Source organism: Emys orbicularis, chromosome 1, assembly GCF_028017835.1.
Source record: "Emys orbicularis isolate rEmyOrb1 chromosome 1, rEmyOrb1.hap1, whole genome shotgun sequence".
Taxonomy (NCBI): domain Eukaryota; kingdom Metazoa; phylum Chordata; order Testudines; family Emydidae; genus Emys; species Emys orbicularis.
The window spans coordinates 170,002,033-170,074,121 of record NC_088683.1 but is presented as its reverse complement, the minus strand read 5'-3'; positions in this window follow the sequence as shown (position 1 = coordinate 170,074,121).

The window sequence follows — 72,089 nt, the reverse complement described above, 5'->3', positions numbered from 1 at the left end:
AATATTAGTCTTTCTAATAAACTTTCATCAAGAGAAGATCAATCACCTATGAAAAAAGATAGCTGGATCCCAGTGGTTGTATACAAACATTAGAGAGGTGACGTATTAAATGAGATGTCTGATCATGTGACAGAATGGGCATGGTGTTAATACACATGTCCCATTGAAACAGTGGCTTGTGGCAAAGAAAGTCAAAGAATTAATATTGGAAGATAAAATAATATATATTTTAAATGTATAAGGTACTACATGTTTAATGGCCTTTGACAAAATATAACTAAAAACCTGTCTTATGAATGAGAAAAGGCATCCAATAAATATCAGTGCTTGTGCAGATATGGTCTGAAATTACCTATTATGAATTCATAACATACATGTAGCCACTCTACCATTAAAAAGGCAAAGAAAATTAGACAAAAAGGGTATTGTAAAGAAACATTAGGAGGTAAATGTTCATCATGAATTGTGCAGCTTCCATTAAGGTAAATGGGTGTTTCAAGGCAAATTCCCTGCATTGAAAATGTATCCTTAATAGTCTCACTTAAATCTCCCCAAAAGGAAGGAAACTTAAATTTCAAGCAGAAATGTACCAAATATCCTCCAGTCCCTAAAAACAACTGGGCATAATCTTAATTTTCTTAATCTGCTCAATTTTACAGTTATGACTAAAGCTTGAGTTTTCATGGTTGTCTTAGACTCTGTGCATTTCCTGCGACCTAAGAAATACGCACAACTTTTGAAATTTTGGGATTTGTGTGTCAATGGATAGCTGAGCAAACAGACTGGTGCATATTGTGAAGAACGTGGGAGCTGTCGTTATTAATTTTTATGGATATTGTGGGATCCGCCATTTGTTTGATTAAAAGTGGGTGATGTCATAAGGAAGCCTAAGGGTTAACTCAGTCCTACAAGGTTCTGTAGAACTACAGGCTGAGGGACAAAGGGTGTAATTAGCCCCAGTCTCTGATACTTGACACACAATACAGATGTCATTTCCTTTGCAAATTCAACCCCCTCTATGTTCTGATCAGCAGGCTGGCTGATGGCTCCAAAGGGAAGGGGGAAAAATCCAGGTTGGAACTTTTAAACACAGGAGCTGCCAAGTGAATAAAAGGCAGCCAGCCTGAGAGATCTCTGACTGGGGGGGATTAGACTGTCAGATAGGCAGCAGACGCAGAAGTGCAACTAGTTTTGCCCAGCCCAAAGCTTTAAAGGCTAGGGGAACACCTGCGTTAAGCAGAACTTACTTAAACTGGCAAGGAGAGGCTAAGTTTAGGTAAGACAATATGCATTTAGGCTTTTGTTGTTTTCAACCCTCTTCTCTCTGCTTGTTATATTCCTGTGGATAAGTAAATTGAACTCTGTTTAGAACAAGCTGCTTTCAGTCACTGTTTTTACCAGTTGGTCACAGCTCCCTGGGAAGATTCCATATCAGGGGCCAAATCCAGCTGGACCTGCTGGAGGTAAATATGGTTGGTAAATAGGGAAGCTGTAAGCTAGTGGTACAGTCAGTGGTGGGGTGAACACTGAGATTCCACCCAGAGAAATGTATAGGTGTAGGCCTGTCACCTGGAAAAACTACCCACAGAAAGTCTGAGAGAGAGAGAACGCAGATGCAAAACTATACAAATAGTAATGAGTTTAACACAATTCCCTAAGAGATGTAAAGTTAGGTCCTGTGAAAACAATGGAAAAACTCCCATTGACTTGTGATAGATTAATCTGATAGAGATGTTTGAAAGGACAAAGGACATTTTATAGGATCCACTGGGGGGTTAGCGCTTTTGAAAACCTAGTCATTTTTAAGGTACTTAGGAGACCAACCTTAGGCACTCATTTTTTAGAAACTTAGCCTTACTATTTCAGTGAACATCAGGATTTATTGTTCTTTAATATTCTGTCTCTGTCTGACTAATACAATTCTATTCTCATTATGGTATATAAATATATTTATTGTACCCAATTTAGAGGACAGTAAACTGATTTGCTCAAGGTCACACAGAAAAATCAGTAACACAGCCAGAAACAACAAATCCAGAGCCCTGACTCTGAGACCCATAAGAACTCCTGAAGCTCAGCACTTTTGAAAATCAGGCTACTTAATTAGATGCCTAAATATGCTCTGAGCAGCCTAAATTTAAGTGCTCATTTTTTAAAATCTTAGCCTATCAACATATTATTGTTACATATGTTCTGAACGTCTACATTAGAAATATATGGAAAAGTCTCCATTCGAGCCATGGATTAAAAAATGTGACAGTTTTTCCATTTCAACTAACATTTTAATGGGAAGATGAAGTTAGAGAGAAAGATTTTTATTCACCTCTGATGAGTCATTAAGGGATTAGAGATTTGCATATGCTCTTTGACTGACTTTTCAAAAGGTGAATAATAGTGTACACATAAAGAGCCATTATCCTCCTTTCAGAAGCAGAGCTAGTGCAGTATCACAGGTGATCAGAAAGGATGTACTAACAGAAAGCCCCTTTGGATGTCTACAGGAGAGAGACCACCTGCAAACCTTAGGAACTGTGTAGTTTTTGCCTTATACTTTCGGTCTGATCCATAGCCCATTAAATCAATTGAAACTCTCCCACTGATTTTAATGGGCTTTGGATCAGGCCCTTTAAGAGCATAGCAAGAAAACGCCATGCAAATTATAGGGGGCATACACAGCATGCCATTTCCAACAGTTTCTAACCAAATCAAGATACATTTTCACTGGAACATGCAAAGCCTCTTCTCCTCACTGAGAGCTTGTGCCAAATGTCAGCATTATAACCTCAGCTGCTTTGGTTGAACTGGTGAAAAAATATGGCAAGAATATTTTTTTAGAATGGGGAAAGTTTGTTCCCTCACCACACCCCGCTCCAGTGAAAAATGGTTGAAGCATTTTTGCTTATACTTTCCAAAAGAATCATCTGTGGGCAGAGACCAAACTTGGAAAATTTCAGCCCAAAACACACTCGTTTTAGAAAGTTAGAGTGAATCTAAACAGTGACAGAATGAAAATGTCTATGTGACCTTAATTTTCAGTATAACAATTGCTGTTCCGCCCAATATAATATCTCATTTTTCAATAGTTAATTTAAAGCCTTTAAAACTTGGCATAGGGGCACCTTAAATAATTAAACCACTGCAGTGGTTGTGACTTTGACTTATATTTTAAAAATCCAATTTGTTATATAGTGCACAAGTATGCCAATGATCAATCAGATATATACTATACAATCTATTCTCCCCTCAATGCACAGAGGATGTTCATACCTGCAGCAAAAACAAACTAGAACTCTGCATCTCATTAGCAGATATGGTTAGGAGCCAAAACACTGAGTAATTCAAATGCGGCCAATGTATCTGATGATGTGGCCACATGCACATTGGTTACCAGAACCCAATACCAGCAAGAGAAAAAAGAGAGGTTGAAATTCCGTTTTAAATGTGCTAACACACCTTGTGGTGAGTCGGTGTGGCTCCCCTCCTGCCCAGAAGAGGGAGCACCCTTGCAGGAACCCGAGTGGGCGGAGCCACCGCCGCCTGTTCCCGCCCCCCAGAAGTCAAGGGGCGGGACAGGAAGTATAAAGGCCGGCCGCCGGAGCTCAGTCAGACCCCGGCCACCGCAGGGAGCAGACGTGCGGCCGGGAGCTCCCGGCCGGGATACCTCTGAGGCCCGAGGCCGTTGCCCTTGCTGGCCGGAGCTGCCCCGAGCCCACTACGAGGAGGAGCCGCCGGAGCACGTCCGCTCCCGTCGTTGGGAGGAGCCCTTGGAACTCCCCCACACCCAACCCGAAGGCGAGGCCGCACCAGAACCCCTCCACCCCTGCTGTTACCCGGAGGAGCCGCCCGAGTGCCATTGGCCGGATTTCCCCACGGAGCTGCCGGACCTGCCACCAAGCCCCGGCCGAGAGGAGTCCATGCTGGTGGACTGGACCGGGCCCGGTGCCACGGACGAGGTAGGCCCTGAGGGGGATCCTGGAAGTAGCCCGGGGGTAGCCGACCCCGGTCAGGCTGCAGATGCATGTGAGCCAATGTCAGTGTGTTTCGGTCAGGATACCCCACTGACCGGAGTGGCTGTAACTGCTGCTAGGGCCCCGGGCTGGAACGCAGTGGAGTGGGTGGGCCTGCGTTCCCCCCTGCCACCCCTGCTCACGGGTGGCAGGCTTCCCCCTCACCCAATGCTCTGGTGTCGGAGCCAGGGCTTACCCCCAAGTGAGTGTTGCTCAGCCCCTGCACAAGGGGGCCTGAGCTCCCTAACTGTGTATCTGCTCAGCCCCTGCATCCCAGGGCCTGAGTGTGACTGTATGTGCCCTGCCCTGATCCAGGGCCTGGGCCTTCCCTACCTGATTGTTTGCTCAGCCCCTGCACCAAAGGGCCTGAGCTCCCTGAACTGCTTGGCTGCTCAGCCCCTGCACCAAAGGGCCTGAGCTCCCTGAACTGCTTGTCTGCCCAGCCCCTGCACCAGAGGGCCTGGGCTCCTTAACTGCTTGTCTGCCCAGCCCCTGCACCAGAGGGCCTGGGCTCCTTAGCTGCTTGTTTGCTCAGCCCCTGCTCCAGAGGGCCTGAGCCCCGAACTACCTGTTGGTTGCTCAGCCCCTGCACCAGAGGACCTGAGGCCTGAACTAACTGGTTGTTTGGTGCACCAGTAGTGAGTCGGTGTGGCTCCCCTCCTGCCCAGGAGGGTCGAGCCCCGGCACGAACCTTCTACACACCTGCATCCAGCATGTGTGATGGGTGGAGTTCTTTTACTGATTGACGATTACAAGTGTAGCATCAGTTTAATATCTGATATGTCCTTTGTTAGCAGACTTTACACTGTCCTTGCAGAAGGATGGAATCCTTGAACCTTTCCCTCCATATGTTCCACCCCCTAACTCCATGCTGGCAAAGAGAGCACACAGGTGAATGGGAGGCACAGAAAGCTGTTACAACTAAGTTCTTAGGTCCCAATCCTGCAAACACTTAGGCATGTGCTTAACTTCATGCACCACTGAAGTGACCATGCACCTCCTTACAGATAGCATATGCCTGAGTGTTTGCAGGATCAGGGCCACAATTTGGTAAATGGCACAGTTATCCCAAAAGATTAGAAGCCAATATTTCAAGGTGCCCTGAAGCATTTTTTCATAATAGCAGCATGTAACTGATAGCACTGGGTGGTGGGGTGAGTGAAAGATTGGACATTTGCTAACTGAATAACATAAAAACCCAAGGTCCTGATGATTTGCACTCATTAAGGGCCAGATTGTGTAGGGAAGGAGAGGGCGCATACAAGGACTTTCTCCAGCCTTGTGCTCCCTTCATAGGGACCAGGGACAGTTGTAGACCCTGTGCTCAAAGGACTGCAGACTCATAGGTGCTGACTCCGTGGGTGCTTGGGGGCTGGAGCACCCATGGGGAAAAATGGTGCTGAGCACCCACTGACAGCCCCCTATCAGCTCCCCACACCCCCCTCCAGTGCCTCCTGCCTGTTGGCGGGCCCCACAGACCAGCACCTCCCCGTCCCTCTCCACGCCTACCGCCTGCCGCGATCAGCTGTTTCGTGGTGTTCAGGAGGCTCTGGGGGAGAGAGGGGAGGAGCGAGGGCGTGGCGCGCTTGGGAGAGGAGGTGGAAAGAGGCAGGCGAGGGTGGAGCAGGGGCAGAAGAAGAGGGGTTGGGCCTTGGGAGAAGGGGTGGAGTGGAGGCGGGGTCTGGGGCAGAACCAGGGGTCGAGCACCCCCCAGAACTTTGGAAAGTCAGCCCTTGTGTGCAGACTGGTTCTTCCATCCACTTCTGGGGTGCAATTCTCCCCAAACATGAAGAGATGGGGTCTTGGCCCTGTCACCCTCTTATGTTGCTCTGTGGAGCTGGCAGGATACAGGGAGAGAAGCAGACTAAACCATCTCAAAGGAAGTCCAATAACTCCCAGATCCTGGGCAGCTCCACACCACTCCCAATAAAGATCTGTGCCTTAAAGGTTCACTCTAACTCCAGAAGTCCCATACCTCTCATGAAAGAATCTTAATCTCAATGCTCAGAAACAAATTGCAGTTGGGTGATTATGCCTATGTTAATCCTCATTGCACTTCTAATTTCCTGTCCTAACCCATTGTGTGACAATGCTATGTCCTGCTAAACAGTTGCCATATTTCATTCCATAGGTGAATGAATTTCAGTAGTGGATGAAATAATCCCTGTGTGGATAGTTTGTATAAAAGTTTCTAAAGTGCTTCAGGACACTTTGGGATGAAAAGAAATATAAATATGTTACATATGTTAATAATTATCATTCAATACCTAGGTATTTCTTTAACTGCAATACATAGACGGAAGGTGAATAATGTGTATTTCCCTCAAATTGACACTTATATTAGTGTAATGAATTGATCTAGTGTAACATGCTCATCTTTATTTTTTTTTACAAAATACAAGCATACTGCCTGGATCAAGATCTAGTAGAATTTTAGTCTCACCCTCTAGGTATATTACCTTTTATTTCTGTATTTACATTTAGCAGTGTTAGAGACTCGTAGAACTGGTCACAAAACAGAATTTCTGTCCCATGGGAACTTTCAACATTTTGAAATTTGTTTTCATGCTGGATCATATATAATCAAAATGATTAGATGTTTTGTAGTTTATTTTTCAGAATTTCCATCTGTGAAATTTTTTGAAATTTCACTTGCGTTCTCTCTCTCTACATATATATATATATATATATATATATATATATATATATATATATATATATATATATATATAAATTTCAAAAAAATGTGCAGAATGGAAATTCTGAAAAGAATTAAATTATTTCTTAAAATCATTTCATTTGGATCCAGCATACCTGGTTCTCTTATAATTTCCTGTCCCCTCTGCCATCTGACTAGGCTTGTCAGAATTTGATTTTTTTAAATATAATTTCAGTGGATTATATTGTATTTAAAGCAGTTTTTATTTTTTAATCAATTTAAATGTTCACAGTCACGGGAAATTATGGGGTTGGGGGCGTCAGACAATAATTATTTAATGACAGTAGACACTGAGATTCAAAAAGTTAAAGCTTTATAACTTAAAACACAAATTGTCAACATCACATGTCAAAATATATGAAGTAAATAGCCTTAAATCAAACTCCAATAAGTTCTCAAGCAGCATTTTTCTTACTTTGCCTATCTGTAAATTTCTATTGTCAATGACAATATTTTTTGTCAGTTTGCATGGGTACAGTGAAATTGACATTTCCTGACGTTTACTGATATAAGTCTGATCCTTCCAAGCCTTCATATGACCCTTCTGATTAGCCTCAAACCCCTCCTTCTCTGCAGGTGATCAAGGTCCCATGTCAGGTGGTTTGTTGCTTGGTTACCACCCACCTGGAGTCTAGATGTGAAAAATGGTTTTACTTCAGCCATGTTTACTCTACAAACTTTGGTTGATGCAAGTTGTATCGGCATACAGCAACGAGATTTGTATATTGCGTGTGCATATGTATATTTGGCTGCTTTCATCTGTGCTGTATGTACTTAGCAGGAGTGCTTGTGTCAGTGCAATGAGTGTAGCACCCTGGGTAGTGATCCCAATATACTGTGTTCCTCTGTCCTGTGTGCAGTGCCTGTTTGCTATCTATTGTGGGATAAAAATGACTAGCTGTGACCTAATGCACCCCTGTATTCACACTCTACAGACTATTGTCATAATCTTTGTACAAAATATGCCTTGTGAGGTATTATTTGAAATCTAATAACTTATTGGTCAATAATATCATGATGAAATGAGTGTAGTAACATTATATGTAAAGTTATGAATATGAGATGAACTGATGACTGACGTGTTCTCCAGACAAATCTGGGGAGTGGATAAATCTGTTTCTCAAAAACAAAGGACAAGCTGATGTCTCTAGACAGGTGTCATCAAAGCCAATAGGCCATCACCAATGAAGAGGCCATTTTTCAGCAAGGAAGGGGAGCAGAAACAAATAGATCTGCATCTTAGCAAACAGCATGAAATCTCTTTTACCACCAAACTCCTTGTCTCCTTCCTCTCAAGAGGAATGAATTTTACTTAAGGGTAGCTCTCAGGAAAATGCATTTTCTAAGGGTGACTGAACTATAAAAGTGAGGGGCAAAACACCCCAAGATGTTTCTCCCTATCCATCTTTCACCTAAGAAGAGAAAAGAAACCAGACCATTTGACTTTGGGAGAGATCCTGACCTGAAATTTGGTCAGCTGTGTTGCTGGGAGCATAGGGTAAGAATTTCACCTTGAACCAAGTCTAGTTTGTTAAGCTTTAGTCCTAGGAAGCATTTTATCTTTATTTCTCTTGTAACCTTTTTTAACCTTAATGCCTTATACTTGTACTCACTTAAAACCCCTCTCCTTCTACTTACATAAACTTGGTTTATTCTTTAATCCAGTGTTTCCCAAACTTGGGACGCCGCTTCTGTAGGGAAAGCCCCTGGCGGGCCGGGCCGGTTTGTTTACCTGCCGCGTCCGCAGGTCCGGCCGATCGCAGCTCCCACTGGCTGCAGTTCGCTGCTCCAGGCCAATGGGGGCTGCTGGAAGGGGCAGCCAGTATGTCCCTTGGCCTGCGCCGCTTCCAGCAGCTCCCATTGGCCTGGAGCAGTGAACTGCGGCCAGTGGGAGCCGCGATCGGCCGGACCTGCGGACGGGGCAGGTAAACAAACTGGCCCGGCCCGCCAGGGGCTTTCCCTACACAAGCGGCGTCCCAAGTTTTGGGAAACAGCTTTAATCAAAACGAATTGTGAACTGTGTAGGTAACTCCATTTTGGGTAGCAAACTGTTGTCTATTGATCCCCTGAGAGGGGCAAAGGACCTAATAAATCTGGAATGTCCAGGAGAGGGCTGGACAGTGCAAAACGCAGGTTTTGGGGAAAAATCTGGGACTGGGAGTGTTTTGGGGTCATCCCAAAAATGGTAACCAAGGCTGATGGAAGCCAGTGTGACTGACATGTGGTTGGCAGGCTGCAGCGATACAGACACTCAGGGTCTGACCTGCATACTTCTGGCTGTTTGTAAGTGGCCCAGGTGGGAGCTACAGCAGCAAAGCATTGTGAGGCACCCAAGGTCGCAGGGCCAGGGTAATGCAGCCCCTCGCCAGTGTGGAATGTCATACTAGCCTAGGGATCTCTGAGAGCTAGGGGTCACGTTCCCAGCATACAACTTTATCATTCCATAATACCTTCCATATCCCACATGTTTTGCAATTTTATTTTAATCCCACAAACAGCACTTTTCCATGTCAGCCATCTCTGACAGAAGCATGGAGCCTGCAGAGCTCGGAACTATTCTCATGAACTTTGCAAATGAAGGATGCATGATTATCTGGTATTTTCAGACCCACGGGAAATACTGCAACACAGATACATGAGGATTTCTTTGAGGGCAGTTTGCTGAGGGACATGGTGGAAAGCAATTAAATGCCAATAGTGATTCTGGGGGACCGAGCCTACACCTTGCTCTCCTAGGTCATAAAGCCATCCTCTGGTCACCTCGAAGCACCAAGGAAAAATTCACCTCAGCAGGTGCAGAATGACTTTTGAATGTGCTTTTGGTAGATGGAAAGGATGCTCGTGGTGTTTACTCATTAGGTTGGATCTCAGTGAGAAAAATACCCCCATGGTTATAACTGCTTGTTGTGTCCTGCATATAATATCTGCAAGAAAGAAGGAAAAGCTGATGTGAGGGTCAAGGGTGGAGATGGAGCAGCTGTCTGCTGACTTTGAATAGCCAGACATAAGAACTTCTACAAGAGCCCAGTGTGGAACTATGCAATTGAGGGAGGCTTTGAAAGAGTCAGATGGTCAGACAGAGTAATGTTCTGTGCTGGAATGTCTTCTGGGCCTGGAGCTTTGGGTGCTCCTAGGAATTGTGTAATGCTTGCTGTACATTTATAAATATAGATGTTTTCTTTAAGTTCTGAATTCTGTGCTGCTTGGTGTACATTTACAAGCACTGTGTGGTTCGACTACCACTATGCATTCTGCAATATGTGATGTAAACAAATAAAGAAAATTTTATTTTTCAAAAATAGAAATTTGAGTTGCAAAGACAGCGTAGGGGGAAAAAGTGCAAAAAACCACAGGCAATATAATACAAACTTTTAACATAAATTAACAGAGTGGAACTTTAAAAGTGGAAAGGCAGCACACATTTCTGTCCATTTCAGAGCACAAATATAGTCCGTTGTGGCTACAGCTATAGCAACCAGGGCTCTCACAGATCAATGTATGTGAAACAGTGGTTTTCCTTCTTTCCCCTTGGTGTGGATTGGTAGGGGTAAAGAGGTGGCCTGTGATACCATATTATATGTTGGGCAGGGAGCGGAGTCCATGGAGTTTTCCAAGAATGGCAAAAAGTGGGGAGTTTGGGATTTTTGAATCTCTAGGTTAACCTGGGTCTGCAGCATTTGGGTTTGCTGCCTGAGAACACTCATTGTGTCCCGATGCATCTCCCTCTCCTTGTCCTACTGGGACTTACTTCTGTCTGTCCTTTCCTTCTCCATACTGTGAGTCATATTGGCCCTTCGTGCCCTTTGTTCAGAGTCCAATGCAGCATTGGCTTGCAGGTTCTCACTGAACAAGTGCTCCCTAGTCCTCTTCTTTCTCCTCATCAGTGTTAGGCATTCTGTGGGTATGGAGGCAACACCCCTTAAAGCTGCCATACCAGAAACGATGACAAAAACAGACAGATGTCACTGGATTTAATCACAGAGTTTCAAAATTCCCTTCCCTTATTTCCATAAACACTTTTAATAAGAAACGCTTATTGACACATCAGCTTTGGAGAGCTATGGCACAGCCCTGCTTTCCAGCCCCAGTCATGGCGAGTATGGCCCACTGGAGGAGACAGGGAGGAGGGGGAAAGGATTTTCTGTTGCATGAAGCAATAACATTTTTCCCTATAACATTGGTACAAGCATAGGGCAATGGTGGTGAATATTGGCACTATTTTCTACAGGCAGTGGTGGTTGTAGCTGATATCTTATCCCTGAAGGTCACAGAGTCACAGAGAACACAACTGCTAGTAGTGTCCTGTAGCCACTCTGGCCTGTATGCCACTAGTTCATTTACTGCAATGGTGCCAGCCAAACTCATTACAGAGTGGTGTGGGAAAGTGTCCTACACCAGAGGAAGAAAGAAGGCAGCCATCCTTAAACACCTTTTGGAGATGACTGTAGAATACCCTCCATGAAAGTTTCATCCAGCTCTCTCAGGAGAATAAAAGGGACATCCCTATTCACCTAAATAAAGTGTTCCACATGCCCCCCACCTAACCCAACAGGGGAATGAAAAGCAGATGCCAACTCTACCGCTGCTTGTTGTACCTCTGCCTCTTCTCGTGTGAGTAAAACAATTAAAAGTCTATACCTGTGTCTTGTTAACCTGGGGATGGGCTGAGGGCCTTCTTTAAATATAAGGATGGTAAGGAAAATTGCATGCACACACTTCCCGGAGATCCCTTCCCCTTCATCAGGCTCATCTGTGCTTGGCTGATGGGACTGAGTAAACTGTGGTGGAGTCTTGACAGATCTTGGCTCATGGCATGGCTGGAGCCCCCCAGAAGTGTCTCCCCCTCCTTCTCCTCTTCCGCTTTACTGTTCAAGGCAGGGGGCTCTGTCTTGGGCTCCTCCGAGGTATCCATGATGGTCTGTGGGGTGCTGGTGGGGTCTCTGCCAAGTATGGCATGCGGCTCATTGTAATGTAGCAGGTCTGTGGTGAAGCACCAGATCTATTGTCAGCCTCCCTAGACTTGTGGCATGCCTGGCAGAGTTCCTGTGCTTTCATACTGCACTGCCATTGATCCCTGTCATGTCCCTTTGCCTACATCCCCCATGCACTCTGTTTATAGATGCTCACGTTTCTCTGGCTGGTCAGAGCTTTGCTTGCACAGCCTCTTCTCCCCATAGGCCCAGGAGATCCAGTACCTCCTGCCTACTCCAGGCAGGAGTGCGCCTGGTGCATGGAGATGGCATGGTTGGTTGGGCAGTTGCACATGACAAAGGTGAGCAGCTAGGTGTGTTCACCAAGATGGGCAATCAGGTAAAGGCATTTCAAAAACACACAGGGCATTTTAAAGGGGAATGGCTTCCAGTATCTGTGACCCCTGGGCAATGGAGTTCACAATTGTGACCAGAGCAGTCACTGTCACAGGGCATGGGGTATTGTGGGACAGCTACTGGAGGACTGTTGGGGTTGACACAGGTCACACTGTGTCTACACTCACTCTGGGCGGACCTCAGTAGGTTGACCATGGCTCCATGCTGGTCGGAGATGAGGTTTCACTTGTCTCTGTAACAGGGCACTTATGTTGGCCAGAGACAAATTTGAGTGTAGACACATGCACAAATAGGTCAATGCAAGGCAACCTACAGTGACCTAACTTTGTAAGGTAGACCAGGCCTTAGGTTGCAGCCATCTCATTGTTCTGCTAAAACATGATTCATTCAGTTATTAATTATCCTTAACTGTCCCATCAGAGGCAGACAGCCAAGTACCAGTCCCCATTTTCATAATACAAGAAGTATAATGCAAAACTGCAGCAAAAGACAAACATACAGCAAGTTCATAATATCAAACAGAATTCATAAGTAGGACTGCAATGGAGTGACTCTGATTTACACCAGTTCAGGATCTGGCCTATTACATTTAACTAAGTGTTTCACCACTTCTTTTTAAAAGCTATCTGCAATCTAACAGGTTTACTGCTCTACAGAGTTTAGAGTTACACGGAATACACAAATTCCATCAATTTCCTGTAATCATAGATATTCTTTACCTGGGTCTTGTTTCTTAAAGTTTTAGGAGCCGATGCCACTATGCATGTATGGTCCTCATAAAGTAGGTCCATGCTGCAAGGAGAAGGTTAGCAATGCATGTGAATAGGCAGGCATAATAGTCATAATGGGCTTAAGTCTCATCAAAACTTTTACAAACTACACCGTGATGTTTTATCAGTAATGCTTTATTTTGGATGAACAATGATGACCACACTATCACATTGCATTTATGTATTTGCTGTGATTTTATTTGATAGTGGATAGGTGGAATTTTCAAAAGCACTCAGCACTGACATTACTCTGCGCCCATTGAAGTCAATGGTAGAACTCCCATTGACTTAAAATGAGAACTGAGACCCTGAGGATTTTTGAAAACCCCCACCACTATATCACTCGGGTAGGAGGAGAAAAGGGATGTGGTTTTTGGGCCCTGTTGAGATGGGTTCAGTCTGATTTACCTATGGCTATCAGGAACTGAGAAGTGTTAAAAGGTTTATGCTAGCGTCCCTGGGGCAAAGGACTTCTTGTCATGTTGTGAACTCATTGCAGGGGGAAAATGAGGGGAATAACCACAGCAAAATAACTGGGCTCACTATATCGACTCTGCCGGTCGAATGGAGTAGATTAAATACCAAGAATATGCCTAAAGTATCAGACAGTGCAATAGAGCTGTGCCAAACTGTCTGACAATAATTTGACTAGTCAGCAAGCTACAGTATGTTCTGCTCCGTTTGTCAAATTTGTGAAGTGAGGGCACTTTTCCACATTCCCTCTGCCTCTATCCATTGTCATAAATTTGGATTGCATGTCAATTATCCGAATTTATTACTATCCGCCTTTCAATTCTAAATGTATGTGATTTGTAATTTAAGACTTTTATATTGTACATTTATTATCACTTCTCTGTTTTAACCAGCATTGAGATAACCACTACTTCCCACTCTTCAAATGTCTTCTCTTTTCAAGGTCAGCAGTTTCACAACATAGCTGGAAATGAAGTGGGACGTATGGTTCTGTTTAATCAAATTTCATGCTCTGTTGCCTTCTTCTTATGGCCTCTCTGCTAATTGATCAAGTTTTCAATTAAAGTCCTCCATCTTTGTTTTAATTCTTTGTTAAGGTTTTTATTCCATTACATGGTTTCATGAGATCTAAGTTGCTACAAGTGCAAACTGTCTCTGCCTATTCTATCCACTGTCTAGTTATGATGATGTGGTTTTGTAGCACACCGCTTCCCGCCCCCGCCCCCCTTGTTAAAGTCCTTGGTAGACTAGTTTCATCTATTGGATTTAGGCTTAAATTCTAAAAATCTGATCTATCAGTCACGGAGGAATTCATTTGCCTCATGAGATATCATAGATAAAAATCTCTCTGTGTTTCAGCACTTTTCAGTCATCTTGTCCAACAAAAAGTTAAGCTAATTACAGTTTCTAAAGAAATGTTAAAAATGACTATTATTAAGAAATGGGGGCATGTCAAGTGTGCACCCAATTCACCCCTTCTTTGAGAGGTTTTCCTAACAAGCTCTAACAATGGTTACAAGACACGTTTTATCATGTTTATATAGATCTAGGTAAGTTTTCATACAGCAAATATGTGTCAATGAACAATGCTGATTATTCACTTCTCTACTGTATAACTTCATGTTTCATTCCCAGAGTGTCAGTATATCAAGTTTGCTTTGAAATCCACGAACATGTTAGTTTATTAAAATCAAATAGTTATTAAAATCAATATTTTTGAAAGGACCTAAGAGGCTGTGTTGACAGAATCAATGTAAATATATTGTATACATGGTGGCTTTGTTGGTGTAATTCTTAATTTTAAAAGGTGGAAATGTCACTTTGATGCTGATACTTTCAACTCAATGGAAAATACAGACCAGATAATTCCTTGAAAAAACTGCGATGAATGTCAGGCAGCCTTAAAGGTTTACTGTTTAGACCCTTTGCAATATGAAAATTCTCACTTTATGCTAATCTTCAAATAAAGCTTGAAAGCCTATAAAACACTTTCCATTTCCCTGCTTAAGATGCAAAAGCAGGTTTACTTTCTAACCTCAGTTATCTGAATGTTAAAACGGAACTGATGCATTGATCAGAATGATTGCAGTACAGTACAATTCCACAGTGGTTCTGCTTATGCATTTTGGTATGCTATTAAAGTATAAAGTTCCTGCAGTTTTTAACAATTCTATATTTAAATATCTAAGAATATGCTACAAATTGCTGATTTCAAATGATCTCTTTTATATTTTCATAACATTTTATATTTGTCCAGCATAGTCAAATGCTCATTTAGAAGAATCCTAACATAACAGAGGCCATAGATCTGGGAGTCAGGGCATACTGGGTGAAAACATGGCCTCATTGAGATGAGTGGCAGCTTTGTTTGCATAGTGTACCCAGCTCTGCCACTGAGTTACTATGTGACTTTGTCCAAGTCACTTAAGCTCATATGTTCAAGAGTGTCCATTTATTTTTGGGTGCCCAATCTGAGGTATCTAGGGCCTCATTTTCTGAAGTGCTGAGCACCCACAATTCCATTTGAAATTTATGGTGTAATAAGACTGGCTTCCTCAGCAGCCTGCAGAATTATCAGTTACACCAAAATTAGATTTTAGCCCTTGGTTCTGGCCTGAATGTAGTATCAAAATGACTACAAACTTTACAAAAAGAAAAGAAAATTTCCAGATGGGATTTCCTACACAACCTAGGGCTCCCTTTTCTTTCTTTTTCTTTTTCTACTGCAAGAAACTCCCCCTTCCTGCAGCTTCAGGACTTGTCTACGCTACAAAGTTTTGTCGGCAAAAGTTATGCTGCTTTAATTAAAAGTGCTGTTGCATGTCCACACTAACTCCTTGTGTCAGCAGAGTGCATCCACCCTCTTGCAGCTCTTGCATCGACACAGAGAGCAGCGCACTGTGGGTAGCTATCCCAAGGTGCAACTGGACGCAGGGTGCTTCGGGAAGGGTTTGCAATGCCTCATGGGGCAGGTACAGCATCACATGATGCAGGTTTCTCAATCCCAACGTTCCAAGGGCATCCTAGTAGATTGTCAGTCCCTTTTCAACTGAAGTGTGGGGGAGGGGAGTGAGAGGAGAGTGGTGTGTCTGGGGCGGGGGAGATAGCAGACTGACCAACCTATCCTGAGGCAAGGGGAGGGGGACACCCCCCCCACATCAGTCCCCCCGGCTCTGCTCCGCACAGCAGTCTCTCCCAAAGCAGCCTGCTCTGCCTGCCTGCCTATGGTTCTGTGATTCCCTCTGAGTTCTCCCAAAGCTTCCTCAGCTGCCCGGAGCAGCTCTGTGAACAATCTGTGCTGAGGAATGTCAAAGCAGCCCAGCAGTCCCATTCCCGTGCCCCCCCCACCCCCCACCGACACCCGCTCCCTGTAGCAGCAGCCTGCCTGCCGCTGTGTTCCTAGTGCAGGGCAGCACAGGAGCATTCCACGTTAATGATTTGCTCTTTGTTCCCCATGCTCAGCTGTCAGATACTTCCTGGAGCCTTGAAAGGGGAGGGGCGCATGCCTGTAGGGCAGCAGAGATCAAAATAGTGAGCAGAGCTGAGGTGGTTTTATTTTGTCCGCAAAACAGCATAGTTTTGCCACCAAAAGTAGCTTTGTAGTGTGTACACCTCCCCTTTATTGTCGCCAAAAGGCAGCTTTTGCCAACAAAACTTTGTAGTGTAGACCAGTGGTTCTCAAACTAGGGCCGCCGCTTGTTCAGGGAAAGCCCCCGGCGGGCCGGGCCAGTGTGTTTACCTGCCGCGTCCGCAGGTTCGGACAATCGCGGCTCCCAGGCCAGTGGGGGCTGTGTACGTCCCTCGGCCTGCGCCGCTTCCTGCAGCCCCCATTGGCCTGGAGTGGCGAACCGCAGCCAGTGGGAGCCGCGATTGGCCGAACCTGCGGACGCGACAGGTAAACAAACCGGCCCGGCCCGGCCTGCCAGGGGCTTTCCCTGAACAAGCGGCGGCCCTAGTTTGACAACCACTGGTGTAGACAAGGCGTCACTCTGCAGTCCCCCATCCACCTTGCTGGCTTTTATAATCACATACTCCCTTTCCAGATGAGTCTGATAATTGATCAGGGTGGCTTGACCTGGGTCTCTGGCCCTTAAAGGGACCCTGTTACAAATGGGAATGACAAATACTCAAACGATCTTTTGATGCAAAGTGGTAGGTATCATTTTGAACCAGTGTCTCGCTATGAATATATCTATTTCATTCCTTAGTTCAGCAAACACGCTATGGGGTAAATGTTTAAATGGGTGCATAGAAAGGGCACAAGCTGTTGTTTATCTAAGTGTGACCAGTAGTGATGATAATTAATAAATAGCATACAGTGTAGGTTTGAAACATTATGCTAGTGCAGTGGAAGAACTCTTGGATATGCGTGCACAGTTTTTAAAATAAACCCAAAACATCGTATTCCTCATTTTCTAAAGATATGCTTAGGTATTGTGATAGACCCAGACCAGTTGGGAACAGCAGAGTAGCAGAAGGGAGATATACTGGCCACTGGATAAGTAGTTTTCTGTTCCCTGAGTGACCAGAGCAGGGGCTGCTCCAGGCTAATAGACCACCTGACTCCAATCAACCTGCTAAGAGTCAGGTGAGGCAGTTAAGCACCTGACTCTAATTAAGGCCCCTCTGATGCTATAAAAGGGCTCACTCCAGCCAAGCCAGGGGGAGCCAGAGGAGAGGAAGTGTGTGAGAGGAACTGGGAGCAAGAGGTGTGCAAGAAGCTGAGAGTGAGTAGGCGTACTGCTGGAGGACTGAGAAGTACAAGCGTTATCAGACATCAGGAGGAAGGTCCGGTGGTGAGGACAAAGAAGGTGTTGGGAGGAGGCCATGGGGAAGTAGCCCAGGGAGTTGTAGGTGTTGTGCAACTGTACCAGGAGGCACTCTAAACAGGTGCAGTCCACAGGGCCCTGGGCTGGAACCCGGAGTAGAGGGTGGGCCCGGGTTCCCCCCATACCTCCCAACTCCTGATCAAACACAGGAGGAATTGATCTGGACTATAGCTTCTACCAGAGGGGAAGGTCTCTGGACTGTTTCCTGACCCACAGGGTGAATCTGTGAAGCGAGCAAATCCGCCAATAAGCGCAGGACCCACCAAGGTAGAGGAGGAACTTTGTCACAGTATATATCATTACATGAGAGGGCAAGTCAAGAACAGCAAAAAAGCATATGCTGTAGTTAGTATGGTTGAGATTTAAATAAAAAGTTGCATATGTAAATGATTTTTTAAAAAAGGTACAGCAAATTCTGATATTCTTCTCATGAGCATTCCCTCCACCTGCCAAAACAAAACAAAACACCCTTTCGGTCCAGTGGTTGATTATCTCCAGAAAATCCTTTTTGTTTTTAAAATTTATGATGTGTTCTGTCTTGTCACAGTGAGCCATAACATTTAATAAATTTAAAACCAATGTTGCCTGAAAATGCATGCTATCGATTTAAATGGCACTTCTTCACATTGGATTGATTTAAAGGGACCGCAGCTCAGCAAATGGAGCAGCATTTGAGAATTTGCTTGTTAACAAGTAAATGGCAGATCATTAAAAGCTGGACTGGTGTCTTGCAATCCAGCCAGGGTAAGGAGCAATGCGTCGCTGCACTGCCCCAGGGGCAAGGCAGCAGCCAGACTGATCTGAGAGTCACGGTTTGGACCCTGCTTCCCATCCACTCCCTGCCCACCTGCTTGGGAACGGCAATAGCAGCTGAGCAGCAGTGCAAGGTGTAGCAATGCAGGTCACTCAAGCAGGGCACACAAGTGAGCAGAAAAGTTGCTGCTTCTATTTTGGTCCATTTGTCTTACAAACTTTGTGCCGTTTTCTTCCCTTGAACTTTTTGCCTAACTCCCATTGACATCAGTGACAGTTCTGTTCCATAATCTTACCTTTTTGTCTTCATTCCTAAGTCTGCCACACCTTTATATTCTCTATCATCTAAATTCTTCTAGACTCAGCATTCTGCTGTGTGTTGGCCTTAATGTTAGGAAATGTCTAATTGTGTGCCCCCCCTTCCAAGATTAGTATTGTAAGCCCATCCCAGCGTCAACAGATTTTTATCACCCAATCCACTCATTGATCAACGGTGGAGATAAAGTCATTCATCCAGCAGCGCATGCATCAGTTTCGTTAGATTCACTTTTCCAGAAAGTTTTTAATAAGCAGCTCAATTCACTATGGGCCAGATTGTACCTCCAGGGCAATGAGCCTTTTACGGAGCTGCACTGTCCTCACAGGGAGCTACTTCATGGTGAGGAGTATGCAAGCTTGACATCCTCCAGGGCAATGCCTCCTGCTCCCCTTTCCACATCCAGTCAGTTCAGATCTGGGGCCTCCCCTTCCCCTTTTGGGTGATTCGTGATGCCATAAGTGCACAGAGGGAGAAGTTCCTATACTCTAAAAGGGGAGAATCTCATTCCTTCCCTGCCCCCCTGCACCCCATGTACTCACACTGGGCCAATGACACTCTGGCCCTTTCGTGAAAGGACTATTGATATACAGCCATTACCTTTTTTTTTTTCTTTCCCTTATCCTCTTTGTCTTAAGTTTTGGGATGAACATAAAGTAAGTTATTTCCCATTGGGGAATCTCTATCCTTATGTCGGGTGTAAACCTTCCCTGCGGGTGAGCTGGGGACAAGCCAGTATTGATGCTTCTGCCTTGGAAGTGGAGCCCTGTCGTCACCTATGGAAGTTTTATAGGGGTTTATCAGTGAACTTAGTACCTGTGAAGGGAACTAGCCAATTAAAATCCCACCACGTCATGGGAGGCTGCTGCCTCAGATGCTGGAAGGGCCATAGGACCAGAATTTAATTAAATACAGGGACAAAAAAAATGAACAAATAGGGACAGGGTGAAAGTCACAGGGTGAAAGTGAGAGAAGCAGAAGGGGACACTGAGCAGAGAAACCTGGACAGTGCCCACTGCTCCCAGAAGTGTGAGTGTCAAGGGACGACACCTAAGGAAACTCTGCTCAGATGTGTGCGCAGTGAAGGGAGCAGGTAAAGGACTCACAGTTGCAGAGCACTGCCTCTACCCTCCCATGCTCAGCTTTCTCTTTCTGGACTGATGGGTGGCCATCTTGGCCAGTGCCAGGAAGAATTTCACAAGGAGGTCTCACTACTTTTGTGTGGGTTGTGTGCCTGGATGTGGAGTACATAGAGGAACAGATGCAGGGAGAAGTGCAGTCAGAACCTCAACAAGAGGTTTTGGAGGAGGCAAAAGAGGGGCTGCCACCTGGCACACTGATGAAGGGAACCAGCCTGTCTGAAATTCTGGAAGGGTGGGCAGGGCATACCAGAACAAAAGACCCATTCACTCAAATGGGGTAGGGGCTACAGAGCCAGGAAGCAACCAAACACAGAGGACAACAAATGTTAAAAAGGGAATGGGAGTGTGGGTCAAAGATGGAAAATAAGGCGACGCCAAGCAGAGAACTGTGGACATCACCCACTGCTCACCAGAGGAATGCAAGGAGTCAGTGGATGCAGCCCAGGGTAACTCTGCCCACAGTCATGAAACGATTATGGAAACCAGCCTATTTGAATCCTGGGGGAGGTGGATCTAAGGTCACCCAAAAGTAAAGGCCCATCTTCTCAACTGAGAGTTGGAGTCACTGAGACCAGCATGCAACTGAGTCCTTGGGACAAATAATGAAAGAAAAAAAAACCCAACTGGGGTGGAGGAGAGGGAAGGGAACAGGTTAAAAACAAGGGAACTGGATGAGGACACCAAGTGGATACTACCCACTACTCCATGAGGGAGTCCAAGGAATCAGTGGATGCCTCCTAGAGGAACTATGAACCAGACTGACAGACCTGAAAACAGAAGTTCTCTATCCACCGAACAGGTACAATGACAGTACAAGCCTCTCAATACAGCTCTACCAGTGTGCTTCAGTTCTTACCCATCTATAAGGACAGTTCACTTTGTACACATTGTGCCAGATCCTCAGTGTAGGTTCTGGGATTCTGGCCTCTTCCATTGTAAGAGTGACAGTGCCATTTGTGATGCGGTTTTGTTGTAATGTGGACAACTATACTTTATTAACTTGACTTGAACCACTACAGGCTCTGAAACTGATTCTCCATTTGGGACTGATCCTGTAGTCCTTACTCCAACAAAACTCATTTCAAAATTGCACCCAATATCCTTCATTTGAGACTGATCCTGTAGTCCCTATTCCAGCAAAACTTCCATTGTGTTCAACAGAATTTAGGAGTATCGGCCTTGATTTAAGTCTCTGCCACTGCCACTACTAACCTACACCAAATTCTAACCAATGAACTAAAACCAAACGGCTCAGAATCTCATTATCAATCCACTGAACCATGTAGTTTACAGCCTAATTTTCTGAAAGCTGCTGTCTGAAGCAGCCCAATGGTTTGCTTTTTCTTCAGCCAGTCAGCTGATATGTGATAAACTTATGGCTCCTGTAGTAAAAGATCTGGAACTGTTTTTCTTAAATATAGGTTTTATTGAGTTTAATTACTTTATTTTAAAAACCATACGGCAGTTAATGCTCCAAAAAGATCAATATTCATGTCCTTAGTGGTGCAAACTAAATACATGTTAAAAATAAAATAGATACTGCTATTTTCACATAAAACTTAATGAATCTATTGTGAATTTTAGGGTAGTTTCAGTTGGTATATCAGTTAAAGAAAAACACATTCCCTGTTCCTGTAATAATGGGGAATTCTGATTATTTCAGGGGAATAAGGACACAACACACCTGATTCTGGTTTTATTTTCTCTTCACAAGTGTAAATCAAGAATTGCCTACATTGATGTCAATGGGATAACAGATTAGTTTAAAAGCAGTATGAGCTCAGAAGCAGATTTACCGTTTTCCCAATTTTTTGTATATTAACCTTCCCTATTAAGATATGTCAGATGAAGGCTCACGCCAAGATGTTGTGCTGTTTCTTTATATAGAGAGCTTACCTCCCATCAATGTTTGATTTTAGAACCAGGTGCAACCACAAAAGACTTGGATGCCTGTGATACACATTTTTAAACATACAGAGAAATCTTCAGGGGCACTGGAGGAATGCTCAGCAGGTTTGTGGAGCAGTAGGCAAAATTTACTTTCTCTCGCCTTTTCATCCCCTTCCCCCTCTCCCTCCATTCTGGTCCCTAGAGCAAGTTAGAGTAGTCTGAGGGCTGCTTTATTTTGTGCTGGTTGCAGTAATGGTCCCCAAAGGGATGTAGGGTTGGTCTCAGATCTATTTATCAGGGAATCAGGGGCAGGTGGCATAAAGCTAGCTACATTGGCTTATGGCAGCTGGGCATTCTCCCATGCCACAGGAATTGCCACCCAGCTGTGTAAGCCCCCTTTCATTTAAAAGAGTATACAGTGGGGCTGAGGATCAGGCCCATAAATGGGTTGAGATTAAAACATCTTTATTCCCTTTAACAGAATTATGTAAGACCAAAGTTCATCCATTTGTATATGATGACAAATTAAGATATGATATTATTTCTACCCTGGGGTTGTTGACCAAAATATTTCACAAGTTTGGTTCAAATTCACTGAATTATTTCAGTTTAAAAAAAAAAACAGGAAAAAAAGTTCTGAAATTATCAAAACAGTTTAAAAAAGGAATGTTTTGACTTTTCAATTCAAAATGCATTTTCAATTTGAATTTTACTGAAGTTTTATTAAAAATGGAAAGTTAACCCCCCACCCAAACAAAACAAAAAACCAACAAAACAAAATCATAAAATGTTTAATTTTGGGTCATACAAAATGTTTTTTTGCAATTTGCAAAAAAGCATTTTTTTGCTTCCCAATTATTATTTTTTTTAAGATTATTATTATTTTTTTTTTGTTTCAGGTTGATCCAAACTGAATTTATTTTTTATTTTTTAATTCAGACTCTGAATCAAAAATCAATTACTTGCATAGCTCTGTGTACTTGTCTGCAGATGAAAGTGTCCAGCAGACATCTGTATCTTGCTTGCCTGCAACAATAAAGTGGTGTAAAGTTACCATCTAATTAAGTTCTACACTTCCCAGAATGGAGAAATTCTTCTCAGGTGCTTTCTTTTCCAACTCAGATTCGGTTTTGAAAGAGCCAGTTCTCAGACCCTGGTGGACCAGCATAAAGGTATAGGACATGCCAATTTAGCAAGTAAATCTCTGAGTGTTGCACCTGGAGTTATCAATTCAATGTAGATTATTTAACAGTACACTAGGGTCTCAAGGGGAGTCATGTTGCGGTTCAGTAGGTTTGGCAAGGCTGGCAGTTCTGAGCAGAGCGCCAAACTCCCTGTTTCTGCTTAGTCCCGGGAAAGAGAGGCTAGAGCAGATGCATATGTTTGAGCAGATTTACTACTACCTTATTCACTAGATAATTAATGATTACTAACTTAACTCTTGAAAAGGAATTTTTATTTCCTGAATCTGGTTTTGATTACAGGACAAAAAGCCTATGAACTCTGTTGTATGATGTATTGATTTTATGTTTCCTAGCCTGCAAACTGGAGCTGAACAGGTTGTTCCTTAAATCTTGCATTTTTCAAAGATTCCCTTTCAGCAAACATTTGCCAATCAGGGAGTCTTTGACTGCAGAACTGTCCCTTTGCTGCATTTCTCTCTTGGTCACTGTGCCACTTCCCACAGGACCACAGGGGTCTCTGTGAGGAATTGTAGATTTGAGTGGAACCGTGATCAGCATGATCAACAGGACAGGATCAGAAGCTATCTCTATGCTTTTCCCTTCTCAACATTGCCAGTACCTTCTGTAGTACCTGGAAAACAGGAACAAGTACAGGGACTGAGGGAATATCCCAGGATAAAGTATCCCTGCTCTGTGCAGAGTTACATAGGAAGCTCATGAGAAACTTCTGACTTGTTCTAGTGTATGCATGGCTTCATGTTTTCTGGGATTCTGCAATTGCTGCAGAATTGGCTTTAGAATCAACAACTGTTGCAAAATTTAGCTTCACAGTCTAAGCTTCTTATTTGAAACAAGTTTCCAGCCCCGATGGTTACTCAGTCTCTGACCCTTGTGTAACCCAGTGCAGTATTATCCTCCTGAGTCTACAAACTGACAGCTTTAAGAGCAGAGTGAAGTTTCTCTAGTCATGTCAATGGGAAGTTTAATACCCTGCATGTAAAGCTCAACATTGTTAACTCTTTCACTTCCACTAATCTTAGCAATGTATCCAGCTAATGTAATTCTCCATTGTTGTTAGATCCAGTGACAGACCTTGATAGGTTGGAAGGATGGCAGGTTGCTTCCAATGGCTGCTAGGGCAGAGGATAGGAAATTAAGCCTATTTAATAATATAAAAGACACCTCTGCTTCTGCTCACAAGAGGAGGAGATGCAATAACTCAATAGCTTTCACAGGGTGTGAAAAGGCCCATGCCACCTCCCATCTTTTTCTGGGCACCAAGAACTTCACCAGCCCAAACCTTTCCGCTTTCCTCAAACAGCTTCTACGATGGCATTCTCTGTTGTCCACCCAAAATTCTGCAACTCTGTGACAACTGAAAATGGGCAGGGGGCATGGAATATGTCGCCAACCACCAAAGTTTTGAGAATAGTAGTCTATTTAACATCAACATAAACAAGAGAAGGAATGCTCTACTTAGTGCTATATTTAGTTAAACTCTCCTTGAAAATGTACTGGAAGATGCCACAGGATTCAGCACTGAGTTGTGTCGTGGAATTTATGTCCAGTGTGCTACAGAGTGCGTGAGGTCTGACTGTATTTTCTGCTGTAACATAACTTGTAGATTTTTAAGGCCAGATTGGGCATCATCTTGGTTTCTGGTGTCTGGCTGATCCCCAACATGAATGTATTCTGTTAGCTATAATCTGATGAAAGCCTCCAAGAAGCTCTAATCTGTTTGTTTGGTGCTGCCTATGACAAGACCCATAAGGCCATTCCCTCTTTTATAAGTGAAAAGAAGAAACTAATTTTGATGTTTCCATCCCTAGACTTTCTGGAGTAGGCAAATCCAGGAAGGGGTGTGATTTTAAGTCCATTAGGAACATAATAATATAAGAATGGCCATATTGAGCCAGACCAGAGGTTCATCTAGCCCAGTATCCTGTCTTCTGATAGTGGCCAATACCAGGTGCCCCAGAATGAATGAACAAAACATGTACTCATCAAATGATCCATCCCCTGTCCCCCATTCCCACCTTCTGGCAAACAGAAGCTACAGACACCATCCCTGCCCATCCTGGCTAATAGCCATTGATGGAGCTATCCTCCATGAACTTTTCTAGTTCTTTTTTTAACCCTGTTATAGTTTTGGACTTCACAACATCTTCTGGCAAAGAGTTCTACAGACTGACTGTGCATTGTGTGAAAAAATACTTCCTTTTGTTTGTTTTAAATCTGTTGCCTATTAATTTCATTTGGTGACCCCTAGTTCTTATGATATGAGATGGAGTAAATAACACTTTCTTATTTATCTTCTCCACACCAGTCAAGATTTTATAGACCTCAGTCATATTCCTCCTTAGTTATCTCTTTTCCAAGATGAAAAGTCCCATTCTTATTAATTTCTCCTCATAAAGAAGCTGTTCCATACCCCTAATAATTTTTGTTGCCCTTTTATGAACTTTTTCCAATTCCAATATATCTTTTTTGAGATGGGGCAACCACATCTGCATGCAGTATTCAAGATGTGGGCGTACCATGGATTTATACAGAGGCAATATGATATTTTCTGTCTTATTATCTATCCCTTTTTTAATGATGCCCAACATTCTGTTTCCTTTTTGACTGCCACTGCACATTGAGTAGATGTTTTCAGAGAACTATCCACAATGTCTCCAAGATCTCTTTCTTGAGTGGTAACAGCTAATTTAGACCCCATCATTGTATATGTATAGTTGGGATTATGTTTTCCAGTGTGCATTACTTTGCATTTATCAACATTGAATTTCATCTGCCATTTTGTTGCCCAGTCACCCAGTTTTGTGAGATCCTTTTGTAGCTCTTCGCAGTCTGCTTGGGACTTAACTATCTTGAGTAGTTTTGTGTCATCTGCAAATTTTGCCACCTCACTGTTTATCCCTTTTTCCAGATCATTTATGAATATGTACAGACTCCTGGGGGACACCACTATTTACCTCTCTCCATTCTGAAAATTGACTATTTATTCCTACCCTTTGTTTCCTATCTTTTAACCAGTTACCGATCCATGAGAGGACCTTCCCTCTTATCCTGTGACAGCTTACTTTGCTTAAGAGCCTTTGGTGAGGGACCTTGTCAAAGGCTTTTTGAAAATCTAAGTACACTATATCCACTGGATCCCCCTTGTCCACATGCTTGTTGACCTCCTCAAATAATTGTATTCAATTCAATAGATTGGTGAGGCATGATTTCCCTTTACAAAAACCATGTTGACTCTTCCCCAACAAATTATGTTCCTCTATGTGTCTGACAATTTTGTTCTTTACTATAGTTTCAGCAAGTTTGCCTGGCTTACCGACCTGGAATTGCTGGGATCACCTCTGGAGCCCTTTTTAAAAATTGCTGTCACATTAGCTATTTCCCAGTCATTTGGTACAGAAGCTGATTTAAATGATAGGTTACAGACTATAGATAGTAGTTCTGCAATTTCACATCTGAGTTCCTTCAGAGGTCCCAACTTCATCATATAGGTAGCAGCCAAGTGTGCTGAGACATGAACATACTTGCTTCTTAGTTGGATACTGTTTTTTTACATTCATTAAATACTTCTGGATGCCCCTATAATTGAGAGTAGTTATATGAAAAATAGGGAGAAGAGCTATTGGAGACCACAGCTTCCTTGCGAAATGCTTCTGGATGACGGAAGAAATAGATATCATGACCTGACATACTTTTTTTTATGGATTCCCTTTTAAACTAGGGAATATTTAGGTTTACTATTTATTATTTACATAGCACCAGCAGATTGCTATGCATTTATAGAGTGGTATGATGACAAGGTCCCTGTCTTGCAGTCTAGACAGTTGACATAAATAGACAATGTACCAATACAGAAGGGGAGATGAGAAGCGACAAACACATTATGACTGCAGTGAAACTGAACATGTATTTTAGTGGTCTCATATTTTCATTTAGATTTTTTTCTTTGTTTTAAGAGTTGAGTCATTTACAGTAAATTCCCAAATGTCCAAACTGGAAGAAAAAGTTAAAATAGACTTTTTCTTTTTTGCTTACCAGAAATCTGAAGGCTTTTAGCCAGTCCATTCTGGCTGAAATATGTAGTCTTCAGAGATCACCTGACTCTGCTGCAATCAAAATGTTGTCTAAGTAAATACAGTGATTTTTACTCCTGAAGACCTTAGGAGATGAATTTGATCTCGTCACCACTGTAAATACCTTATGGGCAATGGGCAAGGATATTATATATCCTCTTCCACTGAGACAATACTCCTTTTGAAGAGAATGTGAAGAATATATATTTTACTGCATGTTATTTATTTTGTGATTTGGATGAATGGGAATGTTGAGCACACCTTTGCTTAGGCCTATTTTTGCTGGGAAATGCCTTTGTAATCAGTGACTTACTTTCATTGACTGCAATGGGAGCAATAAAAGCCCTAGAAGCAGAAGCTGGGACTCTTGAAGGTCAGGTAGACAAACGATTATTGGAGAAACAGGAGAGAATAAGGATGGGCTGAAGCAGGCTACAGAGGCAAGGCCAGGAGAGTCTACTATATGGGAGGTTGCATCAGCCTGGAGGAGCAGCTCCTCCATGCTATCTGTATTTATGGGCATGAAGGGAAAAAGTCAGGAAGCTCTGCTGATAGAGAAGGGGCTTCAAGCTCTTTGGCCCAAATGTCTGAGGGAACCTTATGCCCTGCAAAAGGGAAAGGAAAATACCCGAAGCAGGAACAATGATCTGGCTTCATATTGCAGTTCATGCAGATGTTTTCAGATTCTGAAAATACTCTTGAGCATTTTATAACCAGCTAGAATGTCCTTGTAAAGAACTGACTCAGCCATGGATCAAGTTAGTGTATCTATCTATCTATATATTATAGACACAATAACAACTGTGGGGATGAAACCAGACAATTACTACGCTCTTGAATGAACTCACACAGGAAAAAGACAAAAACACCAGATCACCTGTGGGTGAGCACTTTTCACAAAGCGAGCACTCTATATCTGACCAATCAGCATGAGTGGCGGATATCATAGGCCAGGGGAGGCTAAGGGTATGTCTACACTACGAGGGTATTTCGATTTCACTTAAATCGAATATGTAGAATCGATATTGCAAAGTCGAACTTGTGTGTCCACACTAAGGACAGTAATTCAACTTTGTGAGTCCACACTAACGGGGAAAGCGTCGACATTGGAAGCGGTGCACTGTGGGCAGCTATCCCACAGTTCCCGCAGTCCCCGCTGCCCATTGGAATTCTGGGTCGAGCCGCCAATGCCTTCTGGGTAAAAAAAAAGGGTCGAGGGTGCTTTTGGGTAATTGTCGTCATCCGTCTGTCAATACCGCCCTCCCTCCCTCCCTGAAAGCGCCGGCTGGAAATCATTTCGCGCACTTTTCGGGTCAGTGACAGCGCGGACGCCATAGCACTGCGAGCATGGATCCCGCTGCGACCGTCGCTGCAGTTGTGGCACTTGTGAACGCCTCGCAGGTTATCATCCACCTTTCCCAGAGGCAGATGCAGATGAACCAGGCGAGGAGGCTACGGCACCGCGGTGAGGGACTGAACTCTGAGAGGGGCACAGACCTCTCACGGGACCCAGCTCCGAGGACATCACGGTGACAATGGGTCATCTGGATGTTGTGGAACGGCGATTCTGGGCACGGGAAACAAGCACTGACTGGTGGGACCGCATAGTGCTGCAGGTCTGGGACGAATCCCAGTGGCTGCGAAACTTTCGCATGCGGAAGGGGACTTTCCTGGAACTTTGTGAGTTGCTGTCCCCTGCCCTGAAGCGCAATGACACCCGGATGCGAGCAGCCCTGACTGTCCAGAAGCGAGTGGCCATAGCCCTCTGGAAGCTTGCAACGCCGGACAGCTACCGGTCTGTCGCGAACCAGTTTGGCGTGGGCAAATCTACCGTGGGGGTTGTTGTGATGCAAGTAGCCAAGGCAATCGTCAAGGTACTGCTCTCAAAGGTAGTGACCCTGGGAAACGTGGAGGTCATCATAGATGGCTTCGCCGTGATGGGATTCCCAAACTGCGGTGGGGCTATAGATGGAACTCACATCCCTATCCTGGGACCGGACCACCAGGCCAGCCAGTACATCAACCGAAAGGGCTACTTTTCAATGGTGCTGCAAGCACTGGTGGACCACAGGGGACGTTTTACCAACATCAACGTTGGATGGCCGGGCAAGGTTCATGACGCTCGCGTCTTCAGGAACTCTGGTCTGTTTAGACGGCTGCAGGAAGGTATTTACTTCCCGGACCACAAAATAACTCTTGGGGATGTGGAGATGCCTACAGTGATCCTTGGGGACCCAGCCTACCCGCTAATGCCCTGGCTCATGAAGCCCTACACTGGCGCCCTGGACTCTGAAAAAGAACTCTTCAACTACCGGCTGAGCAAGTGCAGAATGGTGGTGGAGTGTGCTTTTGGACGTCTCAAGGGGAGATGGAGAAGCTTACTCACTCGCTGTGATCTCAGCGAAACCAATATCCCCATTGTTATAGCTGCTTGCTGTGTGCTCCACAATCTGTGTGAGAGCAAGGGGGAGACCTTTATGGCGGGGTGGGAGGTTGAGGCAAATAGCCTGGCATCTGATTACACCCAGCCAGACAGCCGGGCGATTAGAAGAGCACAGCGGGACGCGCTGTGCATCCGGGAGGCTTTGAAAGCCTGGTTCCACAGTGAGCAGGGTGACCAGTGACTTTTAAGTTTCTGTACAGAGAAGCTGAACCTGCCCCCGTTTCTTTACCCACTTAAGGATGACTATCCTCTCCAGTTACAGACCCCCTCCACCCCCTTCCAAAAAAATAAATTCAGTTTTATTTTGTTAATGAACACCGTTGTCTTTATTACTGTTTTCGCGGGAATGTTTTAAACCTGGGCCGCAGACTGTGGTGGGGAGCGGGTGTAGTGTACTGATGCAAATGATCCTTCTAAACTACAGGAATGACAGGATTCGCAGTGGCGGACTGGTTGTTTCAACGGAGCCTGCCAGCCCTCCTGAGCGGGACTGCGTGTATGTGGGGGCTATGTGACTTTATGGCAGGGGGAGGAGGGTTACAGATCCCCTGCTGCGTGGCTCTGTGATCCAGGACAAGGACCGCTGCATAAGATTTGTAACTGCCCTCCCCCGCCACAAAGTCACAGAGCAACCCCCCCCCACGCACAGAACATGAAAACCACCTCCCAGACTGACCAGGGTAACTAGTCACTGCACTGTGTATGTGCCTTGCTGCTGGACCTGCCCCCGTCTCTGTAGCCTGCTAAAGGTGACTGTCCTGTCCAATTACCAAGCCCCTTCCCCCCCTGCAGACAGACTCTCCCTCAAAACAGCATGACTGAAACAGTAATGAACAAAAACGTATTTTTTATTAACAACCACACATGAAACTGGGGGGTGAAACTTGGACGGGGGCTTGCTTGAGGCGGCCAGGAAAGGACTTTTCAAATTTTGGGGAATGACAGCCTTCTGGTGCTTGAGCAGTCTGCCGGGGTGGAGTGAGAGTTTTCACGGACTCTTCCGCCCCTCCTTCTTTGGACTTTGGGCGAGGGGGGTATGGGACTTGGCGGCAGGGGAGTGCGGTTCCTGATAGACTGCAGCGGGGCTCTGTCCTCCTGCCTCCGTTCCTGCAGAACATCAACAAGGCGCCGGAGCTTGTCCGTTTGCTCCCTCAGAAGTCCAAGCAGCGTTTGAGTCGCCTGCTGGTCTTCCTGCCGCCACCTCTCCTCACGTTCCATGTGTGTCCGGTGCATTTGGGACAAATTCTCCCTCCACTGGTTATGCTGTGCTGCCTGGGCTCGGGAGCAGCCCATAAGTTCAGAGAACATGTCCTCTCGCGTCGTCTTCCTCCGCCTAATGTGCGCTAGCCTCTGGGAGTGTGATTCCAGGCTGGGTTGGGAGACAGTTGCAGATGTGGCTGTGGGAATGAGGAAAAGGCAGTGAATTCCTCCGAAAGATAAATGTAGTTGTGAATCAAGAACCTTGATTCACAAGAACCTAGTCTTTCTCTGTGAACAAGACCATGAACCACACCTATCACATGCGCACTGAGGACAAGGTCGAATTTTCGAACCTCGCCTTCAGTGCCTGGGCTTTTGCACTGCCGATCTGGGAACCGGGGCAGGACACAGTACTCTCTGTAGCAGGCAAAGATGGTAAGTCGTAGACTTGTTGCAGATTAAAACTTTAGGAGTACCACTGGCCACCTTTCACATTGAAAGCAATGCCAGTCTGTGCTGCCAGCAATCGGCCAAGCAAGAACTGTGGCCCTGTCCCACCCCCTCGCGGATGTGCCAGGGAAAGATCCCTGGATGCTGACCCTCTCCTGCCCCCACCGCGTGGCTGTAAACCAGCGGTCACAGTTCTGTAAAGGAACTTGTTGCAAGCAGTCCCAATACTAACAGTCCCCTACCTAATTCAAAGCAGGTTGTCAGGAGCAACATTTACCCTCATGAGGATCCCGGACACCGAGATCCAGAGGATGCTTCGAGAAAGCCTGCAGAGACCGGGGCCCTATGCCGCCATGATATGCAAGGCACTGATTCCAGAGTACCTGCTTGTCTCCTGGCGCGGGAACGTCTCGTACTTTGGAGGACCAAGTAAAGCCGCTCTCCCCAGGAACCTGATGAACAGGCTATCCCATTACTTGCAGGAGAGCTTTGTGGTGATGTTTGTGGAGGACTACTGCTCTATCCCCGGACATATAGACCGGCTTTTCATATAGCTGCAGTAGCAGCGACAAAAGAGTGGAGCAGCTTGGGCAGCACAATCATGCACAACCGGACACTGTTTGATTTTTTTTATAAATAGTTGTTACTCATTATTTAAGCGCCCAGGGGGAAGAAATCATGAATCACAGATTGTTATTAGTATTAATTTTCAAATTTTGTAAAAAATAAAGGTTTATATGTTTAAAGCACTTACCGCTTGATCCTTCCCCTGAATCTGTGTCTGGGTTACATGCTGGGGAGGGTTGGTAGGGGATCTCTGTAAGGGTGATGAAGAGCTCCTGGCTGTCGGGGAAATCAGCTTGGTAAGCGCTGCCGACTGCCTCGTCCTCCTCATCTCCTTCCTCATCTTCCCCGTCCGCTAACATGTCCGAGGAACCGGCCGTGGACAATATCCCATCCTCAGAGTCCACGGTCAGTGGTGGGGTAGTGGTGGCGGCCGCACCTAGGATGGAATGCAGTGCCTCGTAGAAACGGGATGTGTGGGGCTGGGATCCGGAGCGTCCGTTTGCCTCTTTGGTCTTCTGGTAGCCTTGTCTCAGCTCCTTGATTTTCACGCGGCACTGCGTTGCATCCCGGCTGTATCCTCTCTCTGCCATGGCTTTCGAGATCTTCTCATAGATCTTTGCGTTCCGTCTTTTGGAGCGCAGCTCGGAAAGCACAAACTCATCGCCCCACACAGCGATGAGATCCAAGACTTCCCGATCAGTCCATGCTGGGGCCCTCTTTCTATTCTGGGATTGCACGGCCATCTCGGCTGGAGAGCTCTGCATCGTTGCCAGTGCTGCTGAGCTCGCCACGCTGTCCAAACAGGAAATGAGATTCAAACTGCCCAGACAGGAAAAGGAATTCAAATTTTCCCGGGGCTTTTCCTGTGTGGCTGGTCAGAGCATCCGAGCTCGGACTGCTGTCCAGAGCGTCAACAGAGTGGTGCACTGTGGGATAGCTCCCGGAGCTATTACCGTCGATTTCCATCCACACCAAGCCTAATTCGATATGGCCATGTCGAATTTAGCGCTACTCCCCTCGTTGGGGAGGAGTACAGAAGTCGAATTTAAGAGCCCTGTATGTCGAACTAAATAGCCTCGTGGTGTGGACGGGTGCAGGGTTAATTCGATTTAACGGTGCTAAATTCGACATAAACGCCTAGTGTAGACCAGGCCTAAGCCTCCCCTAACCCAAGCCATGGCCTCGCCCATGCTGTGCCCCGAGGCCCCGTCCTCGCTCCCTCTCTTCTCCAAGGGCAGTGGGGGCTCAGCTTGGGCCAGCGGCTGGAGCTCAGGGTTCGGGGCGGCCTGGGGCAGCTCGAGCCAGCAGGCAGCTTAGGCCGGCCAGTGCCCAGGGGCAGCTCAGGCTGACCCAAGGGTTGGGCCAGTGCTCGGGGCCAGCTGGCAGGCCAGAGGTCAGGCTGGTACTTGGGGTCGGTCAGCTAGGGCAGGCCGTCCGATGGTCGAGACTGGGGAAGTTTGGCTGGTACTCCTCCAGCCGCAGTGGGGAGGGTTGGGGCTCTGGCGGGCAAGAGGGGGTGGAAGGAGCAGGATAGGGGCAGGGCCTCAGGTGGAAGGGGCGGGGCTAGGGGATAGCCTGCTTGGGGGGGGGGGGGAGGGTTCAGATGCTGCCCATGCGAATCAGTCCTCATCCTCAAAGGAAACCTGCACCACACCTTCAAAAGACGAGCCAGGGTGCTTACACTTGTAACTTAGCTAGACTCTAAAAATAGAGAGACTGGATGTATGGCTTATTACAACAATTTGTAACCCATTGACAATGCCCCCCCCCCCCAGTTGCTGACCCCCACTTTCCTCCCTTGACTGGAAGGGTGTTAATGGGCCACTTCACCTTGAATGGTTCCTTGAAATATGTGTTAACTAAGTATGATAAATAATCAGGGCCGGCTCTGGCTTTTTTGCCGCCCTAGGCAAAAAAGCCACCTGCCGCCCCTCTCCCCTCCCCCCAGCGTGGCAGGGGAGGGCGCCGAGCCCGGCCGCGGGCCCGCAATCCCCGACCGGCCGGAGTGCCGGGGGGAGGGTGGCGAGCCCGCCGCAGCTTCGCTCTCCCCGGCAGCCAGAGCGCCGGGAGCAGGGCGGCGAGCCTGGCCGGGGCCCTCCGCTCTCCCCGGCGGCGAGCCTGGCCGGGGCCCTCCGCTCTCCCCGGCGGCCAGAGCGCCGGGGGGAGGGTGGCGAGCCCGCCGCAGCTCCGCTCTCCCCGGCAGCCAGAGCGCCGGGAGCAGGGCGGCGAGCCTGGCCGGGGCCCCTCCGCTCTCCCCGGCGGCCAGAGCGCCGGGGGGAGGGCGGCGAGCCCGCTGCGGCTCCGCTCTTCCCGGCGGCCGGAGCGCCGGGGGGAGGGCGGCGAGCCCAGTCGTGGCCCCGCTCTCGGGCTGGAGCGCCCTGCCGCGCCGCCCCCCTCCAGGCGCCGCCCCAAGCGCATGCTTGGTGGGCTGGTGCCTGGAGCCAGGCCTGTAAATAATTTATTAAAATCTTGTAATTAGCACATAACATGTTTTGAGTTGGGGCTTGTACATGCTATCACTTATGTTGGTATAATTTATGTCGCTCGGGGTGTGAATAAGTTACACAGACCTAAGCGCCAATGTGGACAGTGCTATGTCGACAGGAGAGCTTTTCCTGCTGACATAGCTACTGCCTCTCCCGTTGGCATAAAGCATCTTCACCAGATGTGCTACAGCAGCACAGCTGCATCAGTGCAGCTGTAGCACTTCTAACATAGACTAGTCTTTAGTTTCTCAGACCTGAAGGAGAGCTCTAGGTAAGCTTAAAAGCTTGTCTCTCTCACAAACAACAGTTGGTCCAATAAAAGATATTATCTCACCCTCCTTGTCTCTCACAGATACACAGGACTGGCTCCAGGCACCAACACAGCAAGCTGGTGCTTGGGGTGGCCCATGGAAAGGGGTGGCATGTCTGGGTCTTCGGCGGCAGTTCGGCGGCAGGTCCCTCAGTCCCTCTTGGAGGGAAGGACTGGCCACCGAATTGCTGCCGAAGAATGAAGCGGCGTGGTAGAGGAGCTGCCGAAGTGCCGCCGATCACAGCTTTTTTTTGTTTCTTCGCCGCTTGGGGTGGCAAAAAAGCTGGAGCTGGCCCTGCGTGTGTGTGCGCACACACACACACACACACACACACACACACACACACACACATGTTAGCAGGCATTCTTTTCACAGAATCATAGAATATCAGGGACCTCAGGAGGTCATCTAGTCCAAGCCCCTGCTCAAAGCAGGACCAATCCCCAACTAAATGCTATAAATGGCCAAGCAAATATATCATTATTATTGGTATTATTTTTATTGTTTTTTTTAATTTTAGGTCATTATTGGATGACCATGAATTTTTCAAAGGAAACAACTGGCACTAGAAATTAAACGATCTAACAATTTATAGTAATGAGTACTGCATTTGTAAATACTGTAAATTTTATAGTCTGGCATTTGGGACTGTCTACACGTTTTATAGGAAAATAAATAACCATCTGTGATTTCAAAATGAAACAATTGGGGGGGGGGGGGAGAAATGAAAGCTGTTTCACAAGGGAGATCCTGTACCAACTTGCTATAATTTTAGCAAGAAGAAATCTGTTGAAAGAGTGCACTGTATGTATAATAGGCACTTCCATATGAATACTGATTTTTTTTTATTTGATTTTGAGTCATTTATAGAGCTAATGGGAAATTAGCGAAAGTTTTGCAAAATTGCAGGGCTTTTTAAATTCCTTTTATTGGGCAATTAGAAAGATGTTTAATTTTTGATAAAGTTTATCCCTTGCTTCAGTTTTTAAAACATAGTGCTGGATGTACTTTCACATAGCTCACTTCTGAAATGTACAATCTGACATATTGTTATAAAGTATGGGCCAGATTGGGATTGACTTTTTCATGTTGACTAGTACCCATCATGAGTTTGTCCTACTGAAGTAAATGGAACTACATGCGGAACAAGGCACTGACCACTGAATATGAGTGAAGGTATCACAATTAGAGCTAGGTGAAGAACATCTTTTGGTTCAGTGACAATTTTGAAAAATTGGAGGGAAAAATCATCTTGGATTTAACCAAAACAATTTTAAATTTTGGGGGCGAGGGGGAAATTGGGGGGGGGGGGGGGAAAGGGGTCAACAAAACATTCTATTTTGATTTTGAACAATAATTTTAAGTAACATTATTTTTAAAATTAAAGAAATTTTCAATACAAAAAGTCACTTCAAATTGAAATGTTTTGTTTAGAAAAGTTCAAAATAAAATGTTTAGATTTTTTTTCAGGTTTTTTTTACCTCAATAATTTTGCCAATGAAATCTGAATTTAGAAAAGGTTGCAGTGTCACCAAATCTGCCCTCCCCCCCATTTGCTGCTTGGCTTGTACTGAGCATGCTCACACAGACTGAGCATGCTCAGTAACACTGCTGAAGCCAGCTGCCCTCATCTGCCCCCCCCACTATCGGCAGGCATGGGTCGGTTCTGATTCTACAACTATTCCCCATTTTGGGTAGAGGGAAATTGACTCAAACTGTAGCATATTTAAAAATGGAAGAAATGGTTTAAGTGAGATCCCTGTACATATATAATATTTGGCTGGATTTGCAAGTGTTCCTATTTGCTTTAGTTAGGACCAGATTGTGAGGCCCCTACCTGAGTCGGTGAGGGCTAATGTGCATGAATAGGCAGTGGGATGCTTGTTGAGTAACTGCTCATGAAAGGGAGCAAGAGGTTTGACCTTAATTATGGGCTATATCATGCAATTGAATTTTAAGCAGAATTTCTCATTGACTTCAGTGAAGAGTTCTGCTTAAAGATTGATGGCATGATATACAGCTATTGAATCAATGCAACTGCTTCTACACGATATGGTTACAAATATAGTGGGCTACAAATAGGTTATTCTGATTAGTCCTGGGGCTGCAAAGTCCTACCTGTTTTGGTGAAGATCTCTTGCCCTGCAGGGTGAGCTCCACACTGAAGATTGGATTCTCTGAGCTGCTAAGGCCACCTTGTGCTGTGTAAAAAGTGGCTGTAAAAAAGTGGCCATAGGTTCATAGCAGGAAATTCCTGCCCTGTAGTTGGATTCTCTGCTAGTGTATGGCTGGTCCAGTGTGAGGAGGAGGAAGGCGCAGGGTAGGGATGGGGTGGGGAGAGGCCCAAGGACATGGTGAGGCTGACCTCCACTAGTTCTCCAGTCATGAAAGTTAAGAGTGATCCCCTGCTGCTTTAAATTTTGCCAGGGCTGAGCTGCTGAGGATCAGGGAGCTACAACCAATTCCCTGTAACTGCCGTTCTCCACTATGTCTGAGCTGCGTTTGGATGTAGTGGAGAACTGAGGCTTGAGTTCCTGAAAAAGACAAACTTCCTAGCAGGACATGAGGAATATTCAAAATCTAGGACTGTGTATGTGGATACCAGAATATACAGTTAATAATATTTCTGTTACAAGGCCCTGTAGTTTGGTAATATATGCCCCAGGTAAAAGCGGAGTTGCAAATGCCAACATAGATCTCCCTTGCTCACTCTGAAGGGTAATAATTCAGAAGCTGGAAACTGGGAATCATCTTTTTCTGCTCTAGTAATTTTCCCATCTGCACTGACCACATTCAGAAAGGTGTTCTGGATGAGATCCACATTCGGAGCAAGGTTAGAACTGATGGTGCTTCAAGCAATATTAGATTATAGCACTCCAGATGGGAGAATATTTTAGCAAGGATTCTCAAACACCATGAGAGTTTTAGGATTTAGGTTCAGTTTGGAGAAAAAGTTCAGACAAAAACATGTTGTTTCCTTGTCACACTGGTACACGGAAGCCTCATTAACAACTGACAAGCGGACGTGAGAATCCACTGTCTTATAACTCTGCCTCTGTGTGGTTTAATTGCAGGTGCTTTGCCAGTGGTCAGGAGCTGTTTTGTATTTCAGATGAGACGAATATAATGACATTCTGGGGGAGACAGACAAATCCACTGCTTAGTGCCCTTGTGAATGTCCTCCCCTCTTTGGAATTTTTTGTAGGTGGTTAGTTCCCATATTCTTGAGTGTTATGTCACTATTTGAAACACTAGGCCTAACAGAAGCTGGAGGATGCAGTTTAGCGATGATGTTTTTATGATTCTAGGCTGCGAAGAGAGAGAGTGCAACATTTGCTGTCAGTACATCTTACAAGCTGTTGAATGGAAAGGCAGCAATGGAAATTCTGAAGGGAACAGTGTATCTACTCTGTGCTGGAGGTAAAGTGATTCTGCGGCAGCCTCTGACAGAAGTGAAATAGTCCCTTCCCTTGCCTCTGACTCACTCCAGATGTCCAGAGGACCAGGGAATTATTGAAGCTGCATATCACAAGGCAAGAGATAATGGGCAAAATTCACCTACTTAAATTCAGAGTAATTCCATCATCTCCAATATGGAATTATTGCATATTTGTATTGGTGTAACTAATAGCAGTTTAGCCCATAGCCGATTCTCTGTGTTCAGTGTTTTGTGATACTGCGTATGATTATTTTATTAGTATTTAGCAGAGGCATTCCTTATGTTTCTTTTCCTCTTCCCTCAAAAACAGGGCTAGTAAGCCAAGGAATTAATATAAAAGTGATTTTTAGTACTTTACATTAGTGATCCGTACAGATCTAACACAGACCCATCCAGAAACTCTTGCCAGGACCCTGAAATGCACTTCCTAGATGAGTGGTTTATTGCAGCTAAATCAATCTGTGGTCACATTACAATGCAAGGATGAATTCCTACAAACCCTTACTTATGTAAGCTGTCCCACTGAAGCCAAAGTTAAGAAGGAGAATAAAACTGAAATGACAAAATTCCTTTCCAGTACACAGTATCCTCAAAAGTTAATGGGTTAAGGCATCATGAGGATGTATTTTTCCCTACACATTTTCCATCTTCTGTATCAAATATGAAATGAAGAGAATTAATTTAATAGCTGCTAATGCCGGTAAGCAAAAATAAGTCCTGAAAACCTAGTCCAGAAAGCCTGCCTGTGCTGCCGACTCATTCTGCAGTTCATGGAGGAGAGACAGAAGATATTTCAGCAATCTCAGTGATTTTGAGAGACTTGTAAATGATCCCTTAACTAATAGTGGTTTATATAGATGAATAATTTATAAAGTACTCACCTAAAGCTTTTCTTGGGTACACTGCATATTTTATTGTTTCATTTTTAATTTACAATGATGTGTACTTGTAATTAGTCCTTATCTCCATCATTATTCCTAGTTCAGCATAATGGAATGTAAGCAAAAAAATAATGCACTGAAATACATAGTACTGGACAAATGACAAAATGCAGAATAGTTGCAGTGAAGTCAGCAATCCATTTCCAGAATTGCTTATTCCCTGAAATCAGCAAAACACTTAAGAATTCGTGCTTAACTTAAAGCATCTGCTTAAGTCCATCCCTATTCAGCAAAGTGCTTAAACACGTGCTTAACTTTAAGCATGTGGTTAAGTCCCATTGAAGTCATTGATTAAGGCTAAGCACATGGGGCTTGAGCCAATGCTCATTGAACTCAATGGAAGAAGACTTTGATTTCAATGGGCTGTGGATCAGGTCGATGCCTAAATGCTTTGGTGAACTGGAAGCTCATCCTTTATTCTATAATGAGGGCTAAGATGTGCGATTTAGACACTGCCTATAATAATGGGTGGTGTGCTGCTATACAGCAAGGGAGCACTGGCAGGCATTCTTCATTCTGTCCATCCATACAAAGACAGTAGAACCCTATGAAGGAGATACCAGAAGGTTTCCTCCAGACATCCTCACAGATGGTTGCTTGCACAGTTTCCCCAAAATAGTTCACTTGGGGATGGCAGGATTTGTCTCCCTGCAGAATGGGCATGGTACCACCCCAAAATCCCATGGATATCTGGGATCCACAGGAGGGACAATGCTCTCTGCTGCTTTTCATGGCTTCTTGGGAGCACAACTCCTTTGAAGCCATGCTCCTGGAGCTCTTCCCAGATGCTGCCACCCAGGATCATCCCTTAAACGGGGGTTCTCCAGTGCAGAGAGAACTACAGAGGAGTTGGGTCCCTTGGAATGCAAAAGCATATCAGAAATCTTGAGACATTTGAAAAATATTGTACAATTAAATTTGGGGGGTTTAAGATAGATTCCTTCACTGGTAAATAATTTACATGCAAGCTTACAAAGATTTGATTTCAATCCTTAAGAGCCCGATCCAGAGCCTAATGGGGTTGAAAGGAATTTTGCCATTGACTTCAGTGCAAGCAAGATTTGGTCCTAAATTCTGGTCACTATCTCTTCATCCTGGAAACTGAACAGGAGTAATTCCCATTGGTAACAAACATGGAGAGTGGGTGGGCCAAGAGAGCGTTGAGCGTGTCTGGACACCTGCATCATCTCTCTACTGGCTCAGGGTGGAAAGATAAGACAGCCCCAAAGTATTTTATGCTATCCCACTCCCTCTGTACTGGGGGAAGAGGTTCTCTTTAAAGAGAGGCACCCAGGGATGCCATTGGCTGTGGTAGCCTTTTCAGCATGTATGCACTGGAGCCCTGCTGTCAGGAATAAGGGAGAATGCAAGAGCCTCAGAGGTGTGGAGCCTCTGCATTGATGGTTTCCCACTGATCTGAGTTCAAAGAGCTAAACCTCAGCAGTCCATTTAAAGTGACCACACATCCTGCAGGAGCCTGTGGAGTGCGCCATTACCTGGTGACTCTCTCAGAACTTCTCTCTCTCACACACACACACACACACACACACACACACACACACACACACACACACACACACACACGGAAGTACCAGGAGCAGAGACTGAGAGAGAACACACAGCCATGCTAGATTACGGCAGTGTCAGTACTGGGTTTATACATGTTTGCTTATTTCTGTTAAATAGGTTATCCTAAAGCTTCGGGAATCACTGAAATGCTACAATCCCCTGAGAACCCCACCCATTGATGGAAAGAAAGGAGAGAAAATTCAATGATGAAAATTTCACAGTAATATTCTCTTCCTTATGCCTGTGCAATTTTCCGTCACTGCCCGACAAACATGCTGTTGGAAAACTCAAGCAGAGATTATTCAGTGCGGAGTTCGATCAAATATAGTAGTCTTGACCCAGGAAATTCATTCAGCTGTTTATAATGGAAAGCCGTGAATCCATGGCACTTTCGCATTAGCAGAGAGGTTTTGTCTTCTGTCTCGCAATTCATACTCTTTCATTGCTCAGGCCTGAATAGCAATGTAGACAAATGATTATTGTCATAGCACCCAGACTTTATATGCTCAGCACAGTGATGGCTTAGGGAAATTAATACAGAGGAAACAACCTGATGAAGAAGCTGTAACAATACCTTTATTTGCGATCTGCTGTATTCCAAAATGTTTTTCACAAAATAATTAGAATTCTGCACATCTATAGCAAAATGCAAGAGAGATTCTCTTATCTTTTTGCCTTGAATTTCTTGTTTACTGTATAGTTTTAGCTATTCTACAGCCTTGAAACATCTTAAAGCATTGGAAAGTGCTCTGTGCTTTAACAAGCAGAAGTTAATGTATTCTCAGTTTAGAGAAGTAAAAACCACCACAGCCTTCTAGAGTTTCTAATTCCCCCCCTTGTTTTCACCTCTGAAAAAAAAATATGCAGATGAAAATTAAGCAAGTGGGGCAGAAAAAAAAATAGGTTCCTGAAATGTTTTGAGGGAGATAGAAATTGTCTGCTTTTTGTGAGATGTCTGCCCAGACTGAATTTTGGCATTAGTTATCCAAATTATCTCCTGCTTTCATCCAACGTAAAATATACTGTCAAGCTATTAACTAATGTTCCAAAATATTTTGTGGGTGCAGTATTGGATGCTTAATTTGGACAATAATTATTTATGTATTCATATGAACTTCTTGATGTGGATTGGTGATTCATTAATTATATAATTATCACTGATTATTAATAAAATTTTTGTGCATCAGTGATCCACCTGAAAAAAATTAAATTCACAGAAATTTTCAGTGGAATTTAACACTTGTTCTGTATTTTCTCTTCAGTATTAGCTGTCACAGCACTTCACATATATAACAAAGCTTGAGTTAATATTGAAAGACAAGAGAAGTACCCAAACCTGCAGTTCTTCCTCAGGCAAAACTCCTATTACATTCCAGTCTTGAGTAAGGATGATGTGATTGGGTTCTACATTTCTAAAATACTGGTATCTGAAATTTGCTAATTTCATGCCCTTCTGTTTGATTTGCAACAGGGAAATCCAGTGCATACAGTGCACCTTTCGTGTTTTTTGTTATAAAAACCTCCATATTCTCTTAGCAACAAACTAATTTTATGTGAGATCATTGCTTTTTGCTTTAGAAATTAAAATAGATAGCACTGGATTCCACAACTGAAATTCTCTTTTTGTTAGGAAGTTTATTTTTAATGTTTGTAAGTGAGATGCAAATTTTGCATTTCACTTTAGAAATTCAAAATACAAAATGTTTCATCAAGCTTGAGAATAAAATGTTTGTTCCTTCTAGTTGTTTTGGAAATAGCTTTCTTGACTAACCCTCTCATTTTGTATATGTGTGTAAATAATGCATTTTATATATATATATATATATATATATATATATATATTATAATATAATGCATTATTCACACTCATTCATTTTGTGTCTCTGTGTATATATCTATCTATAGATACAGTATAATAGAAAACTAAATTAAGAAACTACGTTAATGCAATGGTGGCTTCACAGTTACATACTCAGAAGTTAGAAAATTCCAGTTAAAGCTGAACATATAATTATAAATTTGCCCCTATGCATTACTATACTCCCTTTAATTACATGATTACATACTATTTTTCAAGTAATACAACATCATGTAGCTTTATCTACATTCCTAGAGCATGAGTAATGTAAAAGTAGAAGTCTCTATAGACTCTCTCCCAGGGCATGATCCCACATACACTGAAGTCAATGGCAAAGCTCCTATAATTCAGGCTCAGGGTCTCAGTTCCCTGAAGAAGCCAGATACTTACAATAGCAGGGGCGGCTCCAGGCACCAGCGCAGCAAGCACGTGCCTGGGGCGGAAAGCCGCGGGGGGGGGGGGGGGAGCGGCCTGCCGGTCGCTGTGAGGGCGGCAGGCAGGTGGCTTTCGGCGGCGCGCCTGTGGGCGGTCCGCTGGTCACGTGGCTTCGGCGGCAATTCGGCGGTGGGAACGCCGATGGCGCGGCACCGGCGGATCTCCTGCAGGCATGCTGCCGAATCCACGTGACCAGCGGATCGCCCGCAGGTGCGCCGCCGAAAGCCGCCTGCCTGCCATGCTTGGGGCGCCAAAAAACATAGAGCTGCCCCTGTACAACAGTGCAAATTAAGAATGATATTTAAGACAGCCAAATTCTCAAGCTTTCCTTACTTTGCTTCACAGGTAAAATAGCATCTACATCAATATTTTTTGCAATAAATATCCTTTTTTTAAAAATTAAAATTGAATAAGGCAATTTTCAAGGAAGATTATAAAAAACATGTTATTACCCCAGGCTGAACAAGTAATTTCTTTATTTTGATCCTACAAAGACTTATACATATATTGAACTTTATGCATGGTGAGTAGTCCTGTTGGATGGGGCTGGTCAAAAATTTTCCATTGACACTATTTTGCGGGTTTGGGGACTAATGATTTTTCACTAAAAGTTACCACTTTCTGAGGAAAATTTTGATTTTTTTATTGAAAAAACAAATGCCCAAGAACTGAAATATTTCAGTTAGGCTTTTGGACTGCAGTGCCTCATGGTTTCTTTTCATGTCCCCATTCTCCTCTATGGGCTGGACATTCTAGCCAGACTACGTCTCGAATGATTCATCATAGCCACCTGTGATTCACCAGGAGATGAAACCATGGGGCATCATGAGTGATGCAGTCCCACCAGCAAGTCTGACCTACAGAGGAGAATGGGAGCATGAGACACCTGAACTACATCTCCCATTTTTTAAAATTTGTCATTGAAATTTTCCATGGGGGTAAAAAGCCCATTTTCCAACCATCTCTGCTACTTACTTCAGTGGGATTACTCAGAATTCCAATGATTACGTACCTGCTTAAATCTTTGAAGGATTGAAACAACAGATAGTAAGAGTCACGTCCTGGCCACCTCTTCCACTTACATATTCCTGAGATAAGAGGGGACCAGGGGGATCAGAGGTGGCACCACTGTCTGCTGCAAAGAAGTAGTAGGAAAAATCTATTCTCAGTGACACATATGTAGATCAGGATTTCAGGGATTCAGTCAGTGTTTAATTTGTAATGAAATAGGTGCTGGGGCTCAAGCAATTAGGTGTCGGGGCTCAAGCAATTTCTTTACTTTCATAACTGATGCAGCAAGCCCAGAGGTGCTGGGGCAAGCCTAGAGGTGCCAGGGCTCAGCCCTGGCAAACCCTGGCACGAATTAAGCCTGGGGTTCAGTGTAATTTCAATTAATTTGAGGGAAACGGACAGCCAGATATAGAAGGAAAGAGAGAGAGAGAGTTTCAAATCACAAAATGAAGATCTGGTTTACAAAGATTCCAATGTTTCACACTGTCTAGATCCATGGTTATGGTTTGGGCCATTAGGAAAAAGGCCATTTGAAAATTTGGGTCTAGATTCTAATTTGGATTCCTAACACCCAGATAGGATCCAGATGTTTTGCTTCAGAGCAACCACTGACAGGGAATAAAAAAGGAGTGAACCGAGAGAGAGAGAGAGAGTGTGAGTGTGTGTGTGTGTGTGTGTGTGTGTGTGTGTGTGTGAGAGAGAGAGAGAGAGAGAGCAGGAAGAAGAAACAAGTAAAAACTAGACAAAGCCAAACTATGATTATTTAATATTTACATTAGGTTAGTACTTAGAGGCCACAATCTGGATCAAGGCCTCATTATGCTACGCTATGTATATACTGTCTCTAAAAACAGAGATAGTGAGTTTTGTAAACTAGTTCTGTTGGTTCTATACAAAGCTGGCTGCTGAAATATCGTGGTACCAATCCTGCAACACTTAGGGACATGCTTAACTTTACTGCCATGTGTTGTTCCATAGCAGTCCAAATTAAAAGGAATAGTTACATGAGTAAAATTAAGCATGTGCATAAGTATCTAGATCCAAATTTTCAAATGGTGATTTTCCTAATGGCTCAAACCATAACCATGGATCTAGACAGTGTCAAACATTGGAATCTTTGTAAACCAGATCTTCATTTTGCAATATGGGCTAAACTGGCGCCGCTGAAGATGCAATAAGTCAGCGAGAGAGCCCTCTCCTTTCGACTTAATTAAAACACCTTAAAGAGAGATGGAAGCTATGTCAATGGGAAAGTGTCTCCCGTTGACATAGCGCAGTGTAGACACTGCTTTAAGTCAATGGAAGCTACGTTGACTTAAGTTACGTAATTTACATAATTTAACCAGCATAACTTAGATTGATTTACAGCATTAGTGTAGACAAGGCCTAAGTGTTTGCAGGAAGGGGGCCTATATGAGAAAATGTATACGCTGCAGATTATATATACATCCTGTATACACACACAAAATACATGGCATGAAATTCTGGTCCCAGTGAAGTCAATGGCCAAACTCTCATTGACTTCAGTGGGACCAAGATTTCACCTATAGAGTACATATTAATTGTATAATGGGTGATTGGAAAATACCACAGCACATGTTTGTCACAGATATACTCATTTGTCATTTTGGGGTGTCTGTTTTAAAGACATCAGAAATCTGAAAGAACAATAAAGAATTTGTTCTGTTTGACCGACCCACTGTGAGAGAGCAGAGGGAGTGAGAGAGTAACCTGCAGGAGGCTTGAAGCCTGGAGCAGGCTTGCTAAACGAACTAACCAGAGACATGTGGCACAGGGAGGGACCCTCAAGCGTTCGGTTCCTTATAAGATAGCTGAATCATTTGTTTGAGGGGGCTAACTCGGGGAGGTCTACAAGGGAGTCACCTCTGAGCAGAACAGCTGTAAGCCAAACTCCCCCTAAGAACTCATTAAAAATGACTCTACGAAGGAACCTGGGATCTGAGGTTCTCTATGAAGGAACCTGGACTTTGCCTTGGGACAGATTTTTGGGACTTTGAGTTTAACTTTTGAGTCATTTGTCTGAATAAACCCACACCCCAAGAACAGTGGTGATTGGAAGAGCAAGGGTGTGGAGTCTCTGTAAAAGGGCCTGTCAGAGAAAGAATAAAGGGCAGGGCAGAGGCACCCCAGCCACGCGAGGGTGCACACAGGGGCAGCCAACTCATTTTTACACACACACACACACACACACACACACACACACACACACACACACACACACACAAAATTTTGTTCTCTTGCTTTTATAAACAATAAGATTGTAACATTTCTTTTGGCTTTATTGCCAGCCTTCTCATAAACAGTGTACCAGGCCTGTTAGTTGAGCAGATAAATTCTTCTTGGGTTATTTCAGAATGTGAGCTGACAGTGAGTTAGTCTGTTAAAACTTAAAGTCGTCATTAAAGGAATATCAAGTTAAGGGAGTTGTTACAGTTAAGGCAGGCCAATGTCTTCTAATGGACTGAGCGTAAGACTATTAGGAAATCCTGAATTCTAATCCCAACTCTTCCACTAATTCCTTTCCTGGACTTATATTAATCACTTAGGTCTGGATGCAGCAATATAGTTAAGGTTGTGCCTAACTTAAAGCTCATGACATCAATGGAAGCACTCAGGTGCTTAAAGTTACATGTGCTTAGGTGCTTTACTGAATTGGGGACATCATAATAATCCATCTCTGCCTTGGTTTTCTTATCTGTAAAATTGGAGTAATACTTAGCTACTTCATAGTGGTTGTGATTAAGTTTTGTACAGCACTTAGAAGATGAATAGGACTGCATAATTGCTAAGTATGGTACTTCAGGCACACACACTATTTTAATAGTGACAGCCATGCCAGTCCATTAATGTGGCATAGGAAATTTAGGGCACAGCATGTACATGCTTCACTTCAATCAAGACTGTGTTTCTTCCTTGCATATTTTCCCCTATTCCATTTTCCTTTCTATGAGAGGACTCCTCTGGCCAGAAGAAAACCTTTATTTTCTCCATCTACATTTCCTTCTCCTCTCCTAAACCTAATCCAGCCACAGATATCCTTTAAAAGCAAGGATGGGCCAGAGCCACGAAGTCCAGATCCAGATCTAATCTTTCTCAAAGTTCAGGATTGTTTGGTTACGGAGATTTGATTTGAGATCATGCCTAATTATAGATAACATGGTCTCTATTTTTAAGAGACTTGACTACCATTGTCAATATACACTTATATTTAAGTTGCAGCTAAATTGAAACTCATTTCACAAGTTTTGATCAAAAACATTTAAAAAATGCCTCAGGGGGCACACGAGTGAAATCTTTGACCTTTGCTGAGAATGGGTTCTTGCATGGCTACCCACTTTCATATGTTACCTGCCTCTTCTACATATTGGCCAGCTGTTTAATATTGGTGTAGCTGCATTGAAGCTGATTTGACAGAATCTGTCTGTGTTCCTTGGAGGGATTGTCCCTTACGATACACAACTTCCATTGAAGGGAGTGCAGCTTGAGTTGGTACAGCATGACACCTACTCAGTTGATGTGACTTGACACTACACCTAAATGGCTAAATACCTCAACTCTGACCCCTACTGGGGTCAGTCTGACTGGCTTGTTGTCCAATACTATGGAAGGTTGTAGGAAGACAAATCTATGTTAAAATACTTTTTCTTTTAGCACAGAACACAAAGAAAAACAATGTTTCATCAGTTACTACTTTCTAGCTCCAGGAAAGGATGTGAAAGGAGCCACGATGACAACAAAAAAAAAACCCCTCTGAGTAAATAATATAAATAACTTATGAGATAAACAGCCATCATTGCCATAAAACTGAATCAATAATATATTTTGATGTGAATTCAAAATGATGTAATCTTCCTTTTAATTTCTTGCAATTATCCCTTCTTTTCTTTAAAGATGATGATAGCAACTGAAGTCTGCCATAAAGTTGCTAATGCGTCTGTCTGGCTCACTGTAAATTCCCTGTCAAGCCTGGATAAGTGTAAAAGTGTTAAGTGTAACATTATTCAAACAATTTAACATACCAGAAAAGCTAAACTGTTCCATATGATGAAAATCCTTCTTATTACATTTCTTGTCATATTCAGAGTATCCTGCTAAAGTGCAGCTACTTAGCTACCCATCAATGACCATGCACCGGAGATGAATTTGATATTCATCCCCTATTGTTGCAAATTATTTTAATTACTTGTGCAGAGGGTAATTGACACAATCAGCAGAGGTTAGTGGATCATCTGACAGCATTTATTTTGCAATTTATTCATTTTGAAGTGTGTACATTTAATATGTTTTGTGAATACTGTATATATATGAGAAGGGTAAATTTGAGTATTTGCCTGAAGACCTTGTGACCTCAAGGTTCATGAATTAATACATTCATTCTGGCAACCAAAGCTAAGCTGAATGTTAATGCAACATTTCAAATGATGCCATCTGATGTCTTTCGTGAATACAAGATGTTTGTGTTGTAGCGCAATACGTATTCGTGTAATGAGAAAGTATAATGTGCTCAATAAATATTGAAGTTCTTGGCCTCCCACTGAGCATTTGATATTGAAGCGTACCTAGTTATAGACTTTGAAATTGATGCCACTTTTCTTTCTGAGTTGAATTTGCACCTTTGCTGCAGCAATGTCACTTTTCATCTCTAATTACTGTGGGGCTGATTCAATACAGGAAAAATAAAGACATACACACACACACACACATACACATATGAGAGTTCTGTCTGAACTGCAGGTAAGGCTTTTATTCTTCTCAGGGGAAAATCAAAACTTTCCAAAAAAGCAGAAAGCTAAAAACGTGTGCAGTTTATTTCTGCTTCCTTCTTGTCCTCACTCACCTGGGCCCAGATTCTCATTAAGTAAATGAGTTACCCCTGATATATCTCATTGTAAATGGGATCAGAATCTGGGCTGATCAGTCCTAAAGAATTTAAGGGTATGTCTACACTTCAATTAAAAACCCGTAGCTGGCCCAGGCCATCTGACTCTGGCTTGTGAGGCTCAGGCTAAGGGGCTGTTTATTTGTGGTGTAGATGTTTGTGCTCAGACTGTAGCCTGGGCTCAGCATAGTTCCATTGACTTGAAGATCTGCTGAAAAAACAAATCAAAACAAAGGCACACTGAGAGATACAGAGAGAGAGAGAGAGAGAGACCCATCATTAAGTATGGCCACTCCAAAGTATATGGCCAGACCCTCAACTTGTATAAATTGGCATAACTCCATTGAACTTAACAGAACTACATCAGTCACCAACTGAGGATCTAGTCCTTTGGGTCACAGGTGCCAGAGATGTAAAATGAAACGCCAATCAGTGAAGCTTTAAAGCATTTTAAGGACAGGGCTGTTCTAATTTTAGTCAATTTTCTTTGAGTGACATACATTTTAAAAATTTATGTCAGTTTTCTTGGCTCATGAGATCAGCCAAAACATATAATGTCATATTAGAGATGACTGCAGTCAATGTCCATTAAGGTTACCTGCAGGTCTCTCTCCCAACACTCCAGATATTTAGTTTTTCTCTCTTTCTCTCTACATATATATTATATTTTTGTGGGATTTATATACCAGGGGTGGCCATACTGTGGCTCATGAGCCATATGCATCTCTTTTACTGTTAAAGTGCAGCTCACAGAGACCCCCATGCCCCTCCCCCCCATTATTCAGACTGGGGGGGAGCTTTGGACCTTTGCCTTGCAGCGGGGTGGTGGGGAGGGGCTTCTGCCCAGCAGGGAGGGGGGGTCTCATGGCTACTGCCTAACGGAGGTGGGGGGGCCTCGGGGCTTCAGCCCCACAGGGTGCACCTGCCGGTGCTCGGGGCTTCAGCCCCGTGGGGTGCACCTGCTGGGGCTCAGGGCTTCAGCAGGAGTGGGACTGAAGCCCCAAGCTCCATCAGGTGCCTCCCATGGGGCTGAAGCCCCGAGCCCTGGTAAGTGCGCACCGGCTCTCAAACTTCTGAAGATTGTTTTATGCAGCTCAGAGGGTCAGTAAGTTTGGCCTCCCCGTTATATACTTTAGACATGAAAACTTTGAATCATAGACTCATAGGACTGGAAGGGACCTCGAGAGCTCATCTAGTCCAGTCCTCTGAACTCATGGCGGGACTAAGTATTATCTAGACCATCCCTGGCAGGTGTTTGTCTAACCTGGTCTTAAAAATCTCTAATGATGGAGATTCTACAATCTCCCCCTAGGCAATTTATTCCAGTGCTTAACCACCCTGACAGATAGGAAGTTTTTTCCTAATGTCCAACCTAAACCTCCCTTGCTGCAATTTAAACCCATTGCTTCTTGTCCTATCCTCAGAAGTTAAGAAAAACAATTTTTCTCCCTCCTTCTTGTAACAACCTTTTATGTACCTGAGAACTGTTATCATGTCCCCTCTCAGTCTTGTTTTCCAGACTTTTTTTCCATCTTCCCTCATAGGTCATGTTTTCTAGACCTTTAATCATTTGTTGTTGCTCTTCTCTGGACTTTCTCCAATTTGTCCACATCTTTCCTGAAATGTGCACCCAGAACTGGACACAATACTCCAGTTGAGGCCTAATCAGTGCGGAGTAGAGCGGAAGAATTATTTCTCGTGTCTTGCTTACAACACTCCTGTTAATACATCCCAGAATGATGTTCGCGTTTTTTGCAACAGTGTTACACTGTTGACTCATATTTAGCTTGTGGTCCACTATGACCTCCAGATCCCTTTCTGCAGTACTCCTTCCTAGGCAGTCATTTCCCATTTTGTGTATGTGCAACTGATTGTTCCTTCCTAAGTGGAGTACTTTGCACTTGTCCTTATAAAATTTCATCCTATTTACTTCAGACCATTTCTCCAGTTTATCCAGATCATTTTGAATTATAATCCTATCCTCCAAAGCACTTGAAACTCCTCCCAGCTTGATATTGTCTGCAAACTTTATAAGTGTACTCTGTATGCCATTATATAAATCATTGATGAAGATATTGAACAGAGCCAGACCCAGAACTGATCCCTGTGGGACCCTACTCGTTATGCCCTTCCAACATGGCTGTGAACCACTGATAACTACTCTCTGGGAACGGTTTTCCAACCAGTTTTGCACCCATTTCATAGTAGCTCCATCTACAGTTGTATTTCCCTAGTTTGTTTATGAGAAGGTCATGTGAGACAGTATCAAAAGCTTTACTAAAGTCAAGATATACCACGTCAACCGCTTCCCCCCATCCACAAGGCTTGTTGCCCTGTCAAAGAAAGCTATTGGGTTGGTTTGACATGATTTGTTCTTGACAAATCCATGCTGACTGTTACTTATCCAGGGCCGGCTCCAGGCACCAGCAAACCAAGCAGGTGCTTGGGGCAGCACATTTTCAGGGGTGGCATTCCAGCCAGCCTTTTTTTTTTTTTTTTGGCGCTTGGGCAGCAAAAGCCTAGAGCCGGCCCTGTACTTATCACCTTATTATCTTCTAGTTGTTTGCAAATTGATTGCTTTATTATTTGCTCCATTTCTTTCTGTGTACAGAAATTAAGCTGACTGGTCTGTAATTCCCCAGGTTGTCCTTATTTCCCTTTTTATAGATGGGCACTATATTTGCCCTTTTCCAGTCTTCTGGAATCTCTCCCATCTTCCATGACATTTCAAAAATAATTGCTAATGGCTCAGATATCTCCTCAGTCAGCTCCTTGAGTATTCTAGGATGCATTTCATCAGACCCTGGTGACTTGAAGACATCTAACTTATCTAAATAATTTTAACTTGTTCTTTCCCTATTTTAGCCTCTGATCCTACCGCATTTTCATTGGCATTCACTATGTTAGATATCCAATCACCACCAACCTTCTTGGTGAAAACCGAAACAAAGAAGTCATTAAGCACCTCTGCCATTTCCACATTTACTGTTATTATCCCCCCCCCACACACACACATTGAATAACGGATCTACCCTGTTCTTGGTCTTCCTCTTGCTTCTAATGTATTTGTAGAATGTTGTAGAATGAGCCCTCACTGACTATAATATTTCCAATTTCTTTTGGTTAGCAACTGAAATTCTCCAATCTGGCTCAGCAGCCATGCCTCCTAAGAGAAATTATATCTGCTATGAACAAGCTATATCACAGACACTGGGTTCCAACACTTACTGCTTCAACGCTGAACACCAAACAACACACATCCATCCAAATGCAAAGCAAAGACATGCATTGTCAGTATGAAACTAGTCTGCCCCACAAATATGCATTCCCTAAGGAACACTGACCCAACAGTGCCATCAGAAATGGCTGCATTCTCATATGTGGAGGGAAAATGGAGCACTTTAGAACTGATTTGGATGCCTTCAGATTGCTCAATCATTATTCGTTTCTTCACATTCTTTCTACAGGTGAAGATATTTACCTTTGATTGTGTGTTCTTATTTTAAAGGCCCCCTCTACTTTTCCCTACAGAGCATACAAAATACAAGCATCTCTTGAGCATTGCTTTCTGTCTCCCCTCTCCCAACTGCCCCTTTGCATATGTATATTTATATAGCAGAGATACAGCTGAGTAGATTGAGTTTAGTTGTGTCAAGATTACTGATGATGATGTGTGAGATGGAAAGAGCAGAGCTGAGCAGGAGCTGGATTTTCTGTTTCACAGGAATTTCTAGACTCCCCATTCACTTCTGAAACCATTGTCTTGTTAAAGGTAAATCCAGCACACTGTTAGGTCAGGGTTTAATACTGTTTTATTAGCAAATCTTGAGCACTTAATAGCTCATACACTTTCACAGATTTTGCCCCAGAAATTATCTCTGGTGTTGGGATTCTCAGGATAAATCAATGAACGTAGTAATGTTTAATTTATGTTTGACTTCTTTTTGCTGTTTAGATCCATTTTAATGGCTGTGGTCCTGATCTTAGTCATTTAAGAAAAAAGCAAAGAAACAATTTCCACTGGAAATTAATGTTTGTGAGGCTCTGACACTACAGCAATGAGCATAGAAATATTATAAATAAATAAAAATTCAGCACAGTGGGAACTGTGGGCAGAACGTTGAGTGGTGGCTAAAACTATTGTGAGACAAAGAATAAAATACTAATGGACAAAAAAAAATTACCTTTTACTGGGGAAAAAGCACTAAAAGTAGACTTCCTTGAGAGCACCTATGGTTGACTAGCACTTGTTATATAGGAGGAAAAAAGAGTGGTTGTCCTGAAGCAGAGGTCTTTCATTATCATGTCAGCTGTTTTAAGCAGAGGAAAGTTGCTTTATGATTCAAGTGTTGGCAACATCCAAAAAGAAAGCACTGTGCAGAGTATTTTTTTGAAAAATAAGTTACATGCTGGAAATTATTGGTTTCAATAGTGAAGTTTTGTTTCTACCATTTCTAATGAAGCTTTTGCTTTGCACATATTTCTAATTGAAGTGAGTATATCATTAACTATTTTCATATAATAGATACAAGGTGTATAAGCCGGAGCGTACAGCTGCAATTAAATACAGAGTGTGCATATGAATAAACAACTAATTATTTCCATAAGAGAACATATGTTTTGACTCATTTCTGAGCAATTAAGAAGTGCTAGTTTATCTGATGGAATGAGAGTTCTGAAGAGAGGCTGTGTTGCTGATTTTTAGAACACAAATGCAGGAGGCAGGACAAGACAATAGGACACACAACAAGAGAAGCATTTACCATAGCTGACCCAAACCATTACAAATACGCACCAGGAAACTACAAACCAATACAAAGCCACGAGAAAAATCATCAAGGGAACTTCATCAGTGGAAAGAGGGTGTAGGTTTTCTGAAAGGGGCAAATTCTGTCTTCTGATACACATGCAAAACTCCCATTGTAAGTAAACGTGTGATGTTTGCACATACCTGAGGGCTGAATGTGGTTCCCAGGAATGTAGTTGAGAGTATATTTTACTTACCCAGTATGCCCTCTCAGTCTCAGATAAGGTCAGATTTAGGGAATATGAGCCTGATCCTATTTGCCCCAGTAGCTCTTAATCATGCAAATACTTGCTTGTTTAAGGACTACTCAGGAGACCAAGAGTTTGCCGAATCAGGACTTTAATTGGGTAGAGAGAGTTTTCATCCTCATGTTTTCACCTGTTCTGTGCCACATTCTGGGAGGAGAATGATGCCTGGCTTAAGGGCAGCAGGGGGTAAAATAAGGGCCTTTATGGGGTAAAATCCTGTTTTATTTTTTGTTATTCGCAAAATAGTCTCTCTCTAAAAAAAGATACTTTTAGGAATGATGTTAGTGTTAAAGCAACTGGATCAGCAGGTTTTATGGGTAGAGTTCCATATATCAGGTACTTTAGTATAGAACATTCACATCCGTCACTTAAATTATTTTTGAAGCCACATTAAAAATTAAGAGTTCTCAATCAGAGAGAGAGAGAGAGAGAGTGCTTGGGCAAAGTTCAGCTGCTTATGTGCTTTGGAGGTAACTTCGGACCATATTTATTAAATGTTTGCTCAAGCAGAGTTCATGTCAATAGCAATAGTGTATGTTAAATATATTAAAAGCATTTGGCAAGATGATAGAGCAATTAGCAACCTCTTCTATTTCCTTTACTTGCAGCAAACTTGGCATAGTCAATATTTTATCTAGCTTCTGAAAATCAGAAATGGGATGTGCAAATCTGTTAAAATCAATGTTCTTCAGGATGGCTATTGTGTTCCTACATTGCACCAACGCAAAAGGCAGAAAAGATTTTCTACCATATGATATTTCCGTCAGAAGCAAATCAAATGTGATTTTAAAATCCCTTAACATCAGGTTTCTGGAGAGAATATGCATGATTACAAATTCACAATTTGCTTTCTCTGGATATTCTGCTATATTCACTTAAAATTTCGTTTCAGTGAGCATTCTTGGCAGTAAACTCATTTAGTGGAAAAGTAACAGAAAGTAAACTTCCACGGAATTATCCTTCCAATTGCCCCTTTCTGCATTCTACCTACTAATATTGTTAGAGATGCCTCTACTTTCACTCCTACCATGACTGCTCACAATTGTGAGGTTATTTTTAACTTTTCACCCTTTCATCCACTGCTCACCTGTTGCTTCTGCTTGTCAGTTTCATGTTACTGCTTTGAGAACTTGTCCCATTCCCCCCTTCCTTTTTTGCAAGTAAGCCTCTTTTCCTGTCTTTTTTTGTCTCTCATCTTGACTACTGCAGCTTCCAGTGGCCTTCTTGCTTTCTCCCTTAAACCACTGTGGCTTGTTAAGAATTCTGGTCTTCAGATGAACTCTTTTGGTTTCTTCATGTCTCCTTGGGATTAGCTTTAGAGGCACATGAGTCCTATGGCAGCCAGTTTGAAACCATCATTCATGAGGGACCACCCTGCCTGAAGGTCAAAGTCACCTTCAGATTTTCTCTTTAGCATCTTGCTGCCTATGGCTGTGCAGTGGCTTTTTCAAGGAACTGCATCTCCAGCCTCCTGCCAAAAGGGTGAGAGGTAGCTCAGAGGAGGAACCGCCTTACAGTTGCAGGTAGCCAGCACACCAAGGAAAGATGGTCTTGTAGATAAGACCAGGGACTGGTACTCAGGAGATCTGAGTTTGTTTTGGTCTTTGCCACCAACTTTCTGTGTGACCTTGGGCAGTTCAATTCATCTCTCTGTGCCTCAGTGTAAAAAGGAGATAATAATATTCCTTGCTCTCACCCTTTAGCTGTATTTTCTGTTAACAGTGTAAGCTCTTTGGGCCAGGGAGTTCTCTTATTATATGTGTGCCTTGCAGTATGGAGGCCCAACTGAGAGCTGAGCCCCAAGTGGTAGTGGTATTTAAAGAATAATCAAGATCATACATCAAGAAGCAGAAAACAGGCAGCTGGCTCTGGGATTTGTTGAATAAGGACAGAATTTGATGCCACGAGTCCAAAACCAGAACCAGACTTGGTTTTGCTTTTGTGCTTGCAAACCAAACACAATGACTGAGGTTTTGCAAAAAACAACCTCAATATGTCCAATCTCTGATTTGCATACTGGCCTGTAACCTATGCTGATACGTTGATAGCCAGGGTATATCACAAACACAAATGCCAAACCTTTCATAACATCTTTAATAAACTGGTCAGAATTTGAGAAGAACCATGCTCACATTCAAAACCTATTAAACTGAAACTAATCAAATAAAAGTATTTGCTTTTATTGTGGTTTACTGGCTTTTGATTTATTGCTGGACAGTGTTATTTAATGTGCTCAAAGAATGAAGAATAGGAACTGCAGTGGCACAATAGATCAGAGCTACATCAAAGCCATTTATAGTCTGCATGCCTCACTTGCACATGAGGTTTAAGAAAATGCCCTGTTTAAACGCATTTCATTTCTTTTAGTATTATCAGGAACAACAATAATTCATCAGAGGCAGATGACTATCCAGAAACATAATTAATCATGATTATTTATGTCATACCTAATTATAAGGAAATAGCCCTAGGGATCTACTTCAGTTATATTTCAAACCCTTCAGATTATAATTACTTTGCATTGTATTAAATATTCTGGACATATACTTGTAGCAGTTTAGAACACATTTTTAATGAATCAGGTCAAAGTAGAAGTAAGTAGTGTGCGATCAAGTAACAAACAGACGTGCTTTTGAAGAAAATGTTAAGTAGTTATTAGGAAGCACATTAGTAGTATTCTTTTCATAAAGTAAGTAAAATTAGTGATCTATTATGGTTTTACATATGGGAGCATGCTGGGCTAATAGCAAATGCCCTAAAATCAAAGTATTTTTTTTAATCCTGTGACTTTAATATAAAGTGGATTAAAAGTTGGAAAAAATAAATCTTACCTGCAGGATATCAATTCTCAAAGACTTGTTCATTCGTAAGATTTGAAAGATATTTTCCAGTGGGGCTCTTACTACTTCTAAGGAGAGCATAGCTTCTGGTATATCTGTCGAAAAAATATTTAGATAAGTTTCTGGGTTATGATTTATAACCCAATGCATGTAACTTACAAAAAAAAAGTGTGTGTGTATGTGTAATTACATCCCTGGTTCTTAATTTTATTGAATTATTTTTAAATCAAGAAAGATAAAAAACTAAATATAAGGCCTCAAAATCAGACTCTTAAATCTAATCTGTAATTTTATTGAAGGGCATCCATACAACAAAGTCATTCCTGTATAAATGAAAAATAAAGTGTTTATCTTTAAAAATTGGAGGGTTTTTTCATGTTTTCGCTGATTTTTTTTAAAAAAGACAACATATTTGCAGCATTGCTATAACCAGAGGTTATTTTTAAGACAGAGATTTTTGCATAACAGATTTGTAGAACTATGCTGGAATGCATGCCATTATATTCTCTTTGAAAGCAGGTTTTTGTTTTGTTTTTTGCCTTTTTTTCAGACTGGGATTTGAACATTTATGAATTACTGGTTCTCAAACTGCCAGGTGTGTTTGGTTATTTTAGTAGTTAGACCAGTATGTGCTTAGAGGGGCTCAGAAATATGTCTTGTTCATGTAGATTGCTGTCAGGTTGGCTATGAACAATGATGTTTGAATTTAAAATTTGCTAGGAAGAACCTTAACCCCACAGCTCCCAGTAAGGTCCTGATTCAGCAATACAGTTAGGCATATAGTTAACTTTAAGCACATGGTTAAAGTCCATTACTGTTCAGCACAGCACTTATGCACATGCTTAATTTTAAGCATATACTTAGTCCCATTGACTTCAATCTACGTTCTTAAAGTTGGGCATATGCTTTAATTGACACCTAAGGGTCTGTCCATTGAGTTCAACTCTGATTGAACTCAATGGACAACCTTCCATGACTTTAGTGGTCCAAACATTCAGATCCTGCTGTCATTGAAGTGAGTGATCTCATTGATCCCATTGATCTCAACAAAGACGTATAGGGTGTTAGGAGGTTCCACTCATTGGACCTGGTCCCATAAGGCTATGTCTACACTATGGATCTTACAGCAGCACAGCTGTACCGCTACAGCTGGGCTGCTATAAAGTCTCCTGTGTAGCTTCGGTGTGCCGGCGGGAGAGAGCTCTTCTGCCGGCATAATTAAACCACCCCTAATGAGTGGCATTAGCTATGTCAGCAGGAGAGTATCTCCCACAGACATATTGCTGTCTACACTGGCACTTTTGTTGATGAAACTCATGTCAGACAGGGGAGTGGTTTTTTCACACTCCTGACCGACAAAGGTTTTAGGGCTTGGCTACACTTGTGAGTTAGAGCACATTAAAGCAACCCCGGGTGCCCTAGCTCACTACCCATCCACACTGGCAAGGCACGAAGAGCGCTCTGACTCCGTGGCTAGAGCGCTCCTGGTACTCCACCTTGGCGAGTGGAATAATGTGTGATGCACCCCCGCTGGAGCGCCGTGGCGCAAGTGTGGATGCCCCGGTCTGTTAATGCACTCTAATCGGCCTCCAGAAGTGTCCCATAATGCCTGTTCTAGCCACTCTGGTCATCACTTTGAACTCTACTGCCCTGCCCTCAGGTGACCAACCGCCAGACCCACCCTTTAAATTCTCTGGGAATTTTGAAAATCCCCTTCCTGTTTGCTCAGCCAGGCGTGGAGTGCTCTCAGCGAAACTTTCCAAGTGACCATGCCTCCACGCGCCAGGCGATCCCCAGTATGGAGTAATGGCGAGGTGCTGGACCTCATCAGTGTCTGGGGGGAAGAAGCTGTTCAGTCCCAGCTGCGCTCCAGCTGTAGGAATTACGATATCTTTGGGCAGATATCAAGGGACATGATGGAAAGGGGCCATGACCGGGACACAGTGCAGTGCAGGGTTAAAGTGAAGGAGCTGCGGAATGCCTACTGCAGAGCTTGCGTGGCAAACAGCCGCTCTGGTGCTGCCCCCGCGACCTGCTGTTTCCACAAAGAGCTGGACGCGATACTTGGGGGCGACCCCACCTCCACGCCGAGTACCACCATGAACACTTCAGAGCCCAGTTCAACAAGGCAGGAGGAGGAGGAGCAGGAAAGCGCGAGTGAGGGTGCTGAGGAGGAGGAAGACACCCTGGAATCCCTAGATGCATGCAGCCAGGAGCTGTTCTCAAGCCAGGAGGAAGATAGCCAATCGCGGCGGCTGGTGCTTGGGGAAGGACAAACACCAGAGGAGGTGCCCGGTAAGCGGCTTTTATTTTGGGAAGGAAGTTATTTGGTGCGGGCTCTTGGGGTGAGGAGGGTTAGGGCTGCATGCATGCCTAGATGCGGAATAGGGCATTGATGTGCTCTCTCACATCGCGGTTATCGGCCTCAGTGATCTCTTCAAAGGTCTCATCCAGAACATGGGCAATGCGCTTGCACAGGTTTCTTGGGAGAGCCACTGTGGTCCTTCTCCCAGTCAGGCTAACATGTCTGCACCACTGTGCCGTGAGGGGCAGGGGACCATTGCTGCACACAGGCAAGCTGCATATGGGCCAGGGCGGAAGCCGCATTGTAGTAGAAGACCCTCCCTTGCTTCCCCTGTCACCCTCAGCAGTGAGATATCTTCCAGGACGAACTCATCCTGTGGAAAATGTGCAGACAGTGTTCAGTATAGGGGCCCCCTGCAGCTGTTGGCTCCCACCCAGAGGACAGTACAGCCCGGAAACAATCAGTCCCCCTGGACCCTGTGCTTACTCACCATTTTGGGGCTCCTGTGGGTTAAGTGCATTCACTTTGGGACGGGCAAATTATGCTATTGTGTAGACTGTGCTTGCCCTCCTTAACTACAGGGGAATCATTGCTCTGTCTGGTGTGAACAATGCTGCCTCCGTTAAGTGTTGCATTTTGCCTTTACAGATGCAACCTAGAGATCTCAGCTGTCCGTCATATCACCTGCCGAGAGGCTGCAAAGAATCAGGAAATGACCACGTAGAAGAAAGGAAGACATGCTGCATGAAGTAATGCAGCAGTCACTTAACGAGAATCTAAAAGCGCAGGAGTGGAGGGAGAGTGAAAGGAGGATCCGCCAGCAGAATGAGGAGCTCTGGCACAAAAGCGTGGAGCTCCGGCAGCAAAGCACGGAGTGGCTGATAAGCATCATGGAACGCCAAGCGGACTAGATCCAGGCGCTTGCAGCCATGCCGGCGAAGCATTACTGCACCGCCCCCCTGCAGCCCTGGTCCCATAATTCTTTTCCTTGTGCCCCCATGTCACCTCCAACCCACTCTCTCCAACATCTGGGTTCTTACTGCCACCAGCTTCACCACCGACCCTTGAAAACTACGACCCTTACCCACTGCACTCAACCCCCATCGCCATGCAGTATAGCCATCCTGAAGTGCAGAACTCATTGCACAGCACTCCAGACAGGCAGGTTGAGTATGGTAACAGGACATACGCAAATCTGTGATTGAACTGTTCCCCACCCCAACCCCTGGCCCTTTCTGTTTCCCAAGCAAATGTGTTTCTTTTCAATAAATGGATTTTCTTTTCAATAAATGGATTTTTTGGCTTTGAAAACATTCTTTATTATTGCATAAAGTAAAAGATACTTTAGCCCAGGAAAGCAACAGGCACTGCAAGTCAGCGTAGCAAACACAGATTCCTACTAACATTGGAACCACTGCACTTCACTCCCGTGCAGGGCAAAAAACATTACTGGTGGCTTTCAGCCTCAAATTGCTCCCTCAAGGCATCCTTAATCCTTGCAGCCCCGCGCTGGGCCCCTCTAATAGCCCTGCTCTCTGGCTGTTCAAATTCAGCCTCCAGGTGTGGAACCTTCGAGTTCCATGCCTGAGTGAATCTTTCACCCTTCCCGTCACAAATGTTATGGAGGGTACAGCACGCGGATATAACTGCGGGGATGCTGTCATTGGCCAAGTCCAGCTTCCTATACAGAGAGTGCCAGCGGCCCTTTAAATGGCCAAAAGCACACTCCACAGTCATTCTGCACTGGCTCAGCCTGTTGTTGAACCATTCCTTGCTGCTGTCAAGGCTCCCTTTGTAGGGTTTCATGAGCCACGGCATTAAAGGGTAAGCAGGGTCTCCAAGGATCGCAATGGGCATTTCGACTTTCCCTACGGTGATCTTCTGGTCTGGGAAAAAAGTCTTGGCTTGCAGCTTCCTGAACAGGCCAGTGTTCCGAAAGATGCGTGCGTCATGTACCTTTCCGGGCCAGCCTGCATTAATGTCAATGAAATGCCCACGGTGATCCATAAGCGCCTGGGGAACCACCCGCTTCTCACAAGCCATAGCGCCAGAATGGGAAAAAGTGCTTTGTGGGATAGCTGCCCATAATGCACCGCTCCCAATGCCACTGCAAGTGCCGCAAATGTGGCTACTCCAGTGTGCTTGCAGCTGTCAACGTGGACAGACTGTAGCGCTTTCCCTACTGCGCTCTATGAAGGCTGGTTTAATTCAAAGCGCTCTACATTTGCAAGTGTAGCCATGCCCTTACTGACAAAAGTGCTAGTGTAGACATAGCCTAAAACTTTCATTGACTTCAATAGTGTAGGGCCTTGTTCAACTTGTAGTTCTTTTTGTGACTTGGCCACAATTCCTGAACGTTTTATTGTATTTAATGGGACTGGAGTTGCCTTTCCAGCCACTCCATTTCTGAATTTACTGAGTCAGGGCCTTCTTCTTAGTGCCTGTATTTTTCATGACACAGTTTCCAAGCCTCTGCAGGCTTTGACTTTATAAAACCCTCATTAAAGTGAAATTAAAGAAATATTCTTTTTGCTAAATTATTCAACACGTTTAAATATTTACAATATGATAAATATGCGTTATTTAAAAAATGTTAAAATTCCTGTTAGGGTTCAAAGTCCAAAAATGCTCTCATTTTAACAAGGGTGTGTGTGGGGCAGCTATTTACTAACACTTAACAAATGCACCACTGGCAACTCTGGTTGTTTTACTAACAGTCTTATCTCTGTCTGAATCAAGGATATAAAGCAAGGTGTGCGTGTGAACTGTTGCCCTCCATCTCTCATAAATAATCATGTGCAAAATTGGGATATTTCTCAGGCACCTATTTCCATTGACTGGCTGACTTTGGTGGGGTTTTTTTAACCTACTATTCCTGAAGGCTATTGATCTTCTAGTTTTGCTTTCTAATATTAACTGGACTTTTATTTGTCGCCCACTATTGAAATGTCGTTCCTAGAGAAGGCAAAGTGTTTGTGTAATTGAACATTCCATTAATTAAACCAATTAATATTGAATGTCAGTTTTACTAATTGACCATTTTTTCTGGTTAGTTTGGGGTTTTTTTTCCTTTCCATTTTCATCCACTTTCCTGAGGCTTCTGAGCATTAGGATCTAAGAGGCACTCTGTTTGGTGCTGATGATGGACAGCTGCAATCCTCCCTTAATAAAGCACTGGGACACTGACCATTATCCAGTAGCTTTCTAGAGAATACTAAATATGCTTCATCTTCATTTTTCCTTCCCAGGTTATTGGCTCCCAAAGAATAATCCTCTGATTAGATGCCATGAAGCCTAGATGCTTTCTGTTGCTTGCTTCACCTAATTTTTTAGTGAGTAGCATGGGAGCATTTGGCTAAATTCAATAAAACTCTGAAGTTTTGAGTGAGGATTTATGGGCTCCATCCTCAACAGGCAATAAAGATGAACTAAAAGGCATACCTGAGGCCTTCAAGGTTGTCTGGTCCAGGGCAGGAAGACCGTATCTAGTACCGCTGCCTGAGGGGAAACCAACCATTAGCAGCATATGGAGAATGGAAAAAATGAAAAAAAGAACTTTGGAAATAGGAGGGTGAGTTTTCCCAAAGGGGTTAGTCCAGCCTCCATGTACATGATTTTTTTCCTCTTCATTTTCTGGGCTCAGTGGTTGGTCTAGTCTGTAAATTCAGTCTGAGAGTCCTAGGCTAGGTGTGGACCATGCTCCAGCTAAGGCTCCACACCTGTATTCCACCTTGAGCTTGCAGCCTGTTCATCTTCCACCTCATTGGCAGCCATCTTTGTGCTTCCCAGGTTCCCACTGGCTTAGATATTGGGCCCCCTCCATTAAGCCCACTATGGACTTCACTATCACCACTTGATTTTTTTGGAAGGTGCTTAGAAACTATGATGATAACAAGCAATAAAAAACCCTGAGATGGATAGACAGAATAGATAGAGCCCTTTTGAAAGTCCTAGTTTTAAAGTTTAAAGAAGAGAGAAAGAAACTAGAAGAAAGAAGAGCTGCCTAACCATATTCTGCTGTAACTACTCCTTATCATGCTGACTGGCATTTTTTCACTATTAGCTTGTTCTCGCCCTTCCGTTGTATGTACTTGTTGTTTGGACAATCCCTGTTGTTCTTCCTCTCTTCTTTCCAGTTGCCATTTCTTTTATGGCTTCTTCCAGTCTCCCTCTGTCCCTTTTGTCTTTGAAGCGAATGAAATATGGACCCTCAGAGCCTGTCTCTGACTTTTTGGCCCTCAGGCCAGCCTAGTTGTACTGTGTTTAAAAGGGGCCTATTTTTTAATAAAACATCACCAACATTTTCTGGAGGAAATGTAAATCAGACACCACCTTACCACCAAAGGGGAAAGGACAGGAGTTTATGACACCACACACATACCCAACAGTTTGTGAAAGAGAGCAAGCACTCTCCTCCCATGTGACAGGTTGAGGGCTGCAGCTACCCCTCTGTTGCCTCAAGGGTCACACTTTGATCTCTCATTCCCTGGAACTGGGCTTTCATGTCCCTCTCGCCACCCTCCTCTACAGTCTTGCTAAGAGCAGGGCATTTATCACCCCTGGAACTCAGATAATTTTATGAACACTTCCTCTCCTCTTACAAGTTCCTGTGCAAGAGGAGAGCATTTGGCCCATAGTACTGAATTTGTGATATAAGTCTGCTCCACTGAAAATGATGGTGACATTGTAAACCTGAGTATGACTTCACTGCAACTCAGCCAAACCGGATGGTGAGGAAGAGAGTGCTTATTCCAGTTTAAACACTGTAACTGCAATAACAGCAGAGGAAATACAGAACTTACCTAGCAAAGTAAATTGCTTCTTGTATATATATTCTCTCTTTTTTTTTTTATTTCAAGTTTTCCCCAGAGTGAAAGTCCATCCTTAAGGAAATGGATTTAATTTTCAGTCTTACAAACAACAAGCAAGTAGAAAAAATATTTTTAAATACGGGGAAAAGTATGTAGATAGCTTCCTTTTAAATTGGTTGAAGAGTTGCTAAGCCAGTTCAGACGCAGGCTAAAGACAGCTCTAGCCACTTACTAAAGCCTGCTTGGGATATTCGGCTCAAAAACAATTGAGCAGAGAATGTTGAAAAGCTGTTTATATATAGCACCGGGCTAAAGGACTCTGTACAGCCAAATTGTAGATGGTCTTCTAGGATCTGAATGCCCTGGAACAGTGACTGCACAAGGGACTGACCTGCCTACAGGCTCAGCTGTACAGCTGCATTGCAGAAATGCCAAAGGGAAGGGAACAGGGGAGCTCGTATAAGTGCATTCCTTAGTCAGCCCTCCTTGCGACCCTACATTTTTCATTATATATCTTCACAAGTGATGCCTTAATTCCTTAGGGAAAAAGTCTATCGAATTTCATAGAAAATGCTAATAACTTTTTAGGATTTTTGAATCAGCCTATAGAATTCAATAGACAATTATATCCTTGAGGTATGATACTATTATGTTGCTTCATAAAACCTGCAGAAAGAATCTCAATCTGTACAACTTTCTATAGGTTTTAAGAGTACTTTCTCTTGAACTGTGTTGATATAGGGCCTGATTTTTAGAGGCGTTGAGCACCTACAGATCCCATTAACTTCAATTAGAGTGATGGATGCTTCTGCAAATCAAATCCTTAATCTCTTTTACATTCTAAAGAACTTTTCCATAAGGCACTTTCAGGGTGGGCTAGGAAACTATCTGTTTCTCTTTGATGAGTGGTGCAGTGCTTGGACTCCACTGCAAGAATGCTAGTTTGGAAGCCCGTAGTGTTGTTCTGATCTCCTGCTCTCTAAAACACCTACCTATGTGTAGTCCTCAGGGCTGTTCTCTAAGTCCTTGGCTACACTTGCAAGTTACAGCGCTGTAAAGCCTCCCCCAGCACTGTAACTCACTCCCCGTCCACACTGGTAAGGCACTTACAGTGCTGTATCTCCCTGGGTACACCGCTGCAGGTACTCCACATCTCCAAGAGGAATAACAGCTGCAGCGAAGTGGCTACGACTCACGGGTGTGAGTGTAAACGGCTGTACTAATCACCTTGTCAAGTGGCCAATCCTCTCCATTGTTGTGACCGGCTGCAGGAATGCGGAAGTGCCGGTTTCAAAGCTCGTACCACAGAGAAAAGCAAACAGTTTGCAGCTGGCTTTGAGTGAGTAAATGAATGAACAGGGGGCCGGGAGTTCGGAACTTGCAAAATAGAGAGCTGACATGCTCCAAAAAGCACTCTCTCTCCTCCCACACTCCCTGTCACAATCCACCGCCCCCCTCCGTTTTGAAAAGCACATTGCAGCCACATGAATGCTGGGATAGCTGCCCATAATGCACCGCTCCTAACACAGCTGCAAATGTTGCAAGTGTGGCCACACCACTGCGCTGGCAGCTGTCAGTGTGGACAGACTGCAGCGCTTTTCCCTACTCAGCTGTACGAAGACAGGTTTACCTCCCAGCACTGTACAGCTGCAAGTGTAGCCAAGGCCTTAGAGTCCCTGAAGTGTGTGCAATTGTTCACTTGCTCATCTTTCTACCTACTTCCCTGCCCACTTGCTCACATGCAAAGATCCCCAAGCACCAAAAGTTCGTGATACACAAATGTAAAGTAAAATGAGTAATGGCTACATTTGGCAACAGTAGCTAAAAAACTCTTAGCCAAAAACTGGAATATGTTGGGTCTGTGCTTTGCATGGTGTGAATAACTAAAGTCAGTGGGAGTTGTAAGTCTGAATTCTGCAGCCCCTTTGGAAATCCCAGCCTAAAAGGTAAATTAGCTCATACATGGGCTAAACTGGTAAGCATGAGGCTGCTGTCTTCTTGTGGGGTTGAACACCTGAGGGTCACAAAGGTCACTCTTGTTTTTCTGCTTGTGTGCCTGATAAGAGCTGCTTACAGTTCTCTGCCGAGAGCCGCTTCTAGGCAGAAGCTCTCAGCAGCTACTGAAAAGTGTCTTTGCTTCCAAACTGATTAGATTGTTGTTTCACATTCACTCACTCCCTGGACCTTTTCTCTGTTCATTAAAAGTTAAGCATTTTGTTAAGGAACTCCAACTGGGTGCTTTGTTGTTCTTAAATGCAAAACGGAAGCAATCAATAATTCTGTCTGTTACTGAATAGATTCAGAGACTCTGGGAGGTGGGAGCCATAGAGAAATTGAACAATAGAGGATTAATAAGTATTTTGATTACATTGCTTGCTTAATTCAGATAAAATACAATAGCATTCAATAGGATTAAAGAGGATTTTTTTTTATTCAAACAAATGTACAAAACTGTTAGCTTTCTGCTGTGTTTTTGTTTTCATCTCTCCTTTCAAATTCCTTCCCTAGCCTTCCCCTACTGTTAACACGTATGTAGTGCATGTACTCACTCCCTGTACTCATTTAATATTAAATGAAACCTTTGCTGGGTGGTCTGTGTCATGCCAGCCTGAGCCTAATTCAAACCCAGTTGAAGTCAACAGCAAGACTTCCCTTGATTTCAATGTACTTTGGACAGGTTTCATGTTGTTGAGGTTTTATGTTTCGATGTCATCCTTAATTCCTTTTGTACTTAAGCTTGGTAGGTGCATTTCCCCTTTCTTCATCTTCCTTCATTCCCTCTTGTCTGAACAGGTCAAGCAAGAGAAAATTATACACTTCCACCTTCCAGGTATCAAATGTCAGGCAGTAGTTGCTTGGGTTTGTTTGTTCTGTCTGTTGCTTTCTATACCATTCCCAATAAGTAAAGATGAATATGAAAACAACAAAATGAAACATGACTCTGGTGACTCTGTGGCACATTAAGCCTTATCTATTGTGCTGTTACATTTTCAAACAGACCAAGCTATGCCTTTTCAGGCTGCTGATCATGTGACCACACTGTTACACAGTAGCCCATCGTTCTAAAGACAAGATCTTGGCAATGGCAAGGTCCCTGTTTGGATAATTGTGTCTGAATGATCACTAAATACAGAGCCACGAACTCCCCAACTCAGACACATGCATAGAAACAAAATATCCACCTACTAAAGATGGTGCGAGTTGGACTAGGTACTGTATGAGCAGCAGTGCAAGTAGGCCGCTATGCTCTGGTACACCGTACCAGCAAGCTATTTATTGCCAGTACGGCATACCAGAAAGACACAGCAGCAGCTCTGCCGCAGGAGAGGGCTGGGGGTTCTGCTCCTTTCCCCGCTGGGAGGGGCAGTGGGGAAAGGAGCAGAATGCCTGCAGCTCCTCCGGTGGCTGGACCCCCTCCCCCAGCCTCATCCCCCCGGCCCTGTCTCCAGCTGTCATAACTATAAAGGGAAGGGTAACAGCTCTCCTGTGTACAGTACTAAAATCCCTCCTGGTCAGAGACTCCAAAATCCTTTTACCTGTAAAGGGTTAAGAAGCTCGGGTAACCTGGCTGACACCTGACCCAGAGGACCAATAAGGGGACAAGATACTTTCAAATCTTGGGGGGGGGAAAGGCTTTTGTGTGTGCTCTTTGTTTTAAAGGGTTGTTCGCTCTTGGGACTGAGAGGGACCAGACATCAATCCAGGTTCTCCCCATCTTTCTAAACAAGTCTCTCTTATTTCAAAATTGTAAGTAAAAGCCAGGCAAGGCATCTTAGATTTACTTTGTTTTTCTCAACTTGTAAATGTACCTTTTACTAGAGTGCTTATCTTTGTTTGCTATACTTTGAACCTAAGACAGAGGGGGTTCCTCTAAGCTCTTTAAGTTTGATTACCCTGTAAAGTTATTTTCCATACTGATTTTACAGAGATGATTTTTACCTTTTTCTTTAATTAAAAGCCTTCTTTTTAAGAACCTGATTGATTTCTCCTTGTTTTAAGATCCAAAGGGGGTTTGGATCTGTATTCACCAGGAGTTGGTGAAAGGAAGGAGGGGGGAAGGGTCAATTTCTCCTTGTTTAAGATCCAAGGAGTTTGGATCTGTATTCACCAGGGAATTGGTGAAAGGTTTCTCAAGGCTTCCCAGGGAGGGAATTCTTGAGATGGTGGCAGCGGACCAGAGCTAAGCTGGTAGATAAGCTTAGAAGTTTTCATGCAGGCCCCTACATTTGTACCCTAAAGTTCAAAGTGGGGATACAGCCTTGACACCAGCAAAGGAGGAGGAGGACAGAGCCCTGCCCCAGGTAACATGGGATGGATGTGGGGAAGGGACTGGAAGAGCATGGGGGCCCTGGGCTGGGGGCAGGGTGGTGAGGAGTCACATGGAGGGTCAGGTGGGGAAGTCACATGCCCCCTTTAGCTGGTGCGCCCCCATACCAATAAGACATAGATTTTACTTGCTCCACTGTGTATGAGAGAGACAAGGTGGGTGAGGTAATTGGACCCAACTCCTGGTTGTGAGAGAGACAAGCTTAGGAAAGGGGCATTTTCCTAATTATAACAGACTTAGGGCTCTCCTATTGCAAAGAAGAAGAGCTCTGTGTAAGCTCGGATGCTTGTCTCTCTCACCAACAGAAGTTGGGCCAATAAAAGATAGTACCTCACCCACCTTGTCTCTCTAATAGCCTGGGACCGACACAGTTAAACAACACTGCATAGATATTAGCAAGTCAGTCAGGTTGTAAGTGGCTGTCTCGTAAACTATAACATTCTTTTTCCTGCGCATAAATGCCACTCAAACACATGTAACATTTTTACTACCTTTGAAAACATCAAAGGAATTACTTTCTTACATCCAAATGCCCAGTGAACAGTATAGGTAAGCGGAAAACCATCTGTCACAGTAGAAAACGGCTTTTGGAAAGTAATTTTTCATCCGTAGAATCCTGTTACCACTATAAGTGGTGATTACTAAAACCAAATTCCACTGTAGTTTGTTGACTTAATTAGCTGTCATTTAGAAGATTAGCTAATTACTTTTGTCATGATACCTACACATCACTACTGTCGGCAAGTGTTAGACAAGTGATGAGCTGAGACTTCTGTTTTTCTGCTAAACACAGTTTTGTTACCTCATCCTCCCACCTACCTCCACTGTGCTTGTTTCTCTCCCTTCTCCAGCTGCAGTATTGCTAATTCTTTCTATTTTATATTTGTTTTACTTTAAATCCCAGAGCCTAGAGTCACATTATTACAGGAGAATCTTAGCTTTCTTTATTTTTAAGCAAGCAACTTTCTAGCCCTCATTGTTGCAGAGAAAAGCTTGGAAATGTCAACATAGGGCTTGTGTTCACAGGAAAAAAATTATATTGTAGCTATGCCAGTATAACTCCCCATGTGGACACTACTACTCCAGAATAAAAGTGACTTTATTTTGGTATAAATGCCCTGTGTAGACAAGCCCTGCGTGTAACCTAAGGGCTCGAAACCAGAATACAAATTAAGGTTTCAGAGTAGCATCGGTGTTAGTCTGTATCCACAAAAAGAACAGGAGTACTTGTGGCACCTTAGAGACGAACAAATTTATTTGAGCATAAGCTTTCATGGGCTACAGCCCGAAGAAGTGCATCCGAAGAAGTGGGTTGTAGCCCACGAAAGCTTATGCTCAAATAAATTTGTTCGTCTCTAAGGTGCCACAAGTACTCCTGTTCTTAGTGCAAATTAAGAATCCGAAAATTGTTTTCTAAAAATCTCACTGTTTGGGGGGAGTGAGTGCTGACTCATTATCTTTGAATACTTGGGCCTGGTCTACACTATGAGTTTAGTTCGAATTTAGCAGCGTTAAATCGAATTAACCCTGCACCCGTCCACACAATGAAGCCATTTACTTCGACATAAGGGCTCTTAAAATCGATTTCTGTACTCCTCCCCAATAGGGTGACCAGATAGCAAGTGTGAAAAATCGGGATGGGTGTGGGGGGTAATTGGCACCTATATAAGAAAAAGCCCCAAATATCGGGACTGTCCCTATAAAATCGGGACATCTGGTCACCCTACTCCCCAACGAGGGGAGTAGCGCCGAAATCGACATTGCCATTTCAAATTAGGGTTAGTGTGGCCGCAATTCGACGGTATTGGCCTCCAGGAGCTATCCCACAGTGCACCATTGTGACCGCTCTGGACAGCAATCTGAACTCGGATGCACTGGCCAGGTAGACAGGAAAAGCCCCGCGAACTTTTGAATTTCATTTCCTGTTTGCCCAGCATGGAGAGCACAGGTGACCATGCAGAGCTCATCAGCACAGATAACCATGCAGTCTAAGAATCGAAAAAGAGCACCAGCATGGACCATACAGGAGGTACTTGATCTGATCGCTATATGGGGAGAGGATTCCGTGCTAGCAGAACTACGTTCCAAAAGACGAAATGTCAAAACATTTGAAAAAATCTCCAAGGGCATGATGGAGAGAGGCCACAATAGGCACTCACTACAGTGCCACGTGAAAGTTAAGTTGCTCAGACAAGCCTACCAGAAAACCAAAGAAGCAAATGGAAGGTCCGGGTCAGAGCCACAGACATGCTGCTTCTACGCTGAGCTGCATGCAATTCTAGGGGGGCCGCCACCACTACCCCACCCTTGACATGGATTCCGAGGAGGGGGTAATCTCAGCCATGCCTGAGGATTCTGCGGACGGGGAAGATGAGGCGGAGGAGGAAGATGATGAGCTTGCGGAGAGCACACAGCACTCCGTTCTCCCCAACAGCCAGGATCTTTTTCTCAGCCTGACTGAAGTACCCTCCCAACCCTCCCAAGGCATTATCCCAGACCATGAAGCCATGGAAGGGACCTCTGGTAAGTGTACCTTTGTAAATATAAAACATGGTTTAAAAGCAAGCATTTTTTAATGATTAATTTGCCCTGAGGACTTGGGATGCATTCGCGGCCAGTACAGCTACTGGAAAAGTCTGTTAACGTGTATGGGGATGGAGCGGAAATCCTCCAGGGACATCTCCATGAAGCTCTCCTGGAGGTACTCCAAAAGCCTTTGCAGAAGGTTTCTGGGCAGTGCAGCCTTATTCCGTCCTCCATGGTAGGACACTTGACCATGCCATGAAGTAATCTGGTATCATTGCATGACAAAGCCTGGCAGCGTATGGTCCCGGTGTTTGCTGGCATTCAAGCAACATCCGTTCTTTATCTCGCTGTGTAATCCTCAGGAGAGTGATATCGCTCATGGTAACCTGGTTGAAGTACGGGAATTTAATTAAGGGGACATTCAGAGGTGGTCATTCCTACTGGGCTGTTTGCCTGTGGCTGAAAAGAAATCCTTCCCTGCAGTTAGCTAAGCCGGGGGAAGGGGGAACATTGGCGCTGAGCTTTTCACGTTGGCTAGCAGGGATCTTCCCTGATACCAGCCACGCGGTGGGGGGAGGGGTAAAGCGATCATCCCAGAGAATTGGATGGGTGTGGGGTTTAAGTTTGGTTTCTGCTGCTGCACGTTAACAGGAAAACCACAGCATTCAATGGGCTTTGCTTGGTATGTGGGAAAGGAGGGCGCTGCTTTTAGGAAGGTTGCAGAAGCCGAAAGACAATGGCTTACAATGGCCGCATGCAAGCCGAATTCTGTTGCCCGGACCTGCTTCTGTGATCTCTAACACCAAAGCTGCAGGCACTCAATATTAAGATGCAAAATGAGACCTTGTACCGAAATCACATGTGCTATGTAATGTGAATAGTGTTGTTCACCGTGAAAGAGTATAAGCATTGTTCTGTAAAATGTATCTTTTTAAATACTTCTCTCCCTTTTTTCCCTCCCACAGCTGCAAATTTTTCAAGCCTCCCTCCTCCGTCTCGAAGGCTATCTCAGATAAGGCAGCGAAAAAAACGGACACGAGATGACATGTTCTCGGAAATCATGCAATCGACCCACGATGAAAAAGCTCATCTGAATGAGTGGAAGGACATGGTATCAAAGTACAGGAAAGATGCCAGTGAACGTGAGGACAGGAGGGACCAACGTGAGGAGAGGAGAGACGCTTGAGATGAGAGGTGGCAGGATGCAAAGCTGCTGCTGCTGCGTGAGCAAACAGACACGCTCCGGCGTCTGGTGGAGCTTCAGGAACAGCAGCAGGATAACAGAGTGCCGCTGCAGCCTCTGTATTACCGACCTCCCCCCTCCCTCCTCCCCGAGTTCCATAGCCTCCTCACCCAGACGCCCAAGAACGCAGGGGAGAGGAGGCGCAGGGCAACCTGCCACTCCACCCCAGTGGACAGCCCAAGCAAAAGGCTGTCATTATTTTGAACTTTTTTAGTGGCCTTTTCCATCCCTCCTATCCTCCTCCCAAACCCCACCCGAGCTACCTTGTCAGTTCTCTCCCTATGTTTATAATCAATTAATAAAGAATACATGATTTTTAAATGATAGTGACTTTATTTCCTTTGAAAGCAAAGGGATCGAAGGGGGAGGGT